The 72,089-nt window shown below is 43.0% G+C and overlaps 2 protein-coding genes and 1 long non-coding RNA gene across 4 annotated transcripts in view; 1 reads left to right on the forward strand and 2 right to left on the reverse strand.

Annotated features, from left to right (window-relative positions):
* The window catches only part of LOC120926910, a 3,453-nt gene extending 2,268 nt beyond the window's left edge, over positions 1-1,185 (reverse strand). The window contains exons 1-2 of one of the 2 annotated variants that reach the window (XM_040337212.1): positions 527-1,185; positions 82-221 (exon numbers count right to left, since the gene is read on the reverse strand). The gene's annotated coding sequence lies outside the window, so the exon portion shown is untranslated. Of the gene's footprint in view, positions 222-526 lie in introns of both variants that reach the window. The other variant, XM_040337211.1, reaches the window with a different exon arrangement.
* Positions 1,186-9,185: 8,000 nt separating this feature from the next.
* On the forward strand, positions 9,186-10,227 carry LOC120926912. Its single transcript, XR_005747000.1, has 3 exons — positions 9,186-9,295; positions 9,601-9,740; positions 9,853-10,227. It is a non-coding gene; the product is annotated as an uncharacterized LOC120926912 (long non-coding RNA).
* A 690-nt stretch (positions 10,228-10,917) lies between these two features.
* On the reverse strand, positions 10,918-45,357 carry SF3A3 (splicing factor 3a subunit 3). Its single transcript, XM_040337210.1, has 17 exons — positions 45,184-45,357; positions 42,322-42,369; positions 42,183-42,235; positions 42,000-42,105; positions 39,744-39,816; positions 36,951-37,042; positions 35,589-35,671; positions 33,983-34,121; positions 33,264-33,332; positions 31,739-31,806; positions 30,572-30,679; positions 28,353-28,422; positions 24,597-24,758; positions 16,710-16,820; positions 16,495-16,585; positions 15,270-15,325; positions 10,918-11,147 (listed from the first exon to the last, which is right to left on the reverse strand). The coding sequence occupies exons 1-17, from the start codon at positions 45,277-45,279 to the stop codon at positions 11,070-11,072; spliced, it is 1,503 nt and encodes a 500-aa protein (XP_040193144.1). The 5' UTR covers positions 45,280-45,357; the 3' UTR covers positions 10,918-11,069.
* Positions 45,358-72,089: the final 26,732 nt, after the last annotated feature.

Below are 72,089 nucleotides of genomic sequence, written 5' to 3' on the forward strand. Positions count from 1 at the left end.
TCATATCATCAGGTGTATATGGATCCATATTTTAAGTAGTTGTTAGAGATACCTCTACTATAATGTATATGATCAACATACCGTTTGTGGTAAACCAGGGTTTGAAAATTGACCCTCAACTTGTCGGTTTAGGATATCCCCAGGGCCGACTTATGGGGTCTCATAAGTAAGAAAAGAGAAAGGGGAGGGATGGCTCCGATTGATCCCAAACACACGGTATCCTATTGAAATTTAAGGATATAGGGAGTAGAAAAAGAAAAGAGAGAAAAGAAATAAGAGAAAAAGGAGAGAAAAAAGGAAAAAAGAGAAGAAAAAAAGAGAAAAGAAAGAGAAAGAAAAAAGGGTAAGGAAAGAAAAGAAAGAAAGAGAAAAGAAGAGAAGGGGGGAAAAAAAGGAGGGAGAAAACGGAGAAAGAGGAAAAAAGAAAAAGAAAGAAAAAAGAGAGAAAAAGTAAAAACATGACAAATGATCCAATGCATAAATCCTTGGTCATACTGCTCATATTCATGATAGAAACAATAATTACCCAAATGTAGGGCTTGTTAGGGCAAAAGTGCAGCAGGTCAGGGGGTTTACTGAGTCCAATGCGGACGATCCTCTTAGAGTTGCTAGGGGGAATCCCGGGCTCTATATGTAGAGAGGAACCTGGTGCCGAATGCCTGTGGAGCAGACGTATATAGATAGAAACTGAGGCATGCATGGTAAGGAGAGGTACATGCTAGAGTGAGGTTAGGTTGGTTACAAAAAGGCTTGTTTGAGTATAAGGTAGAACAGGCACTCACCGTGATTGGGGTATTGTAATACCAGCGTTACTCCCTTCAGCTCGCAGGGTGCTGGGAGAACTGGTCATATGTTGGCTCTATTTATGGGGTGGACATGACCTGGGAGGGCCGTGTAGCTCGGCCCCTCCCAGGGATTCTGATCAGATGGGATTGCCATCTGCTGTTTACAATCGTTCTGCTGGAGGGGGCGGGATGGGGCTAGTGGGCATGGCAATCCGCCCCTCGATGGGGAGGAGTGCCTTCTTTCCAGCATTGTTGTGTAACTATGGTGATGACGCTGGCGTCACGGGCCATGTGACCCTGCGCCTCGCGTCACACCATGAACAGCGGGGAAGCCTTCTAGCAAGCCCGGCCGCGTTACCATGTCGACGGCGCTGATGCCAATGCCACGTGACCCGGCAGAGCCGCGTCACATCGCTAGAGGCAGGGAAGCCCTCTGACGAGCATGGCCACATCCCCCTGTTTGGGGATGTCGCGCCCGGCGTATCCCAACGATTCAGGCACGGCGGGGAATACAGTATTAAATACACTGTACCGGTCCTCGCATGGACAGAGTGTCCACCATTATTAGAGTAAGCCGAGTGCCAAATGGCAAAAAAACTATATGACACCCCGAGTCCGGGGTGGAGATTTCAAGATTTAAATGTGAACAGCTGTGGGTGAGATAAGAAGAATAGTTGAAGAAAAAGACAAAGAAAAAGAAAGAGAAGAAAAGGAAAATAATAATAAAATAAAGATAGATGGGAAAATGTATAAAAAAGGAAAAGATATATATTGAAGATAATAAAGTAAGAGGAGAAAAGGAGAGTAATAGATAGACAAAAGGGAACAGAAGGAATCGAAATGCAGGGTGAACAAGAGGAGCCATAACGCACAAACCTCTAGCCACAAATCAAGTTTAACAAGTAAAGGTCAGTTGATCATATAGTTTTATAAGAAGGAAAAATACGGATAGTATACAAGTGAATATGAAAGTGATTTGCACTTTCTGTTCCATCAAGGTAAATCAGCTGAAAATTAAGCATAATAATGGATCGGTGCAGTGAATATCCCGATGGACCAGTATATATAAAAACAATATCCTCTTTCACATTTATATCGATATAATCAGGAAACACACCATTAATTAAATTAGGCAGTAATCAAACATTTAATACGTCTAAATGGTTCGTGCTAGAGTAGGATAGAATAGGATAGTGGGGACAAAAGAAAGATAAGGGGGCAGTTGACATTTTATATCTCGTAGGTTCGGTGGAGAGGTTGGTATGTTGATTAACCCTCCCCCTCCCATACACCCGATTTATATCCCTCAAGGAAGGGTCTATAACTGATGTTATTGTTCAAACCCGGGGGAGAGGTGGCATTCAAGGCCACTATCCAGCGAGTTTCTCGCTGTAGTAATAGTTTGTCCCAATCCCCACCTCTTGGGTTCGGATGAATTCTATCAAGCGCCAGAAAGGTGATTTTAGGAAAAACCCCCTGGTGCACATCTCTTGTATGTCTTCCAAGGGGAAGGTCAGCATTGGCAATTTTCATACTATGCACATGCCTGCTTATTCTTTTTTTCCATTCCAGTTTCGTTTTTCCCACGTAGAAACACCCGCATGAACAGGTCATAAGGTATACAATTCCGGCGGTACTGCAATTTGCAAAATGTTTTGGTTTATATGATTGACCATTTGGGAGGTGTGTAGTCTTGCTGATATTTAGGTATTGACATTGCGGGCATCCACCGCAGGTGAACGTGCCCCACCGCTTACAAGGATCCCCCCTAAAGGCCCCTGTATATTCACTCGTGACTAGTATGTCTTTTACATACCTAGTTCTCCTGTATGTGATAAGTGGTCGATCAGAGACGAATTGACCCATAATAGGGTCGATTTGCAGGACATGCCAGTTTTTTTCAATTATTTTCTTAATTGATTTGTACTGTTTGTTGTATGTTGTAATTATCCTTATTGGTGTCCTTGAGTTCTTTTGGTCATGTGATACCTCTTTTTTGCGAAAGAGAATGTTTGCTCTGGATTGGCTTTTGGCTCTTTTAAACGCCTTCTTGAGGCATGTTAGAGAATAACCTCGTTGTAGAAGCCTCTCTTTTAGTTTTTCTGCCTCCCCTATGAAAGCTGTTTCTTCCGAGCAATTTCTCCTTAAACGGAGATATTGGGAATATGGTATCGACCGAATTAGTGGTATTGGATGGAAACTATCTGCTTGTAGTATGGTGTTTCCGGCAGTTTCTTTGCGGAAGAGATTACTTGATAGGCGTCCATCCTCTGTTTTTGAGATGGTGACATCTAAAAAGGTGATTGTGGTTTCACTACACACTTTTGTAAATTTTAGATTGAAGTCGTTCACGCCCATGTCTTTCATACAAAGCTCGAGGTCATTCTTTGTTCCATCCCAAACCATAAAAATATCGTCGATAAACCTGTGCCAAATTAAAATGTTTGCTACGTGCGGTCTGGCTCCATCAGGGGTTAAAAAGAGGTTCTCCCACTCCCCCAGATACAGGTTGGCATACGATGGGGCACAACAAGTCCCCATCGCTACCCCCTGTATCTGGAGGAAGTGGGAGCCATCAAAGGTGAAGGCATTGTGATGAAGGATAAAGTCCAGAGCTTGAACAATGAACTTGTGTAATGGTTTATCGTCACGATGTGATTGACTGATAAAATGTTCTATCACCTGTAGCCCCTTCTGGTGAGGTATAGAGCTATAGAGCTATCAACGGTATGTTGATCATATACATTATAGTAGAGGTATCTCTAACAACTACTTAAAATATGGATCCATATACACCTGATGATATGATATAATATAATGATGTGTGTTTTATTTTTAGAGAGAGAAAAACAGCTTGTAATCACACACTCCTGTGGCCCCTGATGAAGGTCTGTTGCTCCATCAATAGACCAGAAACGCGTCGGGCATTTCTCCACTACTCTCTACAGAGTGTTTTTTAATCTAATTGTATTGTATCTTCACGAGGTTTTATTTGAGTACTTTCTTGTTGTTTCCTATTTTCTCCTGGGTCCACACATGGGACGTGTGCCCCAGGTGTCACTTTATCACTACTTCTTATATGTTTTTTATTCTTATTATACATAATTTCTGACTGTTCCAGAAGATTTCTGTAATCCAACATCCAGAATTACTCTGTAATTAAGTGTTTACCCATCTTGGTGCAAATATCTAATAAATTAAAAATTTTTTATATATACATTGGAGTCTGGCCTTAAAAGTCCCATCTGGGGGTAATCGTTTTTCTTTCTGGTCTAAACTACCAGGGATGTGGCCAGTCCCCACTTCCAGGAACATATGAACCCTTCTCCTTCTTTATATATTTGCCTATATATCGGGTAGAAAATACCCAACCCCCACCTTCCTTTCTAGGGTTCATAGCACCTGTTCCTTTCGCCCCACAAAGAGTCCTACCTGTGCATATAACTGGAGATACTCCTCAGGTGATTGCACATAAAAAACTTCTTTTGGTTTAACTACTGGGCAACCCAATATGGGATTAAACACTTGATGTTGAATCTGTATAATATATTTGGAATAAGCACGTTTCTGATACACCCTATTAACCTTGTGGTTAGAACGTCTTTTCTTACCCCCCTTTTTTTCTTTCTTTCTATAATACTGCACACAGCATCAAGCACAACATTTGACTAATATTGTTTAATAAACGAAACTAGGAGAGCAACCATGTTTAGAGGAAAAGAATTTGATACCCTGATGAGCCAATATAGAGATCATGGTGCTAAAGAGGCAAAAGGATCAGAAATGACTGCACTCTTCTCCCAATTAAAAATATTGGTGGAGAAGAAGGTAGCCATGTTCTGGCAGGTTGAAAACTTCGAGCATTACATTAGAGAAGAAATCAACCCTTTAGGATTGAGGGTGCAAATATTCCCCACTTTTGAGGATATGGACAATATGTTTAAAAAACGGTGGGAGAACAATTTGCAACAGTGCACAAAAATAATGATGAAGCTCCTCATTGAGGAATATCAAAAAAGAATACTAACCTCGGAAAAAGAGATTGATGAGCTATACAATCAACTAGAACCGTTTAAGGATATGGATACTTACAAAGATCAGGAACAAAAGATAAAGGGACACATAGACACCACTGTCAAGGATCTCATCACCAAAAAAGAACAAAACTTCTGGAGAGACAAAATGGCGTTCAAAGAGGGCAAGGCTTATCGCTGGTTAATACGCAAAAATCAAAATCGTCCCCAAAGGAGAACCAACCTGAAGAAAACAAAGGGTTGGAAAAATGATTTAGGGTCAAATTCCTCACTAAATTCCTTATCATCTGCTCGTTCACAGTCGACAACTCAGAGCAGTAGGAAACAAAAATGGACATCCCCTGAGAGGGGAAATGACAATAAGAGACACATCAGTGACAATGGCCCAACAGCACAACCCACACCAACGGAAGCTAAAGGACCCCCTTTGGGGAGGGGAAAACATCCCACAACTGCTGAAGACACCCACCAAGGGGGCAACATCAATGATCCAAAATGACTTAAGGAAACATGCAGAGGGAATAATGACTCCTTCAGCATCATAAATCTGTCCCAATATCCGCTATCCCAAGATGAAACTAATATTCTACAGAAGGGCCTTAGCTTCTGCCCTTCAAAAGATGTGGACACTTTTGACCTAATAAAAGATCTGCATTTATTTGCGAGAAAACTCATCCTTAAAAGCCTCTATGAAAAACCAGTTCCGACCAATGGACCAACTGCCAGAGAAGAACAGGCCATGAACGATTTGATCGCCCTATTGGACGAACAGACAAATAGAGATCTCATAGATAGAATAGATCTAAAAACATTTCTGGAAGAACAGGTGACACCAACTGAAGGAGGCCTGTCTAAGAAATCCTTGTTGAAGAAGAAATCCAACAAATTTCCACCTCTAACTTTGAACTCGAATCTCAATGCGTTCATAGCAATGACAACAAGGGATCTAATGAACTTGAAGAAAGGCCACAGCCCCAACAATATATCACACCAGGAACAAAAGGCTCTAAAACTCTTAGCCAATCAAAAACAATTGACGATAAAACCCTCGGATAAAGGGGGGAACATCGTGATAATGAGCAACGAGTTTTACCAGACAATGTGTAGAAATATACTATCTAATGCTGAATGGTATAGACTTATACCCAGATCCATTATTGAAAGATACGACTCGGAATTTTTCAAACTAGTGGACGAAGCATATGTGGAAAATGTGATCACACAACAGACGTGGGAGTTCATAAGAACGGATCATGCCAAGATTCCAACTTTTTATAGCCTGCCAAAAGTACATAAAGACCACCAAAATCCCCCTGGAAGACCCATCATATCGGGACGCGGATGCATCACAGAACGCTTAAGCCAATTCCTGGACGAACAGCTCCGGCCTTTGGTGATGAATCTACCCTCCTACATCAGGGATACCACACATCTGTTACAGAATCTTGAGAATCTGGTGGTCCCAGATAAAGCGCTCCTGGTAACTGTGGACGTAGAGGCTCTCTATAGCTCTATACCTCACCAGAAGGGGCTACAGGTGATAGAACATTTTATCAGTCAATCACATCGTGACGATAAACCATTACACAAGTTCATTGTTCAAGCTCTGGACTTTATCCTTCATCACAATGCCTTCACCTTTGATGGCTCCCACTTCCTCCAGATACAGGGGGTAGCGATGGGGACTTGTTGTGCCCCATCGTATGCCAACCTGTATCTGGGGGAGTGGGAGAACCTCTTTTTAACCCCTGATGGAGCCAGACCGCACGTAGCAAACATTTTAATTTGGCACAGGTTTATCGACGATATTTTTATGGTTTGGGATGGAACAAAGAATGACCTCGAGCTTTGTATGAAAGACATGGGCGTGAACGACTTCAATCTAAAATTTACAAAAGTGTGTAGTGAAACCACAATCACCTTTTTAGATGTCACCATCTCAAAAACAGAGGATGGACGCCTATCAAGTAATCTCTTCCGCAAAGAAACTGCCGGAAACACCATACTACAAGCAGATAGTTTCCATCCAATACCACTAATTCGGTCGATACCATATTCCCAATATCTCCGTTTAAGGAGAAATTGCTCGGAAGAAACAGCTTTCCTAGGGGAGGCAGAAAAACTAAAAGAGAGGCTTCTACAACGAGGTTATTCTCTAACATGCCTCAAGAAGGCGTTTAAAAGAGCCAAAAGCCAATCCAGAGCGAACATTCTCTTTCGCAAAAAAGAGGTATCACATGACCAAAAGAACTCAAGGACACCAATAAGGATAATTACAACATACAACAAACAGTACAAATCAATTAAGAAAATAATTGAAAAAAACTGGCATGTCCTGCAAATCGACCCTATTATGGGTCAATTCGTCTCTGATCGACCACTTATCACATACAGGAGAACTAGGTCTGTAAAAGACATACTAGTCACGAGTGAATATACAGGGGCCTTTAGGGGGGATCCTTGTAAGCGGTGGGGCACGTTCACCTGCGGTGGATGCCCGCAATGTCAATACCTAAATATCAGCAAGACTACACACCTCCCAAATGGTCAATCATATAAACCAAAACATTTTGCAAATTGCAGTACCGCCGGAATTGTATACCTTATGACCTGTTCATGCGGGTGTTTCTACGTGGGAAAAACGAAACTGGAATGGAAAAAAAGAATAAGCAGGCATGTGCATAGTATGAAAATTGCCAATGCTGACCTTCCCCTTGGAAGACATACAAGAGATGTGCACCAGGGGGTTTTTCCTAAAATCACCTTTCTGGCGCTTGATAGAATTCATCCGAACCCAAGAGGTGGGGATTGGGACAAACTATTACTACAGCGAGAAACTCGCTGGATAGTGGCCTTGAATGCCACCTCTCCCCCGGGTTTGAACAATAACATCAGTTATAGACCCTTCCTTGAGGGATATAAATCGGGTGTATGGGAGGGGGAGGGTTAATCAACATACCAACCTCTCCACCGAACCTACGAGATATAAAATGTCAACTGCCCCCTTATCTTTCTTTTGTCCCCACTATCCTATTCTATCCTACTCTAGCACGAACCATTTAGACGTATTAAATGTTTGATTACTGCCTAATTTAATTAATGGTGTGTTTCCTGATTATATCGATATAAATGTGAAAGAGGATATTGTTTTTATATATACTGGTCCATCGGGATATTCACTGCACCGATCCATTATTATGCTTAATTTTCAGCTGATTTACCTTGATGGAACAGAAAGTGCAAATCACTTTCATATTCACTTGTATACTATCCGTATTTTTCCTTCTTATAAAACTATATGATCAACTGACCTTTACTTGTTAAACTTGATTTGTGGCTAGAGATTTGTGCGTTATGGCTCCTCTTGTTCACCCTGCATTTCGATTCCTTCTGTTCCCTTTTGTCTATCTATTACTCTCCTTTTCTCCTCTTACTTTATTATCTTCAATATATATCTTTTCCTTTTTTATACATTTTCCCATCTATCTTTATTTTATTATTATTTTCCTTTTCTTCTCTTTCTTTTTCTTTGTCTTTTTCTTCAACTATTCTTCTTATCTCACCCACAGCTGTTCACATTTAAATCTTGAAATCTCTACCCCGGACTCGGGGTGTCATATAGTTTTTTTGCCATTTGGCACTCGGCTTACTCTAATAATGGTGGACACTCTGTCCATGCGAGGACCGGTACAGTGTATTTAATACTGTATTCCCCGCCGTGCCTGAATCGTTGGGATACGCCGGGCGCGACATCCCCAAACAGGGGGATGTGGCCATGCTCGTCAGAGGGCTTCCCTGCCTCTAGCGATGTGACGCGGCTCTGCCGGGTCACGTGGCATTGGCATCAGCGCCGTCGACATGGTAACGCGGCCGGGCTTGCTAGAAGGCTTCCCCGCTGTTCATGGTGTGACGCGAGGCGCAGGGTCACATGGCCCGTGACGCCAGCGTCATCACCATAGTTACACAACAATGCTGGAAAGAAGGCACTCCTCCCCATCGAGGGGCGGATTGCCATGCCCACTAGCCCCATCCCGCCCCCTCCAGCAGAACGATTGTAAACAGCAGATGGCAATCCCATCTGATCAGAATCCCTGGGAGGGGCCGAGCTACACGGCCCTCCCAGGTCATGTCCACCCCATAAATAGAGCCAACATATGACCAGTTCTCCCAGCACCCTGCGAGCTGAAGGGAGTAACGCTGGTATTACAATACCCCAATCACGGTGAGTGCCTGTTCTACCTTATACTCAAACAAGCCTTTTTGTAACCAACCTAACCTCACTCTAGCATGTACCTCTCCTTACCATGCATGCCTCAGTTTCTATCTATATACGTCTGCTCCACAGGCATTCGGCACCAGGTTCCTCTACATATAGAGCCCGGGATTCCCCCTAGCAACTCTAAGAGGATCGTCCGCATTGGACTCAGTAAACCCCCTGACCTGCTGCACTTTTGCCCTAACAAGCCCTACATTTGGGTAATTATTGTTTCTATCATGAATATGAGCAGTATGACCAAGGATTTATGCATTGGATCATTTGTCATGTTTTTACTTTTTCTCTCTTTTTTCTTTCTTTTTCTTTTTTCCTCTTTCTCCGTTTTCTCCCTCCTTTTTTTCCCCCCTTCTCTTCTTTTCTCTTTCTTTCTTTTCTTTCCTTACCCTTTTTTCTTTCTCTTTCTTTTCTCTTTTTTTCTTCTCTTTTTTCCTTTTTTCTCTCCTTTTTCTCTTATTTCTTTTCTCTCTTTTCTTTTTCTACTCCCTATATCCTTAAATTTCAATAGGATACCGTGTGTTTGGGATCAATCGGAGCCATCCCTCCCCTTTCTCTTTTCTTACTTATGAGACCCCATAAGTCGGCCCTGGGGATATCCTAAACCGACAAGTTGAGGGTCAATTTTCAAACCCTGGTTTACCACAAACGGTATGTTGATCATATACATTATAGTAGAGGTATCTCCAACAACTACTTAAAATATGGATCCATATACACCTGATGATATGATATAATATAATGATGTGTGTTTTATTTTTAGAGAGAGAAAAACAGCTTGTAATCACACACTCCTGTGGCCCCTGATGAAGGTCTGTTGCTCCATCAATAGACCAGAAACGCGTCGGGCATTTCTCCACTACTCTCTACAGAGTGTTTTTTAATCTAATTGTATTGTATCTTCACGAGGTTTTATTTGAGTACTTTCTTGTTGTTTCCTATTTTCTCCTGGGTCCACACATGGGACGTGTGCCCCAGGTGTCACTTTATCACTACTTCTTATATGTTTTTTATTCTTATTATACATAATTTCTGACTGTTCCAGAAGATTTCTGTAATCCAACATCCAGAATTACTCTGTAATTAAGTGTTTACCCATCTTGGTGCAAATATCTAATAAATTAAAAAATTTTTATATATACATTGGAGTCTGGCCTTAAAAGTCCCATCTGGGGGTAATCGTTTTTCTTTCTTGTCTGTATTAAAAATGTGGGTACAGTATTGTATGACCGAGCAATTGTCATTTAAAGTGTGACACCCCCAAAATCAGAAAATAGGCCTACTCGGGGGTCAAAACAGGCTCAGCAGAGATGCAGATGGTCCTCACTAGCACCTTAAGGGAACCCTCCAAATACAACCAACACTCCAGAAGCTGCCAGCAATAATATGTCATCTTTCAATGCTTGCTTGTCCTGGTGGAAGCTCAGCTGCATGTTTTCCCAATAAAATTATACATGGGTCACATGTTACTGTCTAATCCCTTGTCCAAATTGATGGTGTATTAGCGTGTGGCTTTTCCTGTGAACTGGCTGGAGTGGTTAACTATATATGGGGGGGGGGGGGCTACAATACTCATAAAAGCAGAAAGAATTTGAGGGTTAGGAAGTGAGGAAAGTCTCATTTCAACTCCAGAAGGCTTCAAGGTTCTTATCTTAGCACAGGATAATAGCGGCTATGTTTAGTTTAAATAAAGACATGGAAGGGTTCACTAGAGTTGGTAACATGACATTTAGGAAAGACTGGTTTATACATACATCACTGATCTGTCAGACATCACACACTTCATTCTTGAAAAAGTTAAATGAAAATCATAAGAATGGCCTTCAAGTACTGAAAAAGTTGCCGATACTTTAATTAAAAAAAATCTTACAAGCAAATACAACCCCAATCAGTGGGCTCTAGCAAACAAAATGTGTTGACAATTTACTGGGGAATCTGATAGAGGTAAAGGAAAATGGAACAGCTAGAGAAACAATCTGGTTACAAAAGGCCTTGGCGTTTCAGATCTTCATATGTCTTTTTGTTGACAACATTCCCGCTGGAATCTTCATATTCCTCCTGTAAATATAAAACATTCTTCATTAGAATCAAGCTATTGGACACACTCAGAAAAACAGTTACAGCCAAGTTAGGTTGCATTCCCTGTAGGAACCTTTAAATTTTAGAACAGTAAATTAGTGTTTCAACGGAAGCATCAGCAGTACCATCTAAAACTACTGGTTATTTAGTGGATATATACTAGCAAATAATAGTCGCCAGTAGTTGGTTTCCTGAACCATGGATTCCAAGTATAAAATTTAGAGCATTGCAACTCATATGTTAGTGTTCTTTGCTCTTAAAAAGGAGACGTACATCCAAAGCTAGTTTGGCTGTACTTCTATGGATCACAGGATCTATGAACTGCGATCTATGGATCACAGTTCATTCTGCACTCCTGTGGCCCATTTTCAGCAGAGATCTGCTCACGGAGCTCTGAACACCAACATCTTTGATCGCTTGGTTTTTCAGCCTTAGAGCCAGCGGGGGACCATTGCTGCATCCACCCAAGTATGATTTTGAAGGAAGAAAAAAAAAAACCCCAAACTTCTCTTTTTAGGTTTTCTTATTGTTCAGCGAAAACAGTTTATTTATACACATTAGAGCTGCACGATTAATCGTTTAAAAAAATAAGAATTCCGATTTAGATCTTCTCCCGATCCTAATCGACCATTTCCGCAATTCTGTGTAACCAGTGCAGAGCCGAGCTGCCATAAAAAAGCAGACAAATGTTTACCAACATTCCTCAGCGCTGAGAGATAAAGAGAAGAGATACAAAGTATCTTTTAGTTATTTTAGAGATCAAAAAAGGGAAGAACTTCGGTCTGTAAATGAGGTCCAGTTTAAACACAAAGGCTATCAACTGACCCAGGGATGAGGTGTAGATTGAAAATAGAAGGGGTCCAAGAACAAAACCTTGGGGGACCCCAACAGAGAAAGGAAGAGGAGAAAGTAGAATTGTAACACCAACAGTGCGGTTGGACAAGTAGGAAGAGAACCAGCGAAGAGTACAGTCACAGAGACCAAAAGCGTGGAGTTTGAGGAGGAGGGGGTGGTCAACCATATCAAAGGCAGCAGAGAAGTCCAGGAGTAGGAGTACAGAATAGTGTCCATTTGTTTTGGCCATTAGTAGATCGTTTGTTAGTTGTAGAAGAGCAGTTTGTGGGTTAGAGTGTGTAGAATAGAGCCAGAGGGTGAACGTAGCATTTGTAAGGGAACGGGCTCCAGAGGGCAGGTGGTAAGATGGACGTTGGAGAGTAGTTTAGCATCCTTGTCTACAGTGGTGGGGTTGAAAGAGGGAAGGAATGATTGTACCTGTGGGCATGAAATGTAAAGTGTGGAGGGTATCTGAACAGCAGAGATCTCCACACAAATTGTATCAATCTTCTGTTTGAAGTGATTGGCGATCTCCTAGGCAGTGAGTGAGTTGGTGGGTGGAGGACGAAGTAGAGAGTTGAAGGTAGAGAAGAGTTGACAGGGACAGGATGATAAGTTATTAATGAGTGATAAAATAGGTCTGCTTGGCAGTGAGGAGGCTGGAATTGTATTTTTGGAGGGCAGATTTATATTGGTTGAAATCTTTGAGACTGAGGCCCCATACACACGAGAGGAATCCTCTGCCGATGACGTGTCGGCTATTATGACGCGGCGACGGGCGCGACGCTGTCATATAAGGAATTCCACGCATGCGTCAAATCATTACGACGCGTGCGGGGAATTCCTTTGGACGGATGGATCCGGTAAGTCTGTACAGACGAGCGGATCCATCCGTTGGAATGGATTCCAGCAGATGGATTTGTTGAGCATGTCAGCAAATATCCATCTGCTGGAAATCCATCCCAGGGGAGATTTATCCTCGGATAAATATCCGACGGAGTGTACACACCATAGAATCTATCCGCAGAAACCCATTTGATGGGATTTATCTGCGGATAGATTCTATGGTGTGTATGGGGCCTTAGTCTTACGCCACAGGTGCTCAGGAGCATGACTTTTTTTCAGACTTCTAGTATCATCTGTTTGCCAAGGTTAAAAGGGTCTGGGCCTGATTCTGTGTGTAGTGAGCTGGGGCCAGCGAGGCTAGAAGTGAAGCGTTGTGCAAAAACAATAAGGATATGGACAGCCGCACTCCAGTAACTTGAAAAAAGACGTGCCCTTTATTGGGTACAGGAAAAAATGCACTACAGATATCAGCACACAGTGGGATAAACAGCTGACGCGTTTCGCATTGAGTGTCAATGCTTAATCATAGCTAAAGTGAAGCGTTGTAGACAGAAATGGCTAGGTCTGTACAGGATAGGGGTGAGATTTGGTCATAAAGGTCGTCGGTATCAAAGAGAAGAGAAGGGCTGAGTTCATCATCATCATCAAAAAACAAGGTTACTTTGAGTTTTCCCTTACTACACTAGTTTATTTCTGCCATCAGAAGTGTGCATACATCCTTCACAACTTGCAACATACTGTAACAGATTAAATCTTAAAAACATGTATATAAAAATTGTCTGAAAGTAGAATTCTAAAATTAATCGTAAAGTGCCACACCCCTGTATTGTAAATTTCTAGTACGGGTACTCCTGACTTAACGACCAGGTTTCGTTCCAACAAGCAGGTCGTTAAGTTAATTGGTTGTTAAATGAGAGCCACAAGTAATTTATTGTAAACATTTTTAACTACTGTATTGTGAAAACAAGGTCTAAAAAACACAAAACTCCAGCTCAATAACGTTTTAATTTGCAAAAGTACAGAACAAACAAAAATTCTGTACAATACAATGATGTACAGTAGGGCTGCAACTAACGATTATTTTCATAATCGATTAGTTGACCGATTGTTTCAATTAATCGGTTAATTACCTTAAAAAAAATTGGTGTATAATTTAGTTAATATGTAAAGTAAAAAAAATAAAAATGGCAATTTTTTCCGAAATATCTCTATGCAGTAGTAAATATAACCGACTATATGGTTAGGGAGTAAAATCTCTAATCCACTAATAACTGAAATAAGATATATACTATTAGAGGGTGAATCTGGTAAATATCATCAGATATTATTATAAATAATAGAAAACTTCTTGTTTACAAGGAATTCTCAGACAATGTATGCGGTTTCCTTTTAGAAATTACTTTCATTTTAAAACGGAATGTTAAAAGCAAGTGAAAATTTCAAACCACATTATTTCATTTAGTGAATGTACAAAGATTTTTCGTATTAATATTCTCGCCGTGTGGCCAGCATAAGGCTCAGTACACACTTATGCAGTTTGCCTTTGATCCGTTTCTGCAGTGTTTTGCTGTGCGTTTTGATTTTTGTGCACGCGATTTTGCTGCGATTTGCACGTTTGCATTTTTTATGCTTTTTTTGCCCAAATTGGGCACATGTAAAAACAAATTGCTGCAAAAACTCATTACATGCTTTTCTGCAGCTTCTCCATTGAAGTATATTGAACCAAAAAAAAAAAAAGCACCGTTTTGCGTTGAAAAAAAGTCCCTGGCTCTTTTTCCAAATACACAGCAGCTGAAAAAAACAGATGTGAACGTGTCCAGTAGGAAACCATAGTAAGTGAACTGTAGTGCATTTATGCAAAAAATACATAGGTGTGAACCAGGGCTAAAACTTTTAGTAACATAATTGAGTTACAAAAAAATAAAATGAGCCCTTTATAGTACAAAAAGAGAAAATAATCGCTACTGTAAGGGATTCATTTTTGTTCACTTGTGGAACAGTGAAAGTAATATTTACAGTAGCGATTTGTATAAAACATTACACAAAGACATAAAGTAACAAAGCAGTATTTCCATAATCAGGAAATACCAAAAAAAAAAAACAAAGCATCTAATAGGGAAGAAATATTTTGTTTCTGGGTAACGCACTGTTGTGACACCAGTTGTTGGGTTACCACGTTAGAGGTGAACATAGGAGGCACCTGTGTAACAGTGACTGTTACTGGCAAGCAGAATATATACCTTTGAGGGATCTGCAAAGTCCCTAGGGGCTTTGTTTCCTATAAACCATTGTTAAAGCACGAAGTGAAAGCAACTGGCTACAAGAATAACTGTTTGGTGCATCATCATAAGCCTTCATTATATATTGAGTTGGTAGGTCTGTATGTTTCCAAGGAGAATGAAAATTACATCATTGTCTTACCTCTGTATCAGGCTGCCACCTCTCTAAAGCCTTCTGCTGCTTGAGTTTTGACCACACTAAATAAATAAAATATTACATGGTTAACGGCAACAGGTAGCATTTACAAACAAGACCAAAGAAACTCAGAACTTAAAAAAACAAAACAAAACCCCCAAAAAAAAAGGATCAGCAAATGTTCTTGCATAGCATACGCAGGGTGAAGTGTCACCAAAAATGGATTACCATTTTGAACCATAATCAGAGTTTACCTTACAATATATTAGGGCTGCACGATTCTGGTCAAAATGAGAATCACAATTCTTTTGCTTAGACAAAAGATCACGATTCTCAAAAATGTAATGCCAGAACCCCCCCCCCCCAAAAAAAATTATTAAATAAACCTGTGATTTATCTGAAAATATGAATATATAAAAAAAAAAAAAAGAGACCAGTGATATGTCTATAATGTTAAAGATCATATAACTCCTATGAAAAAAGCAGAATAAAACTTTGATTCTGATTTTTTTCATAGGAGTTATATGGTCTTTAACATTATAGACATATCACTGGTCTCTTTTTTTATAGATCAGAAGCAGTACTGCCAGCAACCATTGGGTGGTGCATGGATACACACAGTTGTACAGAACTGTGAGAAGGTTTAATACATCAGAAGCAGTACCGCCGGCAACCACTGGGTGGCGCATGGATACAAACTACTGTTGTGAGAGAAGCTCAGGCATCTATCCAGCGGCGCAGGCTGCTGACGTCAGTTTCAATATCGGCGGCATTTGCGTTCCACGCTGGTTACGTGGAACCAGCGGTGAACACAGAAGAATCGCGGGTCATCCCACGGGGAGATCGCGGGCGGGGAGAATCGAGATCGCGATTCTCTCTGCGATTAATCGTGCAGCTCTACAATATATGCACAAGTAATATCAATAATGTTACAAGGGGAAACCATTTTCAGCATAAAAATCCCTTTCAGCCGCAAAGTAGGCCACCATTTCTTGCTAGCATTTATTTCTGCTGAAAGCTTTTACAAATTGTTCAGGTGGTCCTAGATATAGTTCCTTTAGAAAACTGCAATTCCATTGAAAAGATTTTTTACTATTTAAAAAAAAAAAAAAAGCTCTTTAACTTCAACTTGGAGTTGCAGCATTCAACCGCTGTACTGCACAACACATACAAAAAGTGTGAAAGCTAATCAGATAACATAAAAGACCAGGAATGTGCCATATTTACTCACAGGAAACTGCATCTTCTATCTGTGTGACATTAGCAAAGTGAGCGGTGTTTGGAATGCCCAGACAACGCATACCATGTGCATGCCTCCATTCCTGGTAATGAGATCAGAGCAGAAATAAATAAGTGGCAGTTACTTGTAAGGTTTAGTTATAAAAACAAACAAAAACAAAAAAAACAAACACATTTAATTGTAGAACATATTCGATAAATACTTACTGCGAAGTGGCGCTGGAAAGCCTTGGGCCCTCTGTAGGTGTAATTTCCACAAATCTCACAGTTGTAGTTTATATTAAGTCCGTGCAATTTGTATAGCCAGTATGGTATAGGCTAAAAGAGGAAAAAATTTGATCAGTTTATTATATAGGTTTTATTACTCGATTTTTGATCATTTGAAAGAAAAATGGAGTTACACTTACCGGTAACGTCCTTTCCAGTAGTCTTTCAGGACAGCCACAACTTGAGAGATAGGCTCCTCCTCTTCCTTAGGAAACACTGCACAGCCTTTAAAATCTCTCCTCCCCCTGCTAGACCTCAGTTTTTATACGAGCACCTCCGGTCCGCTGGGGAGACACAAGAACATGTTAGTAATCCATAGTTTAAACATCAATATCATACTATGTTCCTGGATTAGAAACCCCATTCTTCCAATTTTTCGGGAGGGTAACTAGGGCTGTCCTGAAAGACTACTGGAAAGGACGTTACCGGTAAGTGTAACTCCATTTTTCCCTATCCGTCTTTCAGGACAGCCACAACTTGAGAGGATAATCGAGTACTTACAAATTAGGGTGGGACCACGGCTTGCAAGACTTTTCTCCCAAAGGCTTGTTCACCTGCTGACACCAAGTCTACTCTATAATGCTTGACGAAGGTGGCGTAGCTGGACCAAGTTGCGGCTCTGCATATTTGATCTGGCGTCGCTCCAGCCCTTTCAGCCTGAGAAGTAGCCACCGCTCGAGTAGAGTGTGCCTTTATTCCTGTAGGGACTTCCCTACCAGTCAAGGCGTAAGCCTGCCCAATAACTAGTCTAAGCCATCTAGCAATTGTGCGACGAGACGCTTTCTGTCCTTTTCTGGTCCCAGAAAATAAAACAAACAAAGAGTCTGACTTCCTAAAACTTTGAGTCAGTTCTAAGTACTGTAGGATGCACCTCCTAACATCTAGTGTACTAAACTTAAACTCCCTTTCACCTGAGGGATTGGAACAAAATGAAGGTAACACAACCTCCTGGCTTCTATGAAACTTAGAAGCCACTTTCGGAAGGAAGGCTGGATCGGTTTTAAAAACGACTCGATCCGGGAAAATTACACAAAAAGGAGGGCGAATGGACAGGGCTTCCAATTCACTGACCCTCCTGGCAGTAGTTACTGCAACTAAGAAGACTGTTTTAAACGTTAAATCCTTTAACGAACACTTGTCTAAGGGTTCAAAGGGCAACCCTGTTAGCACCTGTAAAACTAGTGATAGATCCCACTTGGGGAAGGGAGGTCCCTGAGGAGGTTTCTGTCTGGACAAGGCCCTAAAGAACCTGATGACCCAAGGATTGGAGGCTAGAGGGCTCTCTAGAAACACACTGAGGGCTGAGACCTGGCCTTTAAGGGTACTCACTGACAAGCCTTTATCCGCTCCGCACTGAAGAAACTCTAGAACGGACTTGTGGCTTTGTGCTGGAAAGGAAAACTCCTGGCACCAAGTATTTAAATGAAGCCAAACTTTTCTATATATAGAACGCGTCTCCTTCTTCCTACTGTTAAGAAGGGTGGCAGTCAGTTTGTCTGAAAAACCTCTGGACCTCAGCAAGGACTCCTCAGTAACCACGCCGCAAGGTTCCACCTGTGTACCTGTGGGCATAGAACTGGTCCCTGCGAGAGAAGATCCTCTCGAAGAGGAAGAAAAAAGGGGGGTTCTATGGTCAGTTGCTTGAGAACCGAAAACCAAGCCCTCTTGGGCCAGTGGGGTGCCACAAGGATAAGTGAGGTGTTCTCCAGCTGAAATTTTCTCAGGACCAATGGTAGAAGAGCTGGGGGTGGGAAGGCGTAACAAATCTCGAATCGCCAGCTCTGGGATAGGCATCTATCCCTCTTGCTCCCTCTCCCCTGCCCCGAGAGAAAAACCAATGTGTTTTTGCGTTCTCCCTGGACGCGAAGAGGTCTATCTCCGGAGACCCCCATCTCTTGACCAGAAGATGGAAGACCTCCTGATTGAGGGACCACTCGTCTTCCCTCAGTTGACTTCGACTGAGGAAATCCGCTGTATTGTTTTCTATTCCCCTTAGAAAAACTGCTGACAAGGACAGGGTATTTGTTTCGGCCCAGCGAAAGATTTTTGTTGTTATGGTCGACAGGGCTACACATCTGGTGCCACCTTGTTTGTTCACATAGGCCACGGCCGACGAATTGTCTGACCTCACCTGGACGTGGTGTCCTCGAAGTCTCTCCTGAAAGAAGATGAGAGCTAAACCGATCGCCCTCAGCTCCTTCCAGTTGGAGGAATGTTTCAGCTCTGCCACTTCCCAAACACCCTGTGCTGGAAGTACACCCAGGTGAGCTCCCCAACCTCTGCCGCTGGCGTCTGTGGTGACAATCAGTGGAGACCGGATATGCCACAGACGACCCTGCGACAAATTGGTGATCTTTCTCCACCACCAGAGGGATCTCTTCACCTGACTTGGGACCTGTACCAGGACGTCTAGGCGTTCTAAGCTGTGGTCCCAGACTCTGAGTACAAAGGCCTGCAGGGCCCGAAAGTGAATCCCGGCCCACTGGACTGCCGGTAGGGTGGACGTTAACAGCCCTAGAGTTGACATCAGGAATCTGATTGAAACCTGATGGCTGCCCTGGAGGACAGATACCGATTTCTCTAACTTCAGAGCCTTCTCTAATGGAAGGAAGACCCTTAGAAGGGTGGAGTCTAGGGTGTACCCTAAATAAGGAATGCATTGTGATGGTATTAGACTGGATTTTTCCAGGTTTAACAGCCAACCTAGGTCCATAAGGGTCTTTTTGGTTAGTTCCAGGTCCCTGGCTACTTGTTCTGGAGAGGCTGCAAAAAGAAGCAGGTCGTCCAGGTAAGCTATTATACCCACTCCCTGAAGACGCAGAAAAGCTATTGGTTCCGCCAGGACCTTTGTGAACACGCGGGGTGAGGAGGATAGACCGAATGGCAAGGCCTGGAACTGTAGGTGCACCACCGAGGTTCCCAAGTCTATCGCTAGCCGCAGAAACTCCTGAGACCCCTCTGCAATGGGTACGTGCAGGTACGCGTCTCTGAGGTCCAGGGAGACCATAAAGCAATTCTGTGGTAGGAGGGCCCTTACCGTGAAAATTGACTCCATACGGAATCTTTTGTATGTTACAGACTTGTTCAGCGGTTTCAGGTTTAAGATTAACCTGTACTTGCCGGAGGGTTTCCTTACCACGAAAATGTGGGAGTAAAAACCTTTTTTCTCCTCCCCTTTTGGGACTCTGCAAACAACATTTTGGGCCTCCAGATCCCTCAAGGCCCCCACTAGAGCTTCTGCTCTTTCCTTGGCTCTGGGAAGCTGAGTGACCAGGTACCTCTGAGGCGGAAGGGATGAGAACTCCAGGGAATACCCCCTTCTCACTATCGCCAAGACGTACCTGTTTGGGGAAAAGGACTCCCATTGTGGGAGGAAGGCCCCCAACCTTCCTCCCACTCTGATCTGGGAGTCATTGTTTTTTGGGGGGCTGGTCAGGTGGGCAAAAAATCGCTCCTCTTCCCCTACCCCTGGGTGTCCAGACCCTTTTTTGAGTCTCCGGTTTCGGAACCCCTGTCTGTCTCTGGGGACGAAACCCTCTCCCTTTTGGTGGAGTTTTACGTTTAAACGGAAAAGATTTTTTCTTATCCGCCGTGCGGTCTAAGACTGACTCCAGGTCGGGACCAAATAGGAGATCTCCTGTAAAGGGAATCCCACATAACTTGGACTTGGACGCAATGTCTCCTGACCAAGTCTTGAGCCAGAGAGCTCTTCTGGCAGAATTAGCCAGGGCTGCTGACCTGGCTGACATGCGAACGGATTCCGCTGAAGCATCCGCAATGTAGGCTACCCCCTTTAAAATTGTGGGGAAGGAAGCCAAAATAGTGTCCTTGTCCGTATCTGCCTCAATATGTGTGTGAATGCCTAGGGTCGTGTAAATGGCACCTAGCAATTCCTCAACCTCCTCAAGAGATAGCTTATATCTGGAAGACTTTTTGGACTCACTGTCCTGGTCTTCTTCACCTGACTCTGCCTGCGAGTCGGAAGCAACATTCTCCAATAAGGAGTGCTGCCCCTGAGAAGGGCCTGCAAAATCAACTGCCTCCGCTGAAGGATCAGGAGAGGCAGGTGCAAGACCCTGAACATCAGGGTGGGTTGTAACCTGTGGGGGTACCAGGGGGGGTTGCACCCTTTCAAACAAGGTTTTGAAAGAGGAAAAGGTAGAGGCTAGTTCCTTAACTGAAGCCGCTAAACTATCCCCCTGTTCTGCATCCCTTTCCCTAACTAAAGAGTTTATGCAGTCTCTGCACAAAACTTTCATCCAAGAATCAGGAAGGGAGTCCCTACAGGAAGCACATTTTTTCTTAGAACTATGTGTCCTTCCTGTTTTTTCTTGGCTTTTTTCCAGGCTCTTCTGAAAATAGAAGATACAAGGACCCACATTTAAAAAAGCAAAGATACCAAAAAAGCTTTTTTTTTTTTTTTTTTAAAAACAACAACATGGTTACAACCCTTTGGGAAGCACTAGACAGACACTACTGCTAGGTGCCCTGCTGCCTTTCCTTCCTCTCCCCCAACCACCAAGGGGAAGCAGAGGGAGGAAAAAGACACAGTCTAAGGTCTTGGGAAACCCTCCCCAGGAAACCCTTACCTTGGACTGGCTGGAGGTAGCGTCCCTGGTCTGGTCCCGTTCCGGAGAAGTCACCGACATTGTGGGGTGGTTGCGCTGTGTCTAACTCGTCCCCACGAGTATCCGACACCTCCAGCAGGACGCGTGGGTCTCTATCAGCGTCGCGACCCGGAACCGGAAGTCGCGGGTCAAAGGGAATCCTTTCCGAGGCGCACCGGAAGTGACGTCGCCCGCCACTCGGCCCGCGATTTTCAAAAAAAAAAAAAAAACAACCTGCGGCCTGAATCAGGGTGCCCGGAGCCGAGTTCCCCCGCTGTGGTCCTGTGGACACGATAGGGACCCCCCACAAGCCGTCTGCCGCGCTCGACATGGATTGGGGTGCGTTTTTGGCGGTAAGTCTTCGCCCAATCTTGTCCTTTTAGGAAGCCCCTGCCTCCCATATAGGAAAAAAACTATGGCCACAGTCCCCTGACTGCACTGCCCTGGTTCCTCAGCAGTGTCTCCCCACCGGAGGAAACACTAAGAACTGAGGTCTAGCAGGGGGAGGAGAGATTTTAAAGGCTGTGCAGTGTTTCCTAAGGAAGAGGAGGAGCCTATCTCTCAAGTTGTGGCTGTCCTGAAAGACGGATAGGGAAATATATATACAAAACCACTGGACCTTTTCATCCAAGTGATATTTTACCTAAAATAAATGAAATGTTTAATACTTACCTGTTCGTCCTTCGTGCAGACCTGACGGGGGGTTTACACCCTTTCGGTGGCTGCTGGGCGTGTGTGTGTATATCGGCCAAGCAAGCTGACAAATGGAAGCAATGCAGTGGCTGTGGAACCACTTGATCGTTTCCAAATGTCATGATTGGGCATGCTGAAGTCATGTGGTGACTTTACTGGAATTTGACTTGATGATCATAGAAAAACTTCTGTGTAAGAAATACACAAGAGAAAATGCATGTGGACAAGGGGAGTGTAGAGGTCGGCGGGGAGTCTGACATCACGACTCCACCCAAGTTCCAGACAACAGACCCACCCACAGAATCTGCAGTTTTTCGGGTCTCATAACAGAGGGGAGACATTTGACAGGTAAGGATACATGCAGGTGGCATGTATATCCTTATAGATATCCTTTATAAACAACTGCCATGGTGGTTGAGAATAGCTTTACATCCACTTTAACACTAATGACCAGTAGAGGGCATTGAAAGTGTCACCTTTGGAAAATTAAATGATACCAAAGTTTTTCACCGTTTCCTGGGTGCACACAATTTTAAGGCTTGACATGCTGGGTATCAATTTACTCAACGCAACCTCATCTTTTAAAAAAAGTATAAAACATTAGGCAGTTGATTGTACCCTAAAATTAACCAATATATATCGTTACTGAAATTTAGCATTTTCCAAACCGTTGTGCTAATATCAGGCAACTTAAAAAATTAGAACAATCACGATTGTATTTTGTAGGATGTCTGCTTTCAAAAAAGTATATAATGTTTTGGAAATTTTATGTAATCTTCAGGCCTGTTCCATTGTTTTTTTAAACATGTGCAAATAAATGCAAAAACATCTCTGGCAGGGAAAGTTGAGGAATAAGTGAAGGGAAGATGCTATTTAAGTGAAACATTGAACAAAATGGTGGCTGCACTCTGGGAACACTTGAAACCTAAGGGCCCTTTCACACATGCTGTCCGATCAGGTCCGCCTGTCCATTTTTCAAGCGGACCTTATTGGATGTGCTATGCACCTCTATGGAGCCGTGACATGTCCACTGACATCCGGGCACTATCCGATCCTGTCTGTCAAATCTAGATGGATGGAAACCCTATTTTCCCATCCGTATGGCGAATCAGATGAAAACAGACAGGTGGATCCGTTTTCATCCGATTTTCCCATACAGCAGTGGTCATCAACCCTGTCCTCAGAGCCCACTAACAGGCCAGGTTTTATTTATTAACTTGGGGAGATGCAGACTACAATACTGCAATCACCTGTGATGTCTTTCAGTTATCTTGCACACCTGGCCTGTTAGTGGGCCCTGAGGACAGGGTTGATGACCACTGCCATAGAGGACAGCGGGGCTCTGACAGGTCAGCCTCCGCACAGTGAGTGGAGATGGACCCATCATCCGCTTGCTCAGCGGAGATCAGTGGAGATCAGTGGAAAGCCCTGTGTGAATTGGCCTAAATTTAAAGTAAAATGGTTTGGGGTCAAAAAAAAAACCTCACTCTTGTGTAACTCTTAGTTGAAACTACTCAACTTGTAAACTGGATTTGGTTTTTCTAGTGGTAAGGGGGAAAAAAAGAAGCTTACAGGCTCCACCTGCTGGCAGTAAATGAAAATTGAAAAAGTTTATGAATACTTAATTTATACGTAAATAATATAGCTACAATATTATTGTTCTGTAATTCGTAATAGATCGTAAAATATGAATCAATTATAAAACATATATACAGAATGTCACCAAAGTGTGTACACCCTCACATTTTTATAAATATTTTATTATATCTTTTCATGCAACACTGAAGAAATGACACTGATACAATGTAAAGTAGTGAGTGTACAGCGTGTATAACAGTGTAAATTTGCTGTCCCCTCAAAATAACACAGCCATTAATGTTTAAACCACTTGCAACAAAAGCGAGTACACCCCAAAGTGAAAAATGTCAATATTTTGTGTGGCCACCATTATTTTCCAGCACTGCCTTAACCCTCTTGGGCATGGAGATCACCAGAGCTTCACAGTTTGCCACTGGAGTTCTGTTTTTTCAGAACCTCAGAGACTTCTTTGCCATGAGGGGCCATGATGAACTTCCAGTGACCAGTAAGAGTGAGAGCGATAACACCAAATTTAACACATCTGCTTCTCATTCACACCTGAGACCTTGTATCACATGACACCGGAAGGGAAAATTGCTAATTGGGCTCAATTTGTACATTTTCACTTAGGGGTGTACTCACTTTTGTTGCCAGTGGTTTAGACTATAATGGCTGTGTGTTGAGTTATTTTGAGGGGACAGCAAATTTACACTGTTATACAAGCTGTACACTCACTACTTACATTGTGAGGGGTGTACTAACTTTTGTGAGATACTGTATAATAAATATAATATATATATATATATATATATATATATATATATTATATATATATATATTACACACACACACACACACACACACACACACACACACACACACACACACACACACAATGTTATAATAAAGTGCAGATGAGGGAACAAAAAACAAACAAACAGGCACTGACCTTTCCATCCCAGCCAAGTGGAAGGTTTTTGGGGTTATAAATGATTTCATTTTCCTCATCTTCACTTTCGCTCTCACTAATCTGCTCATCCTCTTCTTCCCTCTCATCACCTGTCCGAGCCTGCTTTCGCTGCACATTTTCATGAGTCAGGTGTCTCTGCTCCTGCAATAAATGTGAACAGACAAGATGAGTTAAAGGGTCAGTTTATCCGAAACCAATATTTCAACATTTAACAAATTCTAATGGTTTTAAAGCTTCAAGGTTTTTTTTTCCCCTTCACCGTAATGCATTCAGATAAAAAAAAGCAGCGTCTCTCGCTCTTTTCACAGGGCAGATTGATAGCAGCGGGAGCCATTGGGTCCTGCCACTGTCATTTAAATCCTATGAGGTGGTAACGTGATCTGTGCCTATGGATGCAGCCAGTGGCTTGCTGGGGGGAGGGGGGTACTCGAAGGGTGGGGGGAGGAGCCAAGAGCACCAGCGGGGGACTTGGACTGTGCCGCTTTCACACGTGTGCGACTTGCCCTAAAACTTGAGACTGCAAAGTCGCATAACAAGTCATACCCCATGATTTCCACGGAGTACCATTCATATCTCTGCAACGTCAGTCCCTGCACTACTTTGGTCCGACTTTGAAGCGACTCAAGGTCCATAGTTCTCACAGGCATTGTTTCAAAGTCTTATCAAAACCGATGCAAAAATCATGTGAAAGGGGCCTAAAAAGAGAAGGATCCTGTCCGCTCTGTGCAAAACCATAGAGCAGGTAATTAGAACGATTGTTATTGTTTTTAAACCCTGAACCTTTAAAAATCAGTTTAAAGCCCAACAGGTTTGGTTTAACTCTAAACAGTTAATCTGAACCAAGCTGGTCCAAACTATATTTTTTATTAATGCATGCTTAGGCTATAAACTGCATGTAGCATTAGTGGTTTTCCAGTAACAGTACAGGGGATTTCCTGTCCCATTCCTGGAACAAAACAGAGTCAGGTGGATTGCTGCTCAGCCATTCACAGGATGCCTTGTATTTTTATGAATACTAGGCTTCCTTTGACTGGTTAAAGGTAGAGATTGTGTAGTCATCCGCCTACTTCTCCACCTCAGCCACTCAGAGAAATCTAATGCTACATACAGATTATACAGTGATCCCAACAGGCTCATGTATCAGTATAGAAAATAGATTGATTGGACCAACTTGGTCCAAACTGTTAAAAGTTAAAACAAACATGGGGTTCAGTTTTAACACCCGACAGTGTCTTGTTGCTCTTAATGAAATATGAGCTTGAGTTCCTTCTCTATTCTCATTGTGCATCTTGGAATGCATATTTATTCTATATTGTGAAGAAAACAACATGGGGGCTCGAGCAAGTCCTGCTTCCAGGTGAACAGGAACAGAGTCTGGAATCTCTCACTATTGTAGTAATCATGACAAATCAGAAGCCAGGGCCTTACCCACTTAGCTTCACGTAGAACTAAAATTGCTTAGAAGGGATGGAGTAGGAAGGGTTAGACTAATACATCAGGTTTTTTACAGCTAACTTTGTTGCCATTGGATCAATATCCTTGCACGTCCTCACAGACATGCAACAGAATATGAGAAGGAATTCCAAACTTAGGGAAAATCCCAGCTCCTATAGTGGGCCCCAAGTGTTCCCACTGAAAGTTTTCCCCCCTAACCCTGTTACTCTGGTTTCCCTAATTTTCTCCCCCTTGGACAATGGTCCCCACAACAAATAAGGTTAGATCTACTAAACAGGGTCATGAGCAGCAGCAAAAACTTGGGAGATTTTAATTAAAGGTCGACCGATATGGGTCTCTCTCTGGCCGATGCCGATATTTAGAAATCGGGGCAGCCGATGGCAGATATATGCTGCCGATTTTTGGGGCCATTTTCTCCCCCCCCATCTCATAAAATCTAAGGCGGAGGGGAGGAGGTTATTGTTTAGGGTGGAGAGGTGGGGTGCAGCCTATCAGTGTCCATTAGTGGAGCCTGTGTCCATTAGTGCCACCTCATTAGTGCCCACCAGTGCAGCCCATCAGTGCCACCTCATAATTATTAAAAAATAAAAAGAAATACAATCTTAATCATTTTAAGGGGGGAAGGGACAGTCTGTAACCCCCTCCTCCTCCACAGCCACCTCTCTTTACCAGGTCGTGGATGGCGATGTGTTGTGGAGAGGGGTGGATGGTGCTGGGTGGGGATGAAGACGACTGTGTGGGGATGAGTTACATTGTGAAAAGGATCCCCACAATGCAACAATCGTATCCACCCAGAGTCATCCTCATCCATTTTCTCAATGCCAGCTTGTCGGCCTCAGCCAGGCTTCCCTTTAAAAGGAGATTAAATAATGTCTGCAGGGGGCCACAGTAACGCACTCAATTTTTGTGACATACCCTCCATCCATGTTTGTATCCATCTGCATGCACCCAATAGGGCTAGGTGCATGCAGATAGATGCTGATCAGCCAATCACATAAGAAAAATAAAAGCAGCCAGCAAGCTCTGCCTCAGCAGGGAAGGAAGAGCTAGCTAGTGCTGCCCACGATCACCAATTAAGATGAAAAGGAAAAGTCCAATTATGAACAGCTCCTAAAGCTTGGTGGTGATCCAGGAAGCAAAGATACTGAAACAAAGGAGGAAGATTTGAATCAGGACTGGCAAAGGAAGGAAAAAGGAAGTCAGAGAACTTTGAAATTTAGCCAGGAGAAGTGACATCACAGACATCCCACAGATAAGAGAAAACAGAATCAAACAGCCTTTTTACACATTGTGGAGGATTAACCCCTTAGGTTCCACAACGGTGAAGGATTGTTTTGCTAAACACACACCCAGCTGATCTGTGGATTCAGTGATGAAAGGTTGACCAGATCGCTGCCGTTACCAGGAGGATATCTTTTGATACTGAGCCCATAAGATCTCCGTTATAGAGATCCAACCTATCTGGTAAGCGGCCACTTTGCACTTTTAGTATCCCGTGGTTGCAGCTTGGAAACAAAAGGAGGAAGATTTGTATCTTTGCTTCCTGGATCACCACAAAGCTTTAGGAGCCGTTCATAAATTGGACTTTTTTTTCTCATCTTAATTGGACTTTGTTGTTCCCTATGGACTTTTTTTCAGAATATTTTTTTTAAATATTCTTTATTTTTTGCACCGTTTTGCAATATTTTAGGTTGCGCATCTATTTTTACTAAAGGCGACAGGGGAGGAAGTGTCAGCTGATTGACAGTCTCAGCTCTGTTCCCGTGGGCTGTGTCCTTTCCCTCCAATTAGCACTCAGGGGGTCTCCTTGCCAAGCACTGCAAAGTGTGACTTGAGCTCTCAGTCCCATTTTTTCTTAATTGTCACAAACTTTATAATTTAGCTCTTTGAACAGATGCAAAGAGAAGACTGCAGATAGATACAACTTATGTAGGAGGATGTGTTTCATCTTTATGTATCACTTGAGGCCAGTCACTTCACTGGGTATATGCAAGGGCTTACAACCACTTTAAAACATAGAATGGACCAGGGAATTCAACCTACTGGTGAAAACCACAATGTATTTTTAGATGTAGCTGGTGTTTGCAATAAAAAGTAAACTGATGGAAATCACTTTTCTTGGCATATAACCAGTACTGATCTTATGAAGTATTAATTAATAAAATACGTGCACACCATTGGCCTTTATTTATTGTGATCTAGCATTAGACAAGTCACTAATTTGCCTGGTTTAGCATAATACAGTTATTGAAAATAAAAATAAACCAGAAGACGACTTACAGATAGGATTTCAACATATTCATAAACCTGAGCTTCAAGGAAGGCAATGTCCTTATTCTTCTCTGTGTCTCTGTTAAAATATACATATTGCAAAATCAAGTTTATTTGTAATGGTAACATCATACTAATCAAATAAATACAAGGCACTTAAAAGGATAAGTTCAACTCTTAAAAAAATAAATGCACATCTTTTTTTTTGCCTGCAAAAAGTGCACGTATTACTTTTTTTTTTTTACTAGGAGCCTGGAAGGCATTGCACCCGCGATCAGCAGATCACAAGTGCAATGCAGGGCTCTAGAAGACTGTCAGTGTAAGCCGTCTGCTCGCAACTTGTACAAAATAACAAGAACCATCACAGAACTACCATGGAGATCAGCACCTTGATTGTTCATTGAGAACTACAAGCCGACAGCCACAAGGTATGTCAGTAATAGTAGTTCTCCCATTCACAGAACTCTGAATAAATGACCCAATCAGGTGGGCGAAGCCCCGCATAGCTGTGTTTCTTTTAACTTGTGACAGCAGGTGCGGGGAGAAGTTCCCCCTCTTGCTGGTACAATAGAGAAATACAGGTGAAACATGTTACAAAGGTGAACTTATCCTTTAAACCACAATTTCACCATTTTTTATTTCAAAAGTATATGCATGTACACATATAAGTGCAATTATTATAATACAGGATTTATATAGCACCAACAGTTTGCAATAAACCACTCCCAGAACTACTGATCACAGAATAAAAACCCCATACCCCAGATGCACATGAAACAGACTGCCTACCCAGAGCTATTTACATATCTGCACTACATCCAACACGACACCATTAGTAAAAAATAAAAAAAAAAAAGCAGTCAGGGCTAAAAAGGGACAATCTCCTAAGAAGCTTTAGTCACATAAGATTACTCCATTCAACTCTACTTGCAGCCAACAGGTAAGACATTCAGAGGAACAACGCAGACAAACCCACAGTTTTGTAGATGTCATGGAGAGGCATTAGTACATCTGGGGTATTAGGTTTTTATAGCTGTACGAAGGTCTAGGAGATGGTTAAAGGGGTGGTTCCCCTAAAAATAAAGTTTTGACATTGCATTTGGTATAATAATTAGTTAGAATCGGCTGGTTATATGTAAATAATACCTCCGTACGTAGCGTTTGTATTATTCGTTCCCACCGCCACTTCCGGGTACGAAGCTGGCGGTGGGCGTTCCTTATTGATGGACAGGCATCCGACCGACGCATCCATCGCGTCACGAGATGCCGAAAGAAGCCGAACGTCGTTGCGCATGCGCCGTATAGAGCCGCACCGACGTTCGGCTTCTTTCGGCATCTCGTGACGCGATGGATGCGTCGGTCGGATGCCTGTCCATCAATAAGGAACGCCCACCGCCAGCACCGTACCCGGAAGTGGCCGTGGGAACGAATAATACAAACGCTACGTACGGAGGTATTATTTACATATAACCAGCCGATTCTAACTGTAATTATTATACCAAATGCAATGTCAAAACTTTATTTTTAGGGGAACCACCCCTTTAAGTGCACTTTGCATGAACTATGCATTGAATATATTCCCATTGGGAACACTTCAAACTACTTCCTGATCAAGAGAACACAAAAAGTCATGTGAAAGCTCCTCAACAGGAGAACAAGCAGAAAAACACCTGACAAAAATGCACTGGCTCTAACTTTATAGAAAATTAAGATTTGGCTAGAGTTCCAACTTAAAGCAAAGCTCTACCCCAAAAAAGGAAGCTCTGCTTGTTTGCGGGCACTTGGACCCTAAGCACAGACATAGCAGACTCTTGATTTGGTCTTATTGGAACCCTGTGCGAGTGCTGCTTTTTCCCTAAAAAAACAGTGTTAAAAAATAAATAAAATGGTGCTGTTTTGCTGCATGTATTCAACACTTCCAGCCTGCTCCCATGCAGCATGCTGTGGTTCCTATCGCTGACTTGTACGTCACCACAGAAGTACGAGAAATCAATGTGTGACAAGATTTAAAATTTCTCCCAACTGAAATCAGTGATTTGGGGGAGGGGGCGGTGAATGGAGGGTGTTGTCTTAAAGGATTATCAGTGCGTACAAGCAACCCTGTGGTGACAGGGTCACTTTAGATATATCTTCAGTTTTAGTTTGCACAGCCTTCGTAAATAAACCTGGAATTCAATCCAAAAAATAGTTTAAAAAGAACTGTATTAGACAAAGCAAAAAAAAAGTACCTTCTTATCCCCCTTGCCTTAGGGTTTTTCGTGAACAAAGTGGGATCCAGGGAATCCAGAGATTTTCCTTTTGTGCCAAACAGTCTCTGGGCTCTTTCTTCAAGAGTTCTATCATATAAAAGAAAAAAAAAAAAGTGTTTACATTTGTACAGTTATCAGACTTTCTTTTTCAAAAAAGTTACACTATTCTGAGCTATAAAATACTATTACCGTATATACGTTTGCATACTCCGTCTTTTTTCCCATTCAGGGCTAAGAGTCTTTAAAAGTTCACCCCCTGCTAAAAACAGACCCATCTGTCTAGCAGATCAGACGGCAGTCAGGTGTAAACAGACAGGTGGTCAGTTTACATCCAACCACCCATAGAGGAGACTGCGCTGTGACTGTTGTGAAGCGGACACAGACCCTGCTAAGCGGTGATCAGCAGACTCCTAGCGGAGTCTGCCCCACGTGAAAAGGGCACAGTGCTTTAACATCGGAGTTCTGTGGTATTGCAGTGCTCTGAAGTCACAGCAGGTCTAGAGAGGTGGACTTCTGCTCCCTTCTGAATGCTGGAGCTAACCAGAAAGCCAACAGAATTAGCATCTACATTTCCAGGTTGCTGATGGCAGGCTCCCCTGCACCATGATCATGCACTGCACTTTGAAAATACAGGAGGTGGCAACCCTGACACATTAAGACAGCACCCTGGTTGAGAAACATTGGTATAAAAGTATAGTAGTTTAAATCGACAGTCTTAAAAGTTTGAATTAAAAGTGCCAAAATAATAAAATTCCCCCTAAAAAGGTAAAAATGCAGTACTACCACCATAAAACATAAGCGGACCCAGCCTAATACTCACATAGGTTCTACCAACCTATGCAGTCATAACTGTGGCCAAATAGGATAACAAACATCTGGTCACTATACTCTACTGCGGCTCAATTTTAAGGGTATATTTAAATCAATTTAAGATTTTCAACCACCACTTTGGACTTTGTTTTTTCTGTTAAAGAACAAAGTGCATAGAACTGAAATATATTTAAGAAGGATGCTTACAGAGCATTATAATGAACCCTGCTATGATCAGTAGTCATTATAAGCTCCTCCCATTTCTCTCAGGATAAGTGTACTCTAAACTATTGAACTGCTGAAACTAACATCACATTAGACTGCAATGTAACTCACCCTCCACATTTCAGACCCAGAGCAAGCAAAGCCGATTTCAATCTGTCCAATCCAAGTGAAGCCAATTCCTGGCAGTAAACAAGAAAAAGCATGCACAATTTATTAGAATGTAAATATGTACACAGCACATGGTTGACACCATTTCCTAATTTAGCTCTGCAACCACCCATGATGCTTTGTGTCTAACCTGTTTACAAGGCCACGTCATACTGAAGATTTATCATGGAATTTAGACCAGCTCAAGCCTGCAATAGCAGGAGAGTTTGTTTACAAATGTGACAGCTGACTTTATACACTGTAATAAAAGTGATCAGGTGGATGTAAAACAGTATGATCTGAGTCTTGACCTTTGACAAAAAATTCAGGATGCCGAATGGTGGCAGATGAGGGAACCCCTATTCCTGTCGTTCATTTATGAGTGCAGTAACTATAGCTATGAGTAAGTGGTGTGTACAGCCACGTAACGCGTAAGGAAAGGAGGAGTGCCGTCTGACGTCATCCCAGCTCGCGGCCGAGAGCGGAGGAGTTTGTTTATCTACATGCTGTTCGATATCTACTTAACTGAGTGCATACGCTGTTGAATAAAGTATGTTTGTTTAAAGTTACTGCACTATGGAGCCTATTTTTGTTTTTATATTTTCCACTGGGGGCTTTGCATCCTCATTGTGAGCCTTTAGACAACTCCTGTCTGGAGTCCTCCAAGCGACCGATCAGTGGTTTATCTGGTGAGCTAGACTGTGAGCTGCTGCCATCCAACATTGGAAGGCTTATATTTAAGCCAGCTGAGGTGAGAGGCTGGTGAGAACGGGGTCACTCAGAGTGGAGCACCTGTCAGTTTGCGGTGGATTGCTTGTGTCATTTTATACTTCAGAAATGTTAAATGGACTGTGTTATACCACTCTCTTTGCATGTTATTGGACTATATACATTTATTTATTAAGGAGCAATTTGAGAATAGTTCACCTACACAATTGCACGAAGATGTGGTTAACTTATTACATTGCACAATTGCACTTTATGTAATTATTGGATGCACTTTATCTATGCACATTATTGCTTGTTCACATGAATTAACTATTTATTTGGATTTCTATATCCTTATTTATTATTTTCCAGTCACACTGGATCTTATTTAGTATTTAATATTGGTTTTAAACACATTATTAATTTTATCAATTGGTATGCATGTGCACAGAGACTTATTTTGTTATTTTATTATGTTGACTTATCTATATCAATATTTATTCAATGTTGTAGTGGACATATTTTTTCACATAGAGTATATTTGTTACATTATCAATTATATTACCATTAATTAATATTTCACATTTAGTATATTTTAATTAGTGTGTCAGCACTGTGCTCTGGATGGTATTTTTACCACCTATGGTACTTTTCATATGCTACATATACCCTCAAATTTCTGTTACATGGAGTATAGTTTGAATATTTTATCCCACAGCAGCCTTTGGATATGTATTAGACAAAGATGCACTCATTTTCAATAAAATGGCAAAATGCTTACTTCCCACGATGAAAAAGCAGAGAGATCCAAATGAGCTCCAGCATGTGTCAGAGCACTGCTAGTCTCTTTCTAAATGAGAAAATAAGCAACACATTAGTAATATTTGAAACATTTACAACTCAGCTTTTCTTCAATAAAATTCAACATTGCACAGAATTATCCATCTATTTTTCCTTGAAGATGATCTCTATGCTCATTTACTGTAGTCACTAGAATTAAACTGCAATTTTTTCTTCCCTTTTTAGATACTACAGTATATATTTTTCATGTAATAAATGACCCGGTAAACCTAACAGAACATTGCCATCTAGTGGCTATACAGAAAAAGTAAAATATGTTATAGGTCCATTTTATATTGCGTCTAATAAAGCTCATAAAGTCAAAACTAGTTCAGTAAGATTTAGGAAAAGCCTATTTGCTTTTCATTTAAACGTGCCTGGGTATTCTTGATCTTCACCACCTAAATGATTTGAAGCAACTTAGGCTGCCCACTGTACTGCTTTCTAACAACCTACGAGATATAAATAAATGCAGAACACTGTGGGGCTCATTACATAAAGATGTAAGGAATGGTTTGATTATAGAATAGATGAAATGTTTGTGGTTGATTTAAACCTTCCCTCTCAATAACAGCCTGTTTATGGACCATCTATTACTTTCCAGATACATCTTCAATATCCTTTCAGTGCAATATGCTATTGGTAATATTATTTTCTTACTGGCCAGCCTGGAAAGGTCCCTGTCTCCCATTTCTTCTCAAATTCATTCTGTATTTTTCCAAAGAGCTCATTCTGATCTAGCAGAGGTTTTACCCTATCTGTATAATCTTGTAAGTATTCCAAGAGCACTTCCAAATACCTGTGAAAAAAAAGGGTAACATAGGTCATTACTATATATACAGAACACTAATGAGGAACATTAAATGAAATGTTAAAGATTTACAAAAACAAATCCACATTCATCAAAACCAGAAAATATATTAAGTTTTATTGAGACAAATCTTGCTCTGAAAATACCAAAGTAATATTTACAAAGTAGGATATAATCAAGGAAGATCAATAATAAATACCTTAGGATGATCTTCAGTGACAGTAAAATGAAAGAACAATGAAAAGATATTTATTTTTCACTGGTGCCTGTTCACACCTTATCCTTGCAATACAGATCATTAAAATCCCCTTGCATCTCTTTTACGTAATGGGCATTCTAAATGAAAGCACACACACACACACACACACACACACACACACACACACACACACACTGCACTGGCAAAAAAAAGTCCTGCAAGCCTCATCTTTGAGGCACCCCTGCCCATTGGAATCAATGTGCAGCACCGCCGAAGAGCCGGCGCTTTTGACCCATTTTCGCTCATTAGCGGGGGCTAAAAGCACCCCGCTAGCAGACGAAGAGGGGCGCAAAAACGATGGTAAAGCGCCGCTAAAAATAGCAATGCTTTAATGCTGACGCCCCAGTGTGAAAGTAGCCCAAGGGATATTTTCTTGGCACACTTTGGGCCCCTTAGGTACCAACAGATCATAGTTTAACCACTTCCCGCCCGCAATATGATGTTGCAGACTTTAAGCAGTGATCTTGTTTTTGCGTCAGTGTTTCCCTTCATCGTAAGAACAGTCCCTCCGGTTCTTTACCTGGCTTGCCCTTGCAATCGGCGAACTGGAGAAGGAACCGACCAGCGCCAGATGTTGACCATAGAGATTTACAGTGGGCTAGATGCTTCCCGAAGTCTCTATGATTGTTCAGAGGCTGGGTGCGATGTTCAGGTAGAATGTATGTCTCAACTAACATCCACATGAATGGCAGGACTAAGATTTCCTAGCAAAACATCGGCCAAAGCATCACACTGCCTCTCCCAGCTTGCCTTCTTTCCATACTGCATCCTGGTGCCATCTCTTCTCCAGTGATGCACATGCACCCCTCCATCCACATGATGTAAAAGAAAACAATCAGACCAGGCCACTTTCTTCTATGGCTCTGTGGTCCAGTTCTTAAGTCATCCTGCCCATTTTAGGCGCTTTTGGCTTTGGACAAGGGTAAGCATATGTCTGGCCATTACAATATGGGCCTAGTCAAAGTCACTCAAATCCTTACACTTGCTCAGCTTTTTCCGCTTTCAACACATCAACTTCAGGCACAACTTGCTGCCAAATGTATCACTTTCAGATGCCATTGTAACAAGATAATCAATGTTATTCACATGTCCTGTCAGTTGTAATAATGTTATGGCTGTTTGATTGTTATACACACACACACACACTTATTTGAGTGCTTTTACCATACAACTACTAAAATTCCTAAACCACTAACCGTTTGTATTCTGCATTTTTACGTTCTTTCGGGATGTCAAAAAGTTGGTCAAATGTCGTTAAGTATGTGATGTAATCCAGTTTCTAAAAAAAAGTAAAAATAAATTGTTCATAAACATTTAAAGCAGTATCAACCAAACCTGCCCTCAAGCACCACTAACAGGTTTGCAAGGAACCTTGCATATCCACATTTGGAATAATCAGTGGTTCAACAAAAACATTTAACCAACTGAGTGCACATCCAGAACAAATTATTATGACAGATATAAAAGGAGAAATTAAAAGAGAAATTTTAGTGAGAAAATCAAGCCCCGATTTATCACTTCATGCCGACATCTTTTGCAGGTATAGTTACATGAAAGATTAAAAATAAGTGCTTATACTGTTTAAAATCCAGTAATATACTCTCTCAACTTACTCTGCACATGCTCAATTGCTCTCCTTTTTTGGCACTGTGCCCAATTTGTAGAAGCCGATCTGCTAACAGCCTAAAGATTTACTGCCGCTCAGGGGCTCTGGGCTTTAGAAATATGGCGGTGTCCAGCAAGAAGAAACAGGAGACATGCTGGAGGCAATTTACAGCACACATTTTGGTAGCATAATTATTAATGCAGAATGTATGTACCTTGCTAAAGAACATTATTTTTATCAACTTGTTATGGTGGCACATGTTTGGGCATGATCCCAAGCACGGCTGTGTGCATCGGCCCAAGCCCTGCTCCCTCCTCACTGGATTTTATTGACAGCAGCAGGAGCCACTGGCTCTCGCTGCTGCCTTCATGTCCAGTGAGGAGAGAGAAAAGAACATAGAAGGTATTTTTCCTTAATGCAGAGAATGTATTCATTTACAACCACTTTAAAGGGCAAGTTCACTTTTGGGAACATGTTACACATTACACCCAATTTTAGGGTAGAACATGTAACATGTTCCGAGTGCTACAGATGCCGACCCCCCTCCCTGTGGCAGCAGTATGGGGAAAAGTTCCCTGTACTAGCTGTCACTGTTTGAAAACAGCAATGCCAGCTGAGTCATGCATACACACAGCCCTGTGTGTCTGAATTATACTTTGTGGCTGTTGGCTTGTAGTTCTCAATGAACTACCACAGTGCTGTGGTAGTTCATTGAGCCCTCCTGTCAGGGAGTATTGGCAGTGTACAGGAGACCTGCGTTGCATCGATAATCTGTTGATTGCTGGAGCCATGCTTTACAGGCTCCCACTACAAAAAATAATAAATGCGCATTGTTTTACCTGCAAAAAATAAAATAAAATAAAAAAGTGCATTACTTATTTTTTTTTAAAGTGAACTTATCCTTTAAAATGTCTTAATTTTTAAATGGATCTTTAATAAATAGCTTTCTTACCTCTGATGATTTAAGGTTAGTGTACTTCGAGTAACAGTCATGAAGGTCCAAGTATCGACCATAGCTCTCTTCATCTGTGAACTCCACCAAATCTATAGCAGGAACACAATTAAATAAGCCAAAATAATTTATTTTATTTAACACTAATGACTGAAAAAAAAAAAAAAAAAAAAAAAAAAATGTATGCAGTCGAGGGGAGTGGATAGCTAGATATGCAGCATTTCTTTGTTCTGTGACGTGTAAATGATCCATAACAAGATTTTTCCAAGATGCATATGGTCTACAACCAATCTATCTCAGCCATTTGACAGGTAGATCACAACCCCAATATACTAGCTCCTGACACCTCTCTGATCAGAGCGGCAATCTACAAGATGTATAGCAGAGCTGGGGAAAGTACCAAGTAAAGGATGGAACTGCATGGAAATGACACCCCGCCAATTAGTGAGCCATGGATTTCCCTGCCCAGCACTGCAAAACCACGAGCTGTGTCAGTTAAGGCAGCCACAGGAGTCTGGTGGGACATATACTGCAAAACAGGCAACTGAAGGCTAGATATGCAAGGACAGCAGGCTGTAATGACAGGTCCTCAGTGCCAAGTTGGCAGTGTTAGAAAAGGCTGCTGCCCACAATCCAGATGTGTGTACCTGCCAACAACCCCAGATGATAAACGGATGAAACAAACCTCCCCACATCAACATTTTGCATTACAGTGCCAGCTACCTGAGGAGGAGGAAATGGTTAATGGCCTGGGCTGTAGGTACACACGGACAACTGCAAGTTACACTTCACTGTGCCTTATGTACTGACAACTGTTTACATTTCACTGACCCTGCACTGGTACTACTTACCTCCTGAACGCTGTGTTACATACTATGAACCTCTAAACTCTGCATGGCTCACTCCTGATTGTTGCACTCTGCGTTACTCACTCCTGACCCTTGTACTCTGCGTTACTTAACAAACTATGAATTACTTATACCTTACCTTTGACATACATGCTACTAACCCTGCCTTCTGCCCTACTGCACAGGGTCTGCTGACCCCGTGTCCTCTGCCGGTATGAGTCCTAAAACCCACCCTACAAAATGGTTGTACAGCTGTTGGACTCCTGTACACTGCCCCTACATACTACCTCCATCCTATTGACTTTTGTACAATGCCCTACACCCCACTGACCTCTGTACACTGCTCTACATACCACAAACTCTTGTGCTCTGCCCTACATGCTACTTTCAAAATGCCAAAACTCAAGCCAGCCAGTCTGGCCAGAACTCAGAGCAGACAGGCAGGCTAGAAACTAGCCTTCAGTACCACTTGTTATGCCTTGACGATGGACTCCTATATCATACTTTGGCTGACCGATTAATCTCCAAATATGAAAATAGTTGTGACTTAGCGTTGGATGTAAACCCTCACATATACCCAGTGAAGTGAATAACCTCAGATGATAAACAGGGATGAAACAAATCTACCTAAATATGTTTTACAAGAATATCTGCTGTCCAGCTTTGTATATTCTTTAAAAATTTCAAATCGTGATATGAGATTTTCTCTTCCTTGTTAACACTGCAGTGAAGCCTGGGCATACAGCCAAGACAGCTGATTGGAGAAAAGGCACATACCCCTCTCCTCATAGGTAGAGACTTCCAGATCTGTACATTGAATTGTTCAGCGCTCTGCTAATCTATTTATAGCATCCTCTCCAACACAAAACTCATGCTGCTTTTCTCTCCTGTGTCCGAGAACCTATCAGAAGTTTTACATACACTTTCTTACTGAATATCAGGCTTATTTTTTTTACAGTGACATTTGTTTTGTTCGATTTTTCAAAATTTTCTTCATGCCATCCTTAATTATTGGGACCTTGCTAGTTAAAGGGTCACTAAAGGAATTTTTTTTTTTAGCTAAATAGCTTCCTTTACCTTGCTGCAGTCCTGGTTTCATGTCCTCATTGTTCGTTTTTGCATTCATGTTGCTGTAAATCCTCTCTGTTCTGGACACTTCCTGGTTGCCTGTTTCCTGATGACCACAGTACTGGGAGATTTCTCACGGTGGTCACTAATCAAGGAGGTGTGAGTAAAACTAAACTGGATTGGTGCTGAGGAGTTTTAGACAAAGTATCACTGCTCTCTATTGGCTGACTGCCCTCTAGTGGCTCTCTGTACATCAGAGAACCAGGAAACAACAGCAAAAACGAAACTACACTGCAGGCACATTATATGATTGTTTTTTTTATCTATTTTTAAAAGGAATCAGTTAACTATTATGTCTCTATGCCCTGTAAACAGTCATTTCAGCAAAAAAAAAAAAATTCCTTTAGTGACCCTTTAAATTTCCTTATAAATTTTGTCAACCTTACCAAAAAAAAAACAAAAAAAACAAAACTGCCATGGAACAACTTAGGTCTTAAAAAAAAAAAAAAAAAAAAAAAAAAAAAGCGCGAGTGCTGTCGGATTACACATAGCCGGGATCTTCTGTTCACTTGGCGCTCACTCACACACAGTCACGCCTCCCGAACCAGCTCATAGGATAGACGTCACACATTTCTGCATTGGACCGGTGTTCTGTCCATCATAGGAGCAGTCCAGAAGGCGGGACTGTGTGTGACCGAACACCTCTGTTCAATCCGGTGTAGCATTAATATTGGTATAAAGGCTGCAGATGGGCATTGATCAGGCTGCAATGATGGGCACCGACCCTTATTTTGCTTCAAAGTTCTTCATTAAAAAAGTACGTTTTTTCCCTGAAACTTCCCTTTTAAAATTAAGGTGCATGTTATATGGTACTTACTTTGAGCTTCTTCGCTTGGGTTCTCTCGGGACTTCAGCAGCTCATCAAATTCAACTGACATTGGGGCACAGATCTGTCAAAGATATAGAATAATTATTATAAATAAAATTGCTACTTATGTTTCATGTATGAATGAGACGGCTGAAAAATATTTTACATTAAAATAAGCTGTAGATAACAGAGCAACAGCATTATAGACTCAATTCACTAAGCTATACTGCATATACAGTTTACCACAATTGTTATTTTTAGCTATATGGTTATTTTAAATGTTATTTTCACCTCTGCTAAGGGACAGTATATTTGTTATATGTTCCCGTAACCTTAATTTTTTTTTCTTTTTTTTTTTTTAATGTGCAAGCGGCTTCTCTGTTTAACTTGCATAAAATTCCTACCTAGCTTTCCCTTTTTATGTAATGTTATAGAGAGAGCTGGGGGGGTTGTGTTTACCATAATTAATCCTGTACGTTTTGTGCTGGCAGATCTCATTATCAACTGTAAACTAGATGTGCATACTCTCAGTCTAAGGGTTAGTAAGCAAAACATTTTCCTTAGGTTGTTCCTCTAATCGCATACAAGCTATTCTAAACTAGAGAGAAGCTGCATGTAAGGTATCAAGTATACTGCTGCTTCAAAGAAACAACTAGAAAGGGCAAGTGTGTGAATCGAAACACGTGTGTGTGTGTGTGTGTTCGTTCTCAGTATTGGTTTTGCCAGAACTCACTACTGAACGCAAGAGTTGTAGGCAAATCATACCAAGTTAAGTGAATAAAGTCTCATATGTAGAGTAAGAGCCTCTGGGTAAGATATGAAAATACTAAAATATGAGGTACCATCATCCTGAGAATTTTGGGTCTAAGGTCCGCAAACCAAAAGAACCAAGGGGGGAAGAATGGGCCAATTACGGTACTGAGACATAGGTGAAGAATGAGAGTAGATATTTAAAACAAAAAATAAACTTTATTCAAAACATGGACAAACATGATCACACAATTAAAATAATGATAACCAATCACAAGACCATACTGAAGGTCCCCAGGTAGGGAGAAAAAAAACGATGGGTTGAAGGTTATGCCAGTCTCAACTAGTTTCGCGGAATATTCCGCTTCCTCAGGAGAAAATCTAGACAGGTCCCGCCAAGATGAAAACAACGGGCGTAACCCTACAGAGTCCCGTGCGGTAGCCAGGGGAGACACATGGAAGGAGTATCCTGCTAGTCTTGATAACAAGAAAGGTGGTGATATGTAGGGGGGTCCCAGGAGCAGGAGCCCAGTAATAGCACCTGTTGAAGTGCATGTGGGTTCAACACAACGTGTGAAGGTGATGATATTATGTGGGATAGGAAGGGCCACTCGAGGTCCCATGGTAGAATCAGGGTAATGATGCTAGCATCTGATGCTGTGGACTGGATACAGTCGCAGCAGTCCCGGGACCCAGCGTTGGGTCGGGATCGGCTGATGTGAACGACGGCACGGCTGAAGCGCCTTCCGCACTGCCCCTACCTGTAGATGCCAGATTACGTACATGTGATCTGGTGCATCGGGGCAACCCTGCCGCAATACAAGCATGGTGGTTTGTCATCAAGTGGTTACCCATTTACAAACATCAATGCTGTTGCTACTGGGTAGAGTAAAATGCCCTTTATACCAAGGATGTTTTAATGAAAATTTGTCAAATTTGGGTACTGCCAAGGTGCACATACAGAATACATTGTTTTCAATAAACAAGATAAATAACCTTACATTTGCAACAACAAAAAAAAGTTACCGTATTTATCGGCGTATACCGCACACTTTTTTCCCCTTAAAATAAGGGAAAAAATCGTAGGTGCGCGATATACGCCGATACCCGCGCTGAGTTTGAACTGCGCCGCCGACATATACCGAGCGCAGTACACTCGGCTTCGCTCGCGGTCACGCTCTGCGACGCCTCCTAGCCTTTATGCGCGAGAAGCTGAGCGCGCCCGAGGGTACTGCGCTCGGTATATGTCGGCGGCGGCGTTCAAACACAACGCGGGAAGCAGGGATTCGACTCAGACAGCGCAGGAGGACACCACCGAGTCCGCCGGACCGGACAAGGCTGCCGATGGACGCCGGGCAAGACAGACGAGGGGCATTCAAATGAAGTATTTTTTTTTTTTTTTTGAAATTTCCCTTCTAGGTTGGGGGTGCACGCTATAGGCGGGTGCGCGCAATACCCCGATAAATAATGTATTTTGATGAAACTGGAGTAAAATCTATTTATGAACCAATTCACCTCATTTGGATGCTTCCGATGATACTCTTTAATCAATTTGAGTCTATTGTAGAATTCACCAAACTCGTTAGGGCCAGATATTGCAGTCAGTTCCTCTTTTCTTAATCTATAAAACAAAAAAACACAGTCAAAAATCACCTTAAACAACAAATCAACTAGCAATTATTTAGAAATGGTTCTCACCCATCTTTATCTTCATACAAATCCCTTAAATTTGAGCTGACGTCCATGAACCTCTTAAAACAAAAAGACACACAAACACATTAGTGGGTCTTCAGCTGTAATATATATAAAAAAAGTTATAATACTGAACAATACTTACATCCAGCATTGTTCGTGCTCTGTGATCTGAGTTGATCTGTTCACGAAACTGCAGTGAAAGAAACAATCATTATTGAATGACCGACACAAGAGAAAGTGTATTGCAATCACTGTAGCTTATTGCAAATCTACTACCAAAAAGTACACCAGGTTTTTATCTGATGCAAACACTTTTACAAAGTTTTCCATAATCACCTAGACAATGTGAATCTACTAGGCCTTCTCACTGGAAATGTGCTGGAGCATCTTTGAGATTTGGAATCCAGAGCTTCCCCAATATCCTCCCATAGTAAGGACCCAGTGTCATGAATGTCAACCACAAAAATTAGCAGTACAGTATTTTTTTTTACAATATTCTTCTCATATTTTTTGATGCTTTTAGTTAGTCATGTTTGAGATATGTGTGTGTGTCAAACGTTCACTTGATTCTCTAAGGGCCCTTTCACACGGGGCTCCATATTTCCCCGCTGAGCCATCGGCTGACAGGGCGGTCCCCGCACACTGTGCAGGGACCGTCCTGTCTTTTCTCGGCTCTCCCCTATGGGGGGGGATCAAATGAACACGGACCGTGTGTCCGTGTTCATCCGATCCGCTCAGCAGGCGGAAGAAAAAACACCCGCAATCACATAGGGACCAATGCATGTCCCGTTTTCATCCGCAAACGGATGGATGAAAATGCGGACATACGGATCCTTACATGTGAAAGGAGCCCTAAGGGTTAGTGGGGTCAACGTTCATTTCTGACTGAACATTTGATGGCACAGGGTGAAAATCTTTTTCCTGTACAAAGTTTTATAGCCAATATTCAACTTTCCCCTGTGTTCAAGTTGGAAGTAACAAAACATGTTAGGGGCATGGCTACACGGTAACTGAATGTTGACGCTGAGAGCGTTATCTGCAAGTGCGTGCGAGAAGTCATTAGAGACGTTGCACGCAGGCACCTAGCATGTAACTAACAGATACCAAAGGCAATTTGTTTTTATTTTGTGATGTAAGCGCATTACTTTGTCAATAAAATTGTTACCCAAGAGGTTTTATTACACCATTTGAGGCTTTGTATTAACTTTTATCTCTACGTGTGGAGAGAGCTGTCATCGATTTCAATCTGAGATCAGAGTGGAGATTGGATTGATCATCTGTATAAAGCTTAAAGTGAGCTCCAATCTATAAGGGTGTGGATCAGCACTTGTGCACTTTGGTGAAGGATCTACGGTGTTCAAAATGTTCCACTTTATGAAGAGTTGCACTATTTTCACAATTTATATCTTGGTTGATTATTATGAGAGACAATTATTTTTGATTTTATTATGGGCACTTTTGAATAACTTGTATTGCTACTGTGATTGTGTAGTTTGACACCACATTGTTTTTTACCTTTTGTTTTATTATTCCGGTAATGACGTACATGCCTCACGATTTAGAAATGCCCACCTGCAGGTCCGTGATCTACACGATGTGGGCCGTTGCTGTTTGTGGGGAAGGCAGTGATTTCTTCACAGGGGGCTGACAACCCTTGCTGAGAGCTCTCCAATCAGAATGAACTTTGCTGATTACAGAGCTATAGCTCTGACTCGGTAAGTAGTGCATCCAACCTCTCTAGAGAGACCTCTGCGTCACCGTTAACAGCAAGGACCCCACTCTGCAGCTGCTAGCACGAGACCAGCTTTTCTACTGAGGCTGTGCCCTCCAAGAAAGAAACTGAGACTTTGCACACCTTTTGCTTTCATGTCCCTGAATAATTCTGGCGAAAACCTCACTGTGAAGGGATTTCCTCTCACTTCCTGTTTAACCTATGGGACAGGAAATGAAGGGGAAATCTCCCAAATGGGCCACAGATGGCAAAACAAACTTTACCAGTGTTATAGCCCTCCCTTACTCTATCCAAAAAAAAAAGAAAAAAAGAAAATTACTTTAAAACTTAAACTACCCACTCAGAACAGTCCTTGTTGGCAGTTCTAAAGGGGGTTGTGAGATTAGGTTGTAATTAAGGATGAGCTCCGGTGTGTTCGCACAGCCCACGTGCAGAGCCCACCAGGAAGTCGGCACTGCGCCAATCACAGGCAGGGAGACATTATGGCGATGCGCGGCTGCAGAGATCGATAAATGTCTAACTGCCTGTGATTAGCGCAGTGCCGACTTCCCGGAGGGCTCTGCACGTGGGCTGTGTGAACACGCCGGAGCTCATCCTTTAGTTGTAATATGTGTAAGGGCCAGTTCACACCGTATGCAGTCCAGTTTCTGTTCTGCATCAAAAACGCACGGAAAGTAGGTTATATGGTTTCAAAATGGCATAGTTTACACCACTGCAGTCAGTTCCAGAAAAAAACGAACATGCCGCATTTTTCCTGCGCTGGAATGCATTAACATACATCAAAAGCACACTGGATCGCATCAAAAACACACTGAACGCTAGTAAAGTAAAAAAAAAGCACCTGGAATGCATCAAAACATGCATACAGAAACATCCGGAACAGATCTGGAGTGCGTTTTTGTGGTGTGAACTGGCCCTTGCCATTCTCTCAGGTAAAGTAAATGCAATGTGCATACAACCACAATGCACCTCAACATGCAGATATGATAACCCCCCCATAGAGATCCTTGTTATAAAGGGGAAGGGGGTATTCCTTTGGGGCCTGATCACACACAGTACTGCCTGTGGGCCTCCATTCCCATATAATTAGAAAATTATCCCAACAACTACTACTTTACGACTTATAAATACACTTTCCAGTAACTCTAATTGACTGATAAGAGAAGCTGCTGTACATTGCAAACATAAGGCTCATTTCCATGGTCCCACGGTGCACCAGGCCTGTACACAGCCAGAGCCCCCCACCACCTCTGCACACACGCCAAACCTCACCGTGGCTTTTTTCGCCATCATCTCCTTGGTCATAACGTCCATGAGTCGCTCTTTTTCCTCATGGTAGCGCCGCTGCTGCTCTAACATAGTCTCCATGTTGGAAGAAGCTCGATCCGGAAATGACGCGTTCTGTTGAAGAGATTCCCCTCGATTGAAAAAACAAAAACTTTAGTTCCGCACTTTGAGTTCCTGCAAGCAGAGAAGGGTACGATGCCGCAGCGACATCTGCTGGTTACCGGTGTTCTGTCGAGAAGTGACCATGTTCCGTCAGATTAGGCGACCCGTCATAATTGGTGACGGAAGCGACGTTCCGACGCCGCCATCTTGCTACACCCCGCACTCCTCCACAGTAATAATACACCGAGAAGGGTGCAAGCGGACATCTTGTTACACCCTAACGGAGTTTTGAATTTTACAGTTATTTTTAACACAAAATAGAGCTTATATGCTTAAATACAGTATTTGGAAATCCGACGGACTGTTTACATGTTAAATTTTAAAATCAGAGGTGTTCTGTCACATTAGCAAAACTGTAAGGTCAGCAGGTTTGCCGCTGCTTTTAAAATTTAACATCTAAACAGTTTGTTCGATTTCCAAATACAGTAAAACCTTGGTTTGAGATTTGGTTTGAGAGTGTTTTGCAGGACAAGTAAAATGTTTTAATACATTTTGCCTTGATATACAAGCGATGTCTTGATATAAGAGTAGCGTCATGTCACAACTGAGTATAAAAAAGAAGAGAGGCGCCTCTAAAGCCCCGTACACACGGTCGGATTTTCGGCCAACCAACTTCAAAATCCGGCACTTTTCAAATTTCTCCGACCGTGTGTACGTTCCATCGGACCAACTTTTTTGGCTTCAATCGGACAAAAAGTTGGGTCTGTGAACGGACCAACTTTCTGTTCTGAAAAGTCCGATTGTGCAAAGTGCGACCGTGTGTACAGAAAACCATCGGATTTTTCAAAAAATGCTAAATGCGCATGCCCCGAAAGAAAGAGCACCCGGAAGCCAGCTGTCTAGTAAAACTAGCGTTCGTATTTGAAAATGCTCATTCGTCACGCGGCAAGTTTCGAAATCTCAAATAGCAGCGCATATTCTATTTTTCTTTAGAATGTCCTAATATGCACATCTGCTCAACTGGTGATACGGACGGATTAAAAAAAAATGTATTTACTTTGGATTAGTGTATTTTCTGGATATGAATCCAGCCTTTTTTTTCTTATTTATTTGAAATGCAAAACCAATAAATATCCCCAATTCTTTATGCTGGGCAAAGTAATAACTACCCTATTTATGTCCCTTCAATTTTAGCAAAGGGCCTGCCTACTCACAAACTTACATTTGACTTTCCACACATAATGCACAAGTTTTTAGCATCATCATTTTATTTAGCAAAAAATGGGAAAAATAATAACAGATCCAAATACAAAACAACAGGAAGGCAGCAATTGAAGAACTGGTTGAGTTGGCAAAGCCTCTGTACCCCAGGGCATACATAAATTAGGTTATAATCTCCAAACTTGGGGACCTGAGCATTAACTAAAATATAAGGAGCCCAAGAAGATTGTGGTCTCCAAAAGATGGGGAGCAGCAGCAGCAGACATATTTGTGCCCAGGCTGTGGTACTTCAACAGGCTGATATTTCAGCATACCAAACTGGCCAACACTCTCCACACTTCACACCTCATCAGCTGAAGCGTTATAATTTTTAACACTCACACCACAATACCAAAAACAATAATATCTAAAAAATAAAGATTTTATGCCATAATTCGAGCATTTTTTCTTAAGCCAAACCAAACAAAACATACTCAACTACAAATAATAGCAAAAATATGTTCAAAATCATAGATATTTAAAGATAAATTAGTATCCCCTAAAATCGGGGCTCTGAGTTGGCCACTGACCCCCATGCTGCTGTGGTGGGTTGGCTTGCTGGGGTGGGTTGGCTTGCTGGGGTGGGTAGGTTGGCTGGGGTGGGTAGGTTGGCTGGTGTGGCTCGGCTTGCTGGGGTGGGTGGGCTTGCTGGGGTGGGTAGGTTGGCTGGGGTGGGTAGTTTGGCTGGTGTGGCTCGGCTTGCTGGGGTGGGCGGGATTGCTGGGGTGGGTAGGTTGGCTGGGGTGGGTAGGTTGGCTGGGGTGGGTAGGTTGGCTGGTGTGGCTCGGCTTGCTGGGGTGGGTGGGATTGCTGGGGTGGGTAGGTTGGCTGGTGTGGCTCGGCTTGCTGGGGTGGGTAGGTTGGCTGGTGTGGGTAGGTTGGCTGGGGTGGGTAGGTTGGCTGGTGTGGGTAGGCAGGCTGGTGTGGGTAGGTTGGCTGGTGTGGGTAGGCTGGGTGTGCTTGGAAGCTTGTCTGTTGTTGGTAGGCCTGTTGTACATTGGCTGGAGGTGTGTGATCTATATCACAGACATGTGAAATAGGGGTTAGCTCCCGTTTCCTGGCCTTGCTAAGGAGCTGGACCATGATCCCCTCACATAGCTCCCTTTGATCGGCATCAATCTCCCGTAGTTTGTTTGCTATAAAACAGCCAAACCCTTCTGCACTATCGGGTGCTGTGGTGATGACCGATGTGGCCCTACTTAGAAAATCAGCCGTGGCATCATCCAGATGTTGCCTCTTCTTGGCCCTTTTCCTAGGAGGGTTCAGTGTAGGGATTCTACATTGTGTGGACTGTCTGCTGGGCCCAGCCTCTTCTTGGCTGGCAACGTCCTGTGTCTGAAAAAGGAGCATCATTTTATTTTCTTGCCATCATAACAACACATTAACATCATAGTCAGGGGCGTACCTAGAGCATTTTGCACCCGGGGCAGATCCAATATCTGGCCCCCCCCCCCCCCACACGTTAAAATGTACAAACACCCCACTGTGCCCCCTGCATACCTCTGCATCCTTCAATATCATTTTGTTACTACTGTGTACCCCTCTCCACAACTGCACGTCTGGACCCCTTTACATTACCCAGCACCCTACACCTCTGGTCATGTCACCCCCCTAGCAACGCCACTGATCATAGTATATCTGAATGCACATATTTTCAGGAATACTATACCTGTGTCAAGCTGAGCTCCTCCTCCTCCTCCTCCTCCTCCTCCTCCTCCTCCTCATCCTGAGTTGGTTCAGCCTCAGTATCTGTGGCCTCTGCTGATGCGGATGCAAGTGTGGACAGATGTTTTCTTGGCTCTGTTTGGTCCTTTAAAAACATCAGGCTGCTGAAGTACCATAGCTTGGGCACATAAACATCATCTGCTGCCGCTCCCGATCTTTTTGAACACTCAATCTTCTTGAGCTCCCTCTTAAAAGTGCTCCTCAGGCCCCCAATTTTTGCTTTTATTTGGGTCTCGTTGGCCCTGGGGTACACAGTCTTTGCTTCTGCCACCAGTTCATCAATTGCTGCCTGCCTTTTATTTTTATTGGAGTAGTCTTTATTGGTGACCTGCCACAGACATGTGTGTGATCTATAGAGATCAATAAAAGCAGTGATGAATGCTTTGGAATTAAGCTTTCCACCCTTTGCTTTCGGCATTATTTGGATGAGATATCTGCAATAAAGGATACAATACGACCAATAAGTGCTTGCTGTAACTTCCTAACCTGCTTATACAATCTCTGTTTGCTCTAAGCTAAATCATGCAGTAACCACTAGTGTCCCAATGTATTCACCTACCTTCGTTCCGCGTAGACCTTCGGCTGCACGTAGAGTCGTTCCGTTAGGTTCGTGCATGCGTCCGTGACATCGAGCGCTCGTTCTTGATTTATATAGCCTACGCATGCGTGAAGCTTCGCTCTACGTGCGTCATGACGCTGGGGCGGGACCACAATCCTTTTTCTTCATGCGACATTCTGGGATGTGTGAGGGAGAATGTGATGGCGGAACCCACGAAAACGAATAGGCCCCGCAGTGGAGGCGTTTATAGAAAACACAAGGCCACCCCCATGAGCAAGGGGGAGATGGTGGAGATGGTTCGCATCTTTGAGAAGTACGATTACGATTGTAAACTTGAAAATTATGATAGGCCCAACAGCCATAAAGACTGGGTTCTGGAGAAGGTCCTCGCGGTATTGGAAGGAGATTATGGTATCCAACGAACGAAAGACCAAATCCGCAAACGATGGTCAGATTTGAAGCACAGAGAGCAAGAAAATTTAGAAGCCATTCACCGCACCATTATCAAAAGAAGTAAGTACATGTAATTTGAGAATTATTTGTCTGTACATTATAGATGGATGAAATTTAATGATTTAGTTTTCTGGTGGGGCCTACAGAAGAAGTTAATGGAAGTTTAAAAGCAGTTCATTAAAATTGTAAAGTTTTTATTATGTCTTGGCTACTTTTGCCAAATCCTTAATATACTGTATTCTAATTTTTTCAACAGGACAAAGGCACAGAGAAAGACACCACAGGGGACAAAGGGAGGCTTCCCTTGGCCGGGCTCCAACAGGGGAGAGAACAGGGGAGACAACAGGCCCCAAATCTGCCCCAAAACGTAAGTTAATAAAAATGCTTATGTGCTTTTGCCAGTGACAGGGGTGTTTAGAGATAGGACAAACGCCATGGTGTCAGGACTGAACTTAAGGGGTACATTACACTTTATGTTAGATGCGTGGCTCATCACTGACCATTAATGACGCATTTACAGGGTAGAGATGGGTAGAGGAGAGTCCCTGGGGATCAGAGTCACACAGAGTCACGCCTGCTAGATTTCACATCATATAAACCATATTGCCATAGCAAACAAGAGTGATGGGTGCCATCTGCCTGAGTTGTTTAATGTGGCCTAGATATAGACATGTCTTCATAGATTTTATATGACATCATACTCCTGTTCCCTAGCATAGCGTTTATTGTAATAATGCATAGTGTAGTACACTAGTGTGGCGCAAACTGGTTCACCAGGGCAAGGTTGGTGGACTTTAAAAGCAGCACATGTGATTATGTTAATATAATGTAATTTTGGCAACGATTCATAGATGATTTATTCTTTCATTTTAGAGGATTGTGAGTGTGCTCAACACCAACCTTTGCAGGATTTTGAGGATAGTGCCGGACCCAGCAAAGAGCCACCAGTCGACAGCACATCCCCAGACACCAGATATGCTGAGGGTGAAGGAGTGCAAGAAATGCAAGATGAGCCTTCGGAGGTTGTTGTTTGCCCAAGTAAGTTTTTGTAACATGTGCCTTGCAAAATCAACACCTGTTTTTTTTTTCTAGGTCCACACCACACACGCCTACACCACAATAGCAAATTATTTAGTGTATTCAAAATTTGAGCATGTAGAAGGGAGAGGTGGCAGTGGTGTTTAGGTAGATGCATTTGAAGACACATGGATATGCACCTGGCCCAAGATTTACAGAGTATTATCTGTAGTGTGTACATTCACTAGTAGTGTAGGTGTATTATGAAGATGAAAAAGGTTGTTAGGACTAATTGAGTGTCTAGGTTTAGGTAAGTATTTCAAGAAAATAGACCCCATTGTAACATTTTGGTTTATTTTGTGATTGCCTCAGTCACTTCACCATCAAACACATACTAAATTTTTGTCTTTTTCCAAGGCCACCAACTACCAGGATGCACTATTGGTCGGATCAGTGCTGATATGCTGCAGGCAATGACAGAGCTGGAAAATCTCAAGGAGGCTGCCACTGGTGTTCAGAGACGAATCCGGGATTATTACGACCTGTTAGCAAAATTTTAGTTTTTTTCTATCGTTGTTTTATAATTACAAATGTTCCCTCGTGTTCAAGGTTTTATCATGGAAATATTTGTAATTAGCCTTGTTTGCACATGCTCAGTTTGTGATAATTGAAAAAATTTGCACTAATTCTATTTGCACTACGCACATTTTGTAAAATCTGTGTTTTTTCTCCAAAAAAAAGTGTTAATGGTAGGTCATTACCACAAAATGACTATCTTTATGTGTGATTTCAGGGTCTCAGCTGAGTGTTTATCCACTCTTCTTCTCCTGGTGCCTACAAATGTCATTTTGTTATATTTTAAGGGCTTGACCTTAAAATCATACAAAAATGCACATATAGAAATGCCCAATGTATCGAGGCCAAAAGTGGAACAACTTGTCATTCTGACCCTGGGATTGCACCAGGAGAAGGAGAGTTGGTAAAGACTGTGCTAAGGGTCAGTTCACATCAGACGCAGTTCCATTCATTTTGGTGTGCATTTTTGTATGCGACAAAGATGCAGGCACAGGGTTTGACATGCACTCCATTATGGTTCCGGTTGGCTCTAGCTCACAACATGGTAGTCCGTTTCCGGTGATAAGGCTAACTACATGTTGTGAGCTACAGCCAACCACAACCCACGGGGCGCATGGAGACCACTGTGCATGCATTTTTGCCACACCCAAAGATGGAACACAGAATGAACAAAAGTGCATCTGGACAGACATTTACATTGCTAATTTTTTATTTGTTGCGTGAAGAAAGCTGAAAAAAGAAAAATTTTGAGGTAAAAAAGTTTGCTATGTCTAGGGCTGAGTTTGAAAAGATGCATGTTTAGCATTTTACCCAAAAAATACACAATTGTGTTATTCCTGAACTAACAATGTTTTTTGATTTTGTAAACTGCCAAAAAGTGACATTGGATTGTGCAGGATTGAACAAATATATTTTTTGAAACATTTTGTGGATTATTATTTATCTGATCACTACTACCAGTATATTTGCATATGGAAAAGGTGTGTATCAGAAACAAAAAGGCATAATAATAATACACATAGCTGTTTGTAACTTTAGAAAGGCTAATTAAACATTTGGTTGTTCTAAAATATTTAATGGTAATCACAGCAACATTTCATTAATCAGTAAAATAATAGTAATAAACAAACATAACAGCATCTTGTAAACGAATTTAATGTTTTCAAAAGGAACATCCTAAAGGTTCACAAAAAACTAAAGGACATCTTGCTGCCAAGGCACTGCCCCTCTACCCACAAAATACTCCATATATTGCTCCCGCACCAGACGGGCATTCTGGGAGGAGACAGCAGGTCGAGTTTGTTGCAGGGCTGGCATCACTGCATCTTCAGCTGGACGTCCACCTGAGGGGTCATCAGTATGCCCGGAACCTATGTAGTTAGCAGCATTCCTCCGTAGAAAATTATGGAGGATGCAGCAGCACAAAACAACATGATTTAGTTTGTATTCCGCCAAGTGAATGGCAGTCAGAAAAAGCCTAAAACGACATGACAAAATGCCAAAGGCGTTTTCAACCACCCTTCTGGCACGAGATAGTCTGTAGTTATATATCCGTTGCTCACGAGTGAGGTTCCTCATTGGAAAGGGCTTCAAAAGATGTTCCCCAAGAGCAAACGCCTCATCTGCCACAAATACAAAGTTGAGGCCCTCCACGTTGTCCTGCGCAGGTGGCAAATGTAAGGTGCCAGACGTAAGACGCTGATAAAATTCGGTATGAGCCATGACACCTCCATCAGAATGACGACCATTCATACCGACATCAACATATAAAAACTCATAATTTGCTGAAACAATAGCAAGCAGAACTATGCTGTTAAAGCCCTTATAATTATAAAAAAAAGAGCCTGAGGCTGGTGGAGGAACAATTCGGACATGTTTGCCATCAATGGCACCCCCACAGTTGGGAAAATTCCACTGATTGGCAAACTGGGCTGCAACATCCTGCCATTCCTCACGGTTTGAAGGAAACTGTGGAGTGAAGCAAAGAAAAATTAGTTAAGACTTGAGCAGAAAATATTATCAGCATTTTGAAAACATACATTATAGGGGCAAGAGAACACTAAAATATATCAAAACATTTGTGGAATAACAATTAAGAAGCAGAGCAAATAATATGCTTCATGACTCCCTCTGGTGGCAGATTAAATACATTTTGTGTAGATAATGTTAAATGCTTAAAGCTTGGCAAGTGGTAAGAACTCTCTCCTTTGCCATGGGACCAATATGGTGAACCAAGGAAGGATCAGGTTGCAACCGACTTGGGTTTTTGTGACTGTCACACCAGAGGGTAGACAATAACCTAATATATACAAATAAGACAAAGTACTAATAAAATATTTTGGAGAAATCATGAAGTGTATCAAATGTGAAAACAAAGAAAAAAACTTACCCGAATATAGTCCTTCTGCAGGACTTGAATAATGGCACAGCAAGTGTCCGGAATTATGTGTCCCAGAGCCTGGGGAGAGATCCCAGTAGTAAACTTTATGTCCTGTAGATTTCTCCCTGTCGCCAAATATCGCAAAGTGGCTATGAGCCGTTGCTCTGCAGGAATAGCAGGCCTCATACAGGTGTCCTTCTTGCTAATATATGGGGACAGCAAGTTTAGAAGACGCTGGAAGCAGGCATCGGACATCCGAAGATAGTTCCGAAAATCATTCGGATTATTTTCCTGCAGCTCCCTCAGCAATGCCATATGTGAAAATTGGTCCCGATGAAGCAACCAATTTTTGGTCCAAACAGTCCTCCTCTTCCTGGTCCTGGTCCGGGCTTGAGCAATAGCCAGAACTCCAAGACCATAAATAGCCCGTTCTCTCGCTGGATTCCGCAACATCTCGTTATCGAGCGAACGCACGCAAAGTAACGAGCAAAAAGGCACGAAAATGGAAATCGGGAAAGCACTCACACGAAACGTAAACTAACTATATAGTAGCTGATGGAACGCAACGCGGGACGTACGAAACTTGAACTTCCTCTTTGAATCGCGTGGCCGTACGTTAAAACGTCACTACGTTCGTGTTGGTTGAGGAAAAAGTCCGAGTGTGTGTATGCTATGGGTGTGATCGGACAAATCAATTAAGTCAAAAATCCAAGGGAAATTTTGTTGGATGTCCGACCGTGTGTACGAGCCTTTAGTGTAACAATATGGTTACATAAAAAATTTAGCAACTTATTGCTACACTTAGAGGTGCCTCTCTTCTCTTTTATACCCTGTAAAAAAATGTTTTGATATACAAGTGCTTTGGATTACAAGCATGTTTCTGGAACAAATTATGCTCGCAAACCAAGGTTTTACTGTACCGTATTTAAGCATATATGCTCCGTTTTCCTGTTAAAAATAACTGCAATGCAAAACTCCGGTGGGTGTAACAAGATGTTTGCTTGCCCCCTTCTCGGTGTATCATTACTATGGAGGAGTGCGAGGTGTAGCAAGATGGCGGCGACGGAACGTCACTTCCGTTACCAATTTTGACGGGTCACCATATCTGATGGAATACCTGCTATCGAATAGTGCCCGGGACGAACTGCGCATGTGCCATACGTAACAGCTGAGTTTACAATCAGCTGTTGCGTCGGTTAGACGGCAACTGCGCACAATAGGCGACTGAAGACATTTTTGAGTCAGATTGTGCCTCACGCTGACGAGGCAAGTTCATGTAGCTGAAGGGCGGATTTTTACATGAAGGGGGCAGATTTTTCAGTGCTTCTCGACAGAACAGGTGGGAGTGGGCGTGATCAGAGAATGGGATGGGCGTAGCCTGAGCCCAGTAAATAGCCAATCGGGGGAAGGGAAAAGCGAGGAGGAGGGAACATCTTCTCACGCTGACATCACTTGGACATAACACCTGACTAAAGGCGGCCATACACGGTTCGAATTTCGAAAGAATTTTTTTTCGAAAATCGTATGAAAGAATTTTCGTTCGTATTTCACACCGTTAGTGGGCTGCAGCAACAGCCGATTTTCGTGCGGCAAGCAAATTTGAGAAATCCGACATGTTGGAAACGATTTTCTGATCAATGATGGGAATCGTGTGAGAAATGTAATAGAAAAAAAACGTGCATGTGCAAGAAAAGAATATTCCCAGAGAGAAAGGAAAATTCCCGGAGATAAACGAATATTCCCGGAGAGAAACGAACATTCCCGGCAACATGAATATTTTGTCGGCCGAATTTAGAAAATCAATGGTGGCATTATCGGATCACAAAAAAAACGAACTTTCTGATTTTGAAAAGAAAATTCGTTCGAAATTTGACCGTGTATGGCCTGCCTTAGTTCTACCTGACACGCACAACCAGAGGCGGCTCTAGGCTTTGTGAGGCCTTAGACCTGGGATATGCAATTAGCGGACCTCCAGCTGTTGCAAAACTACAAGTTCCATCATGCCTCTGCCTCTGTGTATCATGCTTGTGGCTGTCAGAGTCTTGCTATGCCTCATGGGACTTGTAGTTCAGCAACAGCTGGAGGTCCGCTAATTGCATATCCCTGCCTTAGACAAAACTTAGACATGAGGCCGCACTCACGCCCATAATGGGAAAAAGAATTCAAGCAAGAAAAATGGCTGCAGAAAATGCACGGATCTAGAACACAGGTGATCAGCACCACTTCCAGGGCACCCTCCTCACCCATCAGACATATTCAGCCAACGCAAGAGAGGGGGAAGTGATAAAGAGAGGGGTGATAGAGAGATCCGATGGCGCCGAGATTAGTATTGACCACAGGCAAATTAGGTGGCCGCAAGGCCCCTGTGAATGCGAGGCCTTAGGCGACCGCCTAATTTGCCTAATTAGAGAGATGCCTCTGCCTGCAACAGCTGGAGCCGTTGTACAGCATACCTTCCAACTATAGAAAAAAATCATGTTGGTATATGTAGTCCCACAGCATCTTATTCCAGGCTGGGCGCTGAACCCCCATTACTTACCCAGTGCATGCTGGGAGTTGTAGTTCCTCATGCGGACAGAGATTGCTGGGAGTTGTAGTTCCTCAGAGCCTAAGCAGAGAAGGCAGGTTCCCCAGATATTCGATTGCCTCTCGGGGGATCAGGATTTCCCCAGCTGGAGCACATTGGATCATGCTTTGCTGGGGTTTTTCGCCTTCCTCTGGATCAATTGCCTCACAACTCAATACACCCACTCATCTACCATCAAGAGGGTATGCTACCACCCTTGGTATAGGGTGAGTGTTGCCAGTGGAACTCCCCCCCCCCCAAATTTCTTCTGCCCTCACTCCCCCACGCTCAGCTTACTGGTAATACTCTCTGCCCCCACCTACATGCACTCATCTACCACCAAGAGGGGACGCTACCACCCTGGGTAGGGGGTGAGTGTGGCCAGTGGAACTTCCCCCCAAGTTTCATCTGCCTTCACTCCCCCACGACCAGCGTAATGGTACTACCCCTGGCCCCACCTACATGCACTCATCTACCACCAAGAGGGTCCACAGAAAATGGGATGCCTTGCCGTGGCTCTGTGGCTTACGCATGTATTTGTAAATATGTGCAACTAAACCCTTGTCTTTGACACATACTGCTCGACAGGTCAATTCGGTTGATTGCAGGCTGGTCGGTAAGTTGAGTGTGGAAATGTCTTTGTTATTTTTATGTGTTTGCCTTTCCAATGCTCTTTGCTGCAGTGACCAGTTACAGGTGGGGCAGTAACCACTTTTTTTGTACCACCAAGGGTGGAAATGCCTTCTAGGCTCAGCTACACCCACTCATCTACCACCAGGAGTGGCAATGCCTATTACTGTATAGTGTTTTCTACATTTGCAATATAGTCCCATCTGTGGGATTTTTTATTGGATATTGTAATCAAATTTGACTACTTTTACTTAACAATACTTGTTGGTGTGGTACTGTTACTATATAACTGTGTTCTTTAGGGTGTTTGTTTTAGGTGAACAGATGGGGGTGGGGATTCCATTTGTTTTTTCAGATCCGCCCATTGGCTGATTAAAAAAAAGAAAAACACTCTTCTATGGCCAACCTTAGGAACTTTAACAACACATAGATTATGTAATTTTCTTTCCGTCCACATTGGGTGGATGGAAAAAAAAATGGCTCGATTTCCCCCATCAACACAGATGGGGGAATCCCTCCCATAGTGCTATTGTGTTTTGCCAGTGGGGAGCTTTCCCTGCTGGCAGAACAGAATGATCACTGTCAGGGGCTATAGATGCCGGCAGTGATCACCTGAAAAAAAATCCTGCAGGCTGATTGTACTGGAGTCAATCAATTTTCAGTACAACCAGCCTGCCCATGGATAGATTGAATCTCAGGCCCCTCCCTGCTGAACCAGCCAAGGTTCAATCCTTCTGTGGTCGGCTATGGATAGTAAGATCCGAGAGGGCTGATATGAAGGTGCAATATAAACGTGTAAATTGTCAGCATTATAGAAATACCTGTGATAAATAAATGCATTTATTTAAATGCAAATGCATTTCTAGGACTAGCTTCTTCCTCAGGATTCTGAGGAAGAGGCTAGTCCTCGAAACAGGTTAGCCTATTGAATCTTCACCTTCACCTACCACATGATATGGTGCAATGTGGATTGGATGACAGTGTACTATGTGATGTGCTTGATACATTTGTCATCTTGTGAGTATAATACTTACCAATTTTTATATTAACCACTTGACTATTTTGGCACTTCTCTCCTTCATGTAAAAATCACAATTTTTTTTGCTAGAAAATTAATCAGAACCCCGAAACATTATATATTTTTTTTTAGCAGACATCCTAGGGAATAAAATGGCAGTCATTGCAATACTTTTTGTCACACCGTATTTGCGCAGCGGTCTTACAAGTGCACTTTTTTGGGGGAAAAAATCATTTTTTTGAATTAAAAAATAAGACAACAATAATTTTTGCCCAATTTTTTTATATATTGTGAAAGATAATGTTACGCCGAGTAAAATTATACCCAACATGACACGCTTAAAAATTGCGCCCGCTCGTGGCATGGCGTCAAACTTTTACCCTTAAAAATCTCGATAGGCGACGTATAAAAAATTCTACAGGTTGCATTTTTTGAGCTACAGAGTAGGTCTAGAGCTAGAATTATTGCTCTCGCTCTAACGATCGCGGCGATACCTCACTTGTGTGGTTTGAACACCGTTTTCATATGCGAGCGCTACTCGCGTATGCGTTCGCTTCTGTGCGCGAGCTCGTCGGGACGGGGCGTTTTTAAAAAAAAATTTTTTTGTTTTCTTATTTATTTTTATAATTTTTTACACTGAAATAAAAAAAATAAAAAAATTATCACTTTTATTCCTATTACAAGGAATGTAAACATCCCTTGTAATAGAAAAAAGCATGACAGGTCCTCTTAAATATGAGATCTGGGGTCAAAAAGACCTCACATCTCATATTTAGGCTTGAATGCAAAAAAAGAAAAAAATAATGAAACTGTAATTTTTTCAAATGACAGAAAAAAAAATGTTGCTTTAAGACGCTGGGCGGGACTGACATTTTGACGTCACTTCCGCCCAGCAGAGATATGGGGACGGGTGGGGGCGATTTTTCCCTCAGTCGCATCCCCACACAGGTGCCGAACGGACCCGATCGCCTCCGCCGCTACCGACGGCTCCGGTAAGCGGCGGAGGGCGCGGGAGAGCGGCGGGAGCCCCTCTCCCGCCACCGATAACGGCAATCTCGCGGCGAATCCGCCACGGAGACCGCCGTTATCGTTTACAGGACCGTTGGCACTAAAGATGGATTCCTCGGTTGTGGCAGCAGCTGCTGCCGTTACCGAGATATCCATCTTTAAAGTGCCGCCGTTAGTAGATGTAAGGCGGTTGTTAAGTGGTTAATAAAGCAATGGTTTTAGGATAAGGCTACTTTCACATTGGGGCCGCGTTAGTGCTAAAGCGCCGCTGGTTTTAGCAGTGCTTTTGGACCGTTAGCAGGGCGTTTTTAACCCTCCATAGTGGCCGAAGAAGGGGTTAAAAGCGCCCACGCTGTGGCGCTTCCAAATCACTTTTCAGGTGCTTCGGAATCACTGTCCATTCATTCCAATGGGCAGGGGCATTTAGGAGCTCCCAAACTGCCCCAAAGATGCTGCTTGCAGGACTTTTAGTAATGTCCCACAAGCGCACCGCCCAAGCGTGAAAGCACTCGTGCTTTCACATTTGGGAGGCAGTTTTCAGGCGTTATTTCTAGCGCATTTAGGAGCTCCCAAACTGCCCCAAAGATGCTGCTGGCAGGACTTTTAGTAATGTCCCACAAGCGCACCGCCCAAGCGTGAAAGCACTCGTGCTTTCACATTTGGGAGGCAGTTTTCAGGCGTTATTTCTAGCGCTAAAATGCCTGAAAACTGCCTCCAGTGTGAAAGGGGTCTACAGCACTAGATCTGTGCGCCATCTCTGCTCTCCTCACACTGATGCTCTAACTTCCCCCACTCGGCTATTTACCAGCTCAAGCTACGCCCACTCCTGACGTCACTGTCCAACGTTTCCAGCTGTCGAGAAGCACTGTCCATCATTGAAAAATTTGCCCCCTTCATGTAAAAATCCGCCCTCACCTACATGAACGTGCCTCGTCAGCGCAAGGCACAATCTGACTCAAAAATGTCTTCAGTTGCCTATTGTGTGCAGTTGCCGTCTAGCCGACACAACAGCTGATCTAAACTCAGCTGTTGTGCATGCACTGAAATGCAACAAAGGTTTTTAAAAAAAAGGTGAAAACAAGAATTGTATTAATTAAAAAATAGCTGCTCTTTCCTATCTAGGTTATTAAAAAATAGCAGTTTAAATTAGAGAGTGGATACTAATGTGGCCATGGCCCTGACTTTCCGAGAGCCCGATGGTGATTACCAGGCGTAGGGATGGCTAACATACATCCTCAGGGTGCAGGTTTTTAGGCATGGTGGGTGATGAACAACAAAGAAGTTGAGCGCCAGTCACTTTTATGCTTTAAACAATAGAGAAGTTTATTTCTCAAACAGGAAAAATGTGGGAGAGAGGGGTCGGGCACAGGACACCTATAGCAGTGATCAACAACAGGCAAATTGTCAGACTCCTTAGACAAAAATAGGTGAAGTAAGGCAGACAGAGACATTCGTACAGGAAAAAGGTGCCAAATGTGATACCTGAGGGGGGGAGCATTCCAAAAAGTGGAAGTTCCATTTTTGTCTGGAACTCCACTTTAAGCTGAACCAGCTCATCTGTAGGACAAGCTGTCTCCTCTAGCAACTAAACTTTACTCACTGCTTCATGCACCGATTCCCCTGGATGAGTTTTCTCTGAAGTCCTCCCAGCCAGTTCATAGCCTCCAGCTCATAAAAAGTCCCCTCTGGTGCTTCCTTAGAACTCCATCCCTCTAGAATCATTATTGAATCTTTGGTCGGATTTTCTCAGCATAAACTTGAACACATGGATAGGCCTCCAGGACAGGCCCCAGGCTTTGAGCCTAGCAGCCAGGAACTCTACATGCACCTCCAGTTAATGAAAAGTCCCCTCTGGTGCTTCCTTAGAACTCCATCCCTTTAGAATGGTTACCGGATCTTTGGCAGGCTTTTCTCTGAATAAACTTGAACACCCGGATAGGCCTTGGTCAGGCCTAACAGGTGGCAGCCTCCTGGATAGGCCCCAGGCTTCGGGCCTAGCAGCCAGGAACTCTACATACACCATCCACTTAGGCCGTAGCCCTGGGTGGGTATGTTTATCATAACCTGAACTTCACTGTAGCTCATCACTCCAATGTCAAAGGCAACAACACCACCTACTGACAGATGGGAGAAGCCACACTTAGAATGGACTTAACAGAAGTCATGTAATTACTAAACTCTTCAAATTAGCCAGACTGACTACCACCTGGCACGCTAAATTTACCTGTAGCCCTACTCTAAGGAAAAGGGTGCTACACTCTCCCCCTGCCAAGGAGACTACGTCTTCGGAGTCTGCATAAAAAAATAAACATTTGCTCTCAGGCCTGAGAGTGAATGTCCTGGCAAAAAGTGGATGTGGAAGGGTAAAGGAAAGGGTTAAACTACAAATATGTGCATTCCCCACGAAACAGATGAAAAATGCAACAAAGCAACGACATCACATAATAACATTACACTGTAACTGTCTATCTATCTAAGATACTATAAGTAATAGAAAATATTGATTATATAAAACCAATTTAGGGCACTGTTTCTCCTTAGCCAAGGAAGACGCAATATATAGGAACACATACGGTATATACATTTGACTATTCCATGTTAGACAATGAAGTATTACTGTACAAACGTAGAAGTATCGTCTCTCCTTAGCCAAGGAAGACGTGAAGGGTGCAGGAACACCTGAAAAATAGAGAAATAGAAAGACACACAATATGGAAATACAACTTCCTAACACCATACTATACTATATCTACCACTATAGTAATATCTATCCTACAACAAACATTTATGTACACATCTGAAATGTTGTCTGTCTTCAGCCGAAGAAGACAAGTATTATCACTATACTTTACACTAAAGAACCCATATCTACATATATCTATTTATAACATGGTCTACTCTCAGCCGAGGAAGACAAGAGTGTATAAGGTGAAATTACATTAGTATATTTGTACATACTCTACAGTTCTAACAATTAACTCTACACTGAAATATTAACAGTATGGCGCTGGCCCTACTCCCGAGAGAATAACACCTCCTTTCAAAAAGTATATACACATTCTGGCCCGGATTCACATACCTTGGCGCATAGTTATGCAGGCGTAGTGTATCGAATATACGCTACGCCGATGTAGCGCAGAGCGGCGAGCACAGTATTCACAAAGCACTTGCTCCCTAATCTACGCTGGGTTCCCTCAGCGTAAGCCGTCGTAGGTGGAAGTGGGCGTGAGCCATGCTAATGAGGCGTGACCCCATGCAAATGATGGGCCGAGTGCCATACAAGTACTTAAAACGAACGGCGCATGCGCTGTCCCGTGGACTTATCCCAGTGCGCATGCTCAGAATCACGTCGGAACTACTCCCTAAGATACGACGGATCACTGCCTACGACTTGAACGTAACCTACGCCCAGCCCTATTCACGTACTACGTAAACGACGTAAAACATGACGGCTGTGTTCCCTGGTCCATACGTTTGCATGAGTTGCGCCTCATATATGGGGAATAACTTTACGTCGGACGTACGACTTACGCAAACCGCGTATATTATGCGCTGGGCGCAAGTACGTTCGTGAATCGACGTATCTCCCTCATTTCCATATTTGAATAGGAAATCAATGGGAGCGCCACTTGCGGCCAGCGTAAATATGCACCCACGATACGCCGGCATAGGAAAGTTACGTCGGACAGATGAAAACTATTTTCAGGCGTATCTTGGTTTCAGAGTCGGCGCATATTTACACTTACGCGGCGTATCTGTAGATACGTCAGCGTAAGTGCTTTGTGAATCCGGGCCTAACTCTACACTGAAATATTAACAGTATGGCGCAGGCCCTACTCCCGAGAGAATAACACCTCCTTTCAAAAAGTATATACACATTCTATCTATATACCTAAGGCACTACATTTCTTAAAATCCTATGAAGATTACATTTTTTACTCAGATTGGCTCCTTTGCTGCCATCTAGTGGTGGTAAACAAATAGTCACTTGAATACTTTGCAGCCCATGTAGTATAGGTTTTAAATGTAAACTAGCCCTAGACACCAAAAGCACAGCCTACCTGACTACCTAACTAAAATGTTACATTGTCTTTGTAACTCCAAAGTCCAACGGTAATGACATTTTTTCTCAAGTGCACTAATACAAAGTAATCTCTTTGAAGAATCATACTGCCTCTGTATCTCCAAAGTACAGTAGGTACAAACTTTAGTGTGAACATCTTGCTGGCTCTGTCACACTAAAGTCCAACAGGTATTTTCCTTAGATTTAGAAGTAACAGTATAGAGTTCCATTATAGAAGAACAACAACTTTGTTTTCAGTTTGCAAGCACATAGTAAAGAACAAACTTGTTTTTTTCCTAGTCACTGATTTCAGGGACTAAAGACTTTAAAGCGGAGGTTCACCCTAAAAACATGTATTTAACATTCCATTCAGCATAATTCCATTTTCTTATTTTTTTTTTTGCTGTACATACCGTCTTATTGTTATTTTCCACCCGGCTTCTGGGTTCTCACTCCCGCGGGAGTAGGCGTTCCTTTGCAGAGGCTAGATGATTGACGCCTTGTGAGAAACTTCCCCCCGGCGCATAAGGCGTGTCACCAGTTTTTCGAAAGTAGCTGAACTGCTAGTCGGCTCTATACGTCGCTATACGGCGCCTGCGCCTGCCATGTAGAGCTGACTGCGCAGGCGCTGTATAGAGCCGGCTACTTTCGGAAAACTGGTGACGCGCCTTATGCACCGGGGGGAAATTTTTCACAAGGCGTCAATTATCTAGCCTCTGCATAGGATTGCCTACTCTCGCATCATCAGGGAATGTAGGTGACCTCGACCATGGTTGCGGGAGGTCACAGGGGTACCTGGCTTTGCGGTTTTAGTAGATATGGTAGTAGATGCAGGCACCCAAACAGGGTCAGGGGTGACCGCATAGGACTGACACTTCCACTGCAGGAATGGTGAGTTTAACAGGTGCGGTGGCCTCTGACAAGGCAGGATCAATAACAGCAGACAAGAACTTATGATGAGCGGTGGCAGTTGGAACTGACACTTTCATTGCATGGGCGGTGATGCTGGCAGGTGCAATAGCCTCGGTTCTAGTAGGTGCGGTTGTGGTAGCGGACACTTCGGTGGACAAAACAACCATGGCAGCAACCACCAGAGCTGATTCAGGTGCAGCAATAGCAACACACTTGTCCCAGTCCACTTGCAACGCCTGGCAAGACTCTAGTAATGATTCCCTGCAGTGGGCACAGGTGAGCCAAGGCCAGATATTTGTAACCAGTCCTGAGCACTTGGAACATAGCAGCCCAATCGCTTCATAGCCTCCCACCGTGTAGAGCGCCAGTTTACCTTTAGGGGTCTAGCGCACTCCGATTTTGGTAATCACTTCTCTCACCCTGACAGGCCCAAGCTGTCTCCTCTAGCAACTAAACTTTACTCACTGCTTCATGCACCGATTCCCTTGGATGAGTTTTCTCTGAAGTCCTCCCAGCCAGTTCATAGCCTCGAGCTCATAAAAAGTCCCCTCTGGTGCTTCCTTAGAACTCCATCCCTCTAGAATCATTATTGGATCTTTGGTCGGATTTTCTCAGCATAAATTGAACACATGGATAGGCCTCCAGGACAGGCCCCAGGCTTTGGGCCTAGCAGCCAGGAACTCTACATACACCATCCACCCAGGCCATAGCCCTGGGCAGGAACACTCCTCGATCACCTGACTTAATTTCAGTAAATACCCTTTCCCAGCATGATTTTTTTTTTTTTCCCAACATGATTAGCCGCAAATATGATTGGCTGAGAAAAGCATGTTTATCAAAACTTGAACTTCACTGTAGCTCATCACGCAAATGTCAAAGGCAACAGCACCACTGTCAAGTCTCTGATGTGAGGCCGGGTGGCAAAGAGGGCACCCTTGCGGCTGAGTGCAGCGCTCCCCTGGGAGTGATACATGGGATACACGGGTTGCCAGTAATGCTGCAAACAGGCTGGTAAGCAGGACGCGGCTGGGGTGCGCTGGGTAGCGATGTTAGTAGCCATGCAAGAAGAAGTCCTGAGTAGGCGGTTGCATGATAAACCAGGAGCAGGGTTCACAGCCAGGCCAGAGGTCGTATACCGGGAGACAGTCCAAGAACAAACAGGAGCAAGCCGGGTCATCAACAGTTGGCAGTGGATTGAAGAATAGTCAGTCAAGCCAAGGTCAGAGCGAGGAGATAATCAGGAAAACAGGTCAAGCCAAAAGCAGAGGTCAAGCCATGGGTTTCAAGGTAAACAGGCACAGGAACACAGGAAGCTGACGATAATCCAAAAGTGTCAGTGGCAGGTTTAAATAGGTCGGGGGGTGCGCCTACCTACAATTGTCACAGTGGATCACTGTGTTGTGCATCTGCGTGCGCGCATTCGCTCGGAAAGACGTCTGGCGCCACCATGGTGGTTACTGGCGGAATTGCCCACAACACGGCCATTTCCCTGACAACCACCTACCAACAGAAGGGAGAAGCCATACTTAGAATGGAATTAACAGAAGTCATGTAATTACTAAACCCTACAAATTAGCCAGACTGACATGCTAAATTTACCTGTAGCCCTACCTTAAGGACAAGGGTGCTACAGTGTTTACTCCATACTGTGCCTGCGTGTTACAAGTAATTTTGTAATATTCAGGCTGCAGTGAGATGCCTTCAGTTTCCTTCTGAGTGTTCTCTTCACAACTCTGCTGAGAATAGTCTGTGATAGGGGGAGAGCTAAGTCACATGATTTGGCAGGTCATGTGACTAGGCTCCTCTCCTTAGAGGTCAGAAGGTGGAGAGAGCTGGGAAAGCATGGCCACATCAACAATACAGACTGGGGGTTGGCAACCCATGGGAACCTAGAGAGTCAGGGTGGTGGGGTGGCATTTAGTATAACCAATGAGTTGTATTTTCCACCTGCAGCAGCTGAAAGCACACTTCTTTCTCTCACCACCATTCAGCTGCTGCAGAGGGAAAATACAGTCCATCGGTTCCACTAAATGCCTCCTCTGCTGCCCCCCCCCTCCAGGTTCCCCTTCCTTCTGATGCCTGCCCCCCTGTGTGCTCCCTTTTTCCCCCATCCCCCCACAGCTGCTCCCCTTCTCTCCTCTGTCGCAAGCTGCTGCAGAGTATGTTTCAGGATGGAAAGCAGGGGAAGGAGCCAGTAAATATGAAATTTACCATCCCCTTCATTATGTGAGTTAACACAATGAGTGATTGCTACCGATTATTCATGGTGTTAATTCATAAGTGAAGCATAGTAAACTGTGTTTACTATACTTTTGTTTGTGAATGACCAGGAAGCTGCTCAGCACAGAGCACTTCCCATTCATTCATGGTCCAGTGCAGCTAGGGGAAGGGGCTGCAGAGAAATGGACTAGGGAATGTCTGTCCCCAGTCCCTTTCTTTGTCTCAAAAATGAAACATCAGGGGTCTATTTGGACACCTGATATTTCATCAAAGCCCCCAACAGGGCTTCTAAAACATCATAAAAAAATATACAGATGCAAAACAAAAAACAACCAAATAATGAAAAAGTGCTGGAGTCTTTGCACCCGCCTGCCATCCGATCCGACAAGATCCTCTCAAAACAGATGGATGGTAATACATTAGCCATCCAGCGGATCGGATCAGATGAAAATAGACAAGCGGTCCGTTTTCATCTGAACTCGCCATAGAGGACAGCAGAGCTCTGACAGGTCCATCTCTGCACAGTGAACAGAGATAGACAGAACTGTCATCGGCTGGCTCAGTGGGGATCAACGGAGCGATCCCAGCTGAGCTAGTGGAGTCCATCAAAACGGATCCGCTCCATGTGAAAGGGGCCTAACTGTAAAAAGTGTTTTTCTAGTTTCAGATTAATCAGGGAATGTCATCTATGTCCCATGTCTGTTCTGTACATATAACCAGTGTCGGCCCGTCCATTAGGAGCGCATGGGCGCCACCCCCCCCCCCCCCATCCATGCGTCTGTTCTGGCCCTCTAATCTGCATGCGGGGTGCCAGGCGCCCGTATTCCAATGAGGGTTTTTTTTTTTAAGCACGTGATTAGAGACAGAGGTTCTAATAGACTTCAAAAATGGGTGGGCTCGGGGTGCAGAGCGCTACGCTCCGAGCCCACCCAGTTGTGTGACAATAGCGAATAAATATTTGCTGATCTTCCTCCCGGCCAATCAGGAAGTGGGTCACTTGTTTGGCTGAAAGGACAGGCGATCCTATTGGACACCTAGGAAGAGGAGGGAAGAGACGCGCGGCGGAAGCCGCTGTGATGCAGAGGAGGAGGAAACAATAGAAGCAACCTAGATGTGGTAATTGCGTCGCTTGATGACCATCCGATTGTCTGCGATACCCCCCCGGCCGGCTGGGGGGGTGGTTGTTTGCCGCCCCCCAAAAAAAACAGCCACCACTGCATATAGCAGTGAGGTAAATCCCCTCTAGACAGTTTTCATCGGAACAAGTGTCCCCATTGGGTGGTTTATAATCCGTTCTTGATTCTGGTGACAGCTCAAAAGTTTAGATTTTTCATTATTATTAGTCCTGGGGAAAATAGTCACCTGGTCAAAGAGAAAACTTGAATCTCACGAGTGGGGACACAGACAGCAATAAAAAATTAAATAAGGTTCTGAATCCCACTATCCAAAAAATAAATAAAGTATCCTTAGATTCTTGAAGTTTCTTTTCTCCTGAAACTCACCATTCAAACATTCCTGCAGTTATCAATTTGAACCAATAGGTGGGGCAATTCACATGTTTAATTAAGCATGCAATATTTGTAAAGCAGATGACCTATAATTAATATCTCAAAAATTATGTGAATCTAATTAATTACTTTTATAATTTTAATGCGTATATCAGTTATTTTATAATATTAGTATTTTTTTTTACTGATGTGAATGTTCTGTAAAAAAAATAATTGGTACTTTTTGTACATAAAATTGTAATGTGCAAAAACAAATACAAAAAATTGAATTTTTTCCATAGAGTCAGCTTCATTGAAAGTGAATGAAGCTGTCTTTTTACACCTACAACACAGATAATGCCTTGAATAGTGTACCAGGCTGTGAGCAGGAGAGTAGTCACTTGTACAGAGCCAAAGCAGAGTTCCATGACCCTACTTTAAAAAGTCTTCTACAAATCTGCATGCTAACAGAGCCACAAGAGAAGAAGATTTATTGAACTATTGTGGTATTATTGCATTTGTACTATCAATCTCTGGAAAATGCATTCAATAAATATTATTGATTCAGAAGATTTATTGAACATTTAGACTGGGTTCAACTTCACACCTCCGCCGGATGCAGCTCGCAGCAGGGGTACGGTGCGTCCCTGTCTTCGTTTCAGGGGCGAATCAGGGCTGAATTTTTGTGTGTATTCGGCCCTGAAACAGATTCAAAGACGCACTGTGTTCCTGTGAAAGCCGCTCCGCAGCCGCAACAAGGATATGTGAACCGGCTCCGTAGAGAGCGGGTCACAGTCTCCTGTCATGCAAATTGGATGCGGAAAACCGACATCCAATTCACATAGGTGTAAACCTAACCTTAAAGTTGGGCCTTTGGTAACCAGTGCAATGAGCCTAGCAAGCTTTATTCTCTGCACTCACTCCTTCTTTACAGTGGCCAGGAATAATTGCTATTCCCATTTCCCAACTTGCATTCAGCTTGGCACGATTTAATTAAACATATCTTATGGCTGGTTCTTTTCACTCAACAGCCAAGGGATGGTAAAAACAGGTAGTTGATCAGCATTGTTATCATAGGCGTGCGCACAGGGTGTGCCAGGTGTGCCCAGGCACACCCTAATCACCCTGTGTACCATAGATTCCCCCTACTGCCCTAGTAACCCTTCCACCCGCACTGCTGCTGGCTTCCCTCCTCTCCCGGGGGCTGATGCTGCGGGATGTTTTAGGATTAATGGGGGGAAGGGGCCAGTAAATATGTAATTTGCTGACCCCTTCCCTTTCTGAATGAACACAGTGAGCGATCGGTAGGGTGTGTTTGAGCTTTGGGGTGCACACCCTAATGCAATAGGCTGCGCACACCTATGATTGTTATCCTCCTGAGCTGCCACCTACAAGCAGACATGGTGCTGATTAGGCAAGTACACATGTAGCAGCCACAATGCTTTGGATCGACTTCATTACAACCAGTATTTGCACCACTTCCGGGTATTGATTCCAGCGGGAGTCACGCCCCTTCACGTCACCCCCCCTGCTGTCTTCTGGCAAACACAGTGTTCCCATGATAGAGTGGGGACCAGTGACTCGCGTATGCGGAATAGGGAAGCCGCAAGGCTTCACTTCCTGATTCCCTCACCGAGCATGGCAGCGGCAGCATCCGAGGACCGAGCGATTGCTCGTCCCCGACTGCCGACTTTGCGGGCGCACTGGACAGGTAAGTGTTCATTTTTTAAAAGTCAGCAGCTGCAGTATTTGTAGCTGCTGGCTTTTAAAAAAAATATTTGGGGGGATCTACAGCGACTGCACTTCCAAGTGCACTTTAAAGTGCACTTGTAGTGCTAAGTGGATATGTCTTTACTAAATAACCCCCATTGTATCTTTCCTCTCCATTCACACAGAGAGAAAAACACAAGGGCAGGCTTCACAGTGACTGATCACTGTAGTACCACAGCAATCAGGTGACCCAGGACCAAGAGTTTTGGGTCCTAAGCATTAGTACGGGTAGGGTTGCCACCTTTTCTTCAAGTCAAACCCGAACACTTTAGCGGCGATACGGCACATTTTTTATAGTATAAACTATACATATATTTTTGCTATTAAATAACATTTCTAATCATATGAAGTTAATAACAAGAGTCCTCCTTTACATCAGAGTCCACAGAGTTCTCCTTTTACATCTGAACTTGCAGAGTTCCCTTTCTCTTAAGGGGGGACTCTGCAGACTCTGATGTAAGGGAGAACTCTGGGCCTCTAACATAAGGAATGCTCTGGGAACCCTGATTTAAGGGGAAACACTGAGAACTCTGATGTATGGAGAAGACTCTGATCTAAGGGAAACACTGTGGCCTCTGGTGTAAAGGGGAACTCTGATGTAATGAGTGCTCTGAGAACCCTGATTTACCTTGGTGTACTTACTCAGAGGCAGGAGAGAGAAGAGGGCAGACTTCAGTTACAGACAGGGATGGATAGTGAGCTCACTCACCCCTTGGTAGTCAGCACCTCTCATCCAGATATATCTGAGGACGCTGGACTTCAAATCTCCGGCCCCAACTTTGCTTTTCTGAGGCACAGTGCCAGGGATTGGAGTGTGGGCAGACACAGAGGGGTAGGTGTGTTGGGGGGGGGGGGTTGTTAGTGCTGACTTTGGGCAGTGTGAAAGAGTGTGACAGATGCTCTCAGCTTGGAGGATTAACTGCAGCCAGCATCCCTGCTCGGAAGTCATAGTCCAGTCTAAATAATGTGTCTGGGTTTCAGGCAATCTGAAACCCGGACGCATGATTCCAAACCCGAACTGTCCGGGTGAATCCTGGACACGTGGCAACCCTAAGTACGGGACCCAGGGCTTTTGGTGAGATGCTGGTCTCTGTGCTGGAAGTGTGCTCCCAGCACAAAGACTGATACGCATATATGCGAACCTGAGACAAAAAGCGCAGTCCAGTAAGTCTGCATATATGTGTTCTGTTGGCGTGAAGGGGTTAAAGTCAATAGGGTTTTTTCTGAACTGTGTTCTAAACATATCTATCTATGACAATCGCAATATACAATCTAACTGAAGACACCACAGAAATGACACCCAAGTGCTAAGGAGTGACTGGAGATGAGTGTCCAGTATAACTGGAAATGCTTCGCCAATGCAGTCCTCGTCAGACTGGGGAATCTGTCTAACACACAGTAAAACAAAAAGGGCACAAAGTCCTAGTGCATTACCCAATAACTACTTTATTTGGATAAAAAGTGCTAACAACATACTCATAAAATTGTCAAAGCAGAAAGGCATATAATATACAGGTCGGAAATGGTCGGAAATGCAGAAAGGTCAGGGAGTGGATGCGATACACCAAGACCCAGACTGTACTCAGATGCACATGCTAACGCGTTTTGAGGGACAGTGTCTTCAATGAAAGAGCGCCCAGAGGCGATTCAGTTCGCATGTGCCGCGCTATATAAGTTTTTCATTCATTCATTCATTCAAAGAATCCCCCTTTATGTTCTAGTGACTTAAAATTTTGAATTTTCTTCCACTTTTGGTGATAACAGTAAACAGGACAAATAGAGAGGGGGAATCTCCCTAAAGCTGGCCATACGTTATACAATTTCCTTTAGATTTATCTTCAATTATGTAGTGCAAGGGCCTGTCTGATTGCATACAATTTGAAAGCGTTTAGATTTGACCTCATATTAGAAGGTTTTGGTAAATCTAAAGGAGAATTGTATAATGTATGGCCAGACTAACAAGGTTGCAGACAGAGATAAAAACCTGTCAGGGGTTCTAATCTAAAGTTTTGCCTTTAGTTACACTTTATTTCTAGTTTACATATTAGCTTATCCTTTCCGGCTCAGTGTTTATTTTTATTCACACAGTAACTAAGCTCAATGATTGTGCAGACTAAGAAGAAATATTTTTAACTTCTCCTCTAAACACAAGAGAATAAATCAAGGGTGGAGATACACAATGTGCTGCGCTATATAAACTTTCTAGAGCTGCATCAGTAACATGACTGTCACATGTTCTTTTCTACGGCATTTTTATTTTTTTTAATTAACAAAACAAAGTTTGGCATATTTAGGAGTTCTGCTAAGCTGCACTTAACTAGACCCGATGCAGGAAGATAAACCAATGCTTCATTTATGAGTTTATCAATGTGTTTCTTTGACAAACTCCAATTCCCCCTCCCTAAAAACTTACTAAGTAAAATCCTTTCTGCTCAGTATTAAGAATGGGAAATCGTCCTTGTCGACTGACCCGCGTCCTTGATAATTTTGAAAAAAATGTTGGTAGGTAAAAATGTTGCCAAAAAAATGCATATACCATCTATTCGAAGGATAGGGTGAGATGACCATCCAACCCCTGTCATTAGCAGAAACACGTATGAGATACTTACTTACCTTAGACCCCAGATTCTGGGCTTTCCTCCTAGGTGCCAGTGATGTCACTTAGCCTCACTGTGGCCTCCTAGGAAATCTAAGGATCCCAGATCTTGTGAGAATTCACCCTGTGCCATTTTAGTTGGAACATGGGGGGGGGGGTTAACCTACTGCTAGCCCACCACTTTTAAGAGGCATCCAACTAGGTTCAGCCTTTGCTAGTTGCATTCCCAGTCCTTGGACAAATAACAGTGCTGGTAAGACTGGGGATACCTTCTATACAGAGGCGGATCGAGAGACTAATCTCGGGAGGGGCACTGCCAACATTTTTGTGAGCAATTTGTCGGGGCAATGGCTGGTGTTGGCGCTTCAATCATCATGGCACCATGTTAGTATGGTGTCAGGATGATTGAAGCGCATTATTTCTATTATTACATTGTAATATAAAATTAAATAGTTCAACTCACCATAATGCAGAATCAGTGGAAGCCCTGAGTGTGTCATATGCCACCGTCACCTGCCACTAGATGGGGATTGTCACTTGCTATGTCGC

Source organism: Rana temporaria, chromosome 2, assembly GCF_905171775.1.
Source record: "Rana temporaria chromosome 2, aRanTem1.1, whole genome shotgun sequence".
NCBI lineage: Eukaryota > Metazoa > Chordata > Amphibia > Anura > Ranidae > Rana > Rana temporaria.

Excerpts from the sequence above, each read along its gene's own strand:
- SF3A3 (XM_040337210.1), bottom strand. The coding sequence starts at position 45,279 with ATGGAGACTATGTTAGAGCAGCAGCGGCGCTACCATGAGGAAAAAGAG. Across the intron at positions 28,423-30,571 it reads AAGGCAAGGGGGATAAGAAG|AGACACAGAGAAGAATAAGG; the intron begins GTACTTTTTTTT and ends ATATTTTAACAG. Across the intron at positions 15,326-16,494 it reads GATAGAAGATGCAGTTTCCT|TGTGGTCAAAACTCAAGCAG; the intron begins GTGAGTAAATAT and ends TTATTTATTTAG.